The sequence below is a fragment of the Cnephaeus nilssonii genome (genome assembly GCF_951640355.1).
Source record: "Cnephaeus nilssonii genome assembly, chromosome: 1".
NCBI classification, from domain to species: Eukaryota; Metazoa; Chordata; class Mammalia; order Chiroptera; family Vespertilionidae; genus Cnephaeus; species Cnephaeus nilssonii.
The window spans coordinates 72575547-72647635 of record NC_137072.1 but is presented as its reverse complement, the minus strand read 5'-3'; the positions used below and the strand labels follow the sequence as shown (position 1 = coordinate 72647635).

General features: G+C 41.7%; 2 protein-coding genes across 2 annotated transcripts; one reads left to right on the top strand and one right to left on the bottom strand.

Moving 5' to 3' along the window:
- Positions 1–18526: 18526 nt before the first annotated feature.
- Positions 18527–19024, bottom strand: LOC307097798 (chromobox protein homolog 1-like; the record flags this gene model as incomplete). Its single annotated transcript, XM_079767970.1, has 1 exon — positions 18527–19024. The coding sequence occupies one exon, from the start codon at positions 19022–19024 to the stop codon at positions 18533–18535; it is 492 nt and encodes a 163-aa protein (XP_079624096.1). The 3' UTR covers positions 18527–18532.
- Positions 19025–27916: 8892 nt separating this feature from the next.
- On the top strand, positions 27917–55613 carry LOC307093268 (albumin-like; the record flags this gene model as incomplete). Its single annotated transcript, XM_079761240.1, has 15 exons — positions 27917–28020; positions 29815–29837; positions 30545–30602; positions 31817–31949; positions 34013–34212; positions 36039–36171; positions 38654–38751; positions 40242–40371; positions 48120–48346; positions 49798–49930; positions 51014–51111; positions 52486–52624; positions 53250–53473; positions 55200–55332; positions 55572–55613. Exons 1-15 carry the CDS (start codon positions 28016–28018, stop codon positions 55611–55613), a joined length of 1776 nt encoding a protein of 591 aa, XP_079617366.1. The 5' UTR covers positions 27917–28015.
- Between the last annotated feature and the right edge of the window lie 16476 nt (positions 55614–72089).

Genomic DNA, 72089 nt, shown 5'->3' with positions numbered 1-72089 from the left:
TAGCTTTTTCTTATCTGTGAAGCTCTTTATCTGACCTTCAATGACAGTTATACTTTTCCCTTTCCAATTTATATGTCTTTTATTTCTTCTTATTTGATTGCTATGGCTAGGATTTCCAGTACTTTGTTGAATAAGAGTGGTGAAAATGAACACCCCTGTCTTGCTCCCAATCTTAAGGGAAATGCTTGCAGTTTCTGCCCATTGAGTATGATGTTAGGTGTGAGTTTTTCATGTTTAGCCTTTAATTATGTTGTGGTATGTTCCCTCTATTCCTACTCTCTGAGAGTTTATATCATAAACTAGAGGCCCAGTGCATGAAAATTCATGCACTGGAGTGGGGGTCCCACAGCCCAGCCTGCCCCCTCTCACAGTCCGGGAGCCCTCAGGGGTGGGAGGCGACCCGGCAATCAGGGGAAGACAATGCCCCATCACACCTCTGCTGCTGCCACTGCTGGCAGTGCAACCTTGACTGACCCTGGTTACCTGAGCCTCAGGCTGCCCTGGGCGGCTGGGCAGCTGCCATCCGAGGCTTGCCTGCACCTTGGGCCAGCCTTGGGCAGCTGGGCAGCTGATATCCGAGGCTTGCCTCTGCCTTGAACCGGTTCTGGGTGGCTGGGCAGCCACCATCCAAGGCTTGTCTACACCTCAAGCTGGCCCTGGGCGGCTGGGCAGTCGCCATTAGAGGCTTGCCTGTGCCTCAGGCCAGCTCTGGGTGGCTTGGGGCTGAGGGAACTGGAGGACTCCAGAGGCAGGTGTGCGGAACGGCCAGGCCCACATGGGGGCTGGCCTGGCCTTCCCATGTGCCTGCTGCCCCGGCGGGGCTGAGGGGACTGGGCACCACCATCTTGTGGCTGTGGGCGCCACCATCTTTGAGGGCAGGTCAGTCAATTAGCATATTCCCTCCTTATTGGCTGTGGGTGCTGCCATCTTTGCAATGTTGTGAGGGTTAATTAGCATATTCCCTCTTTATTAGATAGGATAGGTGCTGGTTTTCATCAAATGCTTTTTCTTCATTTATTGATATGATCATGTGGTTTTATCCTTCATTTTGTTTATGTGGTGTATCACATTTATTGTTTTGTGGATATTTTACCAACCTTGCATCCCTGGAATAAATCCCACTTAATCATGGTGTATGATCTTTTTAATATGTTGCTGGATCTGGTTTGATAATATTTTGTTGAGGATTTTAGCATCTATGTTCATCAAGAATATCCTATCTAATAAAAGAGTAATATGCAAATTGACCATCATGCCAACACACAAGATGGCCTCCCCATGTGGTCAAAGATGGCTGCCCCCATGTGGACACAAGATGGCCATCACAAGATGGACAGCAGGGGAGGGCAGTTGGGAGGGACCAGGCCTGCAGGGGAGGGCAGTTAGGCATTGATCAGGCTGGCAGGGGAGGGCAGTAAGGGCAATCGGGCTGGCAGGGGAGCAGTTAGGCGTTGATCAGGCTGGCAGAGGAGTGGTTAGGGGGTGATCAGGCAGTCAGGCAGGCAGGCAGGCAAGCAGTTGGGAGCTAGCAGTCCTGGATTGTGAGAGGGCAGTCAGACATCTCTCAAGGGGTCCCAGATTGGAGAGGGTGCGGGCTGGGCTGAGGGACACACCCCCTCCCCTGCACGAATTTCATGCACCGGGCCTCTAGTTGGCCTATAATTTTCTTTCTTTGTCATATATTTACCTGGTTTTGTAATTAGAATAATGCTGGCCTTGTAAAATGAACTTGGGAATATTCCCTCCTCTTGAATTTTTAGAATAGTTTGAAAAGGATAGGTGTTAGTTCTTTGAAAGTTTGGTAAAATTTTCCTGTGAAGCCATCCAGTCTAGAACTTTGTTGGGAATTTATTGATTACTGCTTCAATTTCACTAGTTGTAATTTGTCTATTCATATTCTCTGATTCTGTTTTGGAAGAGTGCATGTTTCCAGGAATTTGTCCATTTCACCTAAGAAAATAACAACAGACTTTCAGGTACTAGAAGCTCATTATTCAACAAATCTGAGAAAAAAAAGAAGCCAGAGTTGGAGAAAAGTAAAGCAAACTGCCTGTGAAAAAGTGTGGGGAGGAGGAGGCAGAAAGAATTCATGCATGGTCCTTCTCCAGGAATTTAAGGAAATTTCTTTCTTCAATAATTCTTCAAAAATAGTTTAAATAGTTGGTCTGTCTGCAAAGGCTTACAGCCTCCTTTGCAGACATCAAGGAATGCACTTTCAAACAACCTCTTGGAATCCCTTCTCAGAATTTATTATTGAGACAGGCCTCTATGGGAGACCGCAGGGTAGGTTTCTGCTTACCCTATTTCAGTCCTACCTCATAATTTCAGTTGTATTTTTAAACTTAAGTTTTAAAACCTCATAAATCTGTTAAATACAATAAATTAGAGTTCAGAGGACATAGATTAAGCATTTTCTAGCATGTAGCCATCAGTCTACTAAGCTCAGTCAGTAGCACTGCTATTATGTTTAAAAATGGCCTGGGATCCCTTTCTGTTGTATTTGGCAACATGTTTGTTAACAAGTTTCTTTTCCAAGTTACTCCTTCAGGGAAAATTTGGTGGCCTCATCCACAAGTAGCTCAAGTGAAAAAAAAAAAAAAAAGCACTTGGTGATTGTGAACAGTCAGCGACACAACACAAGGTGGCACTCTTGTCCCAGTGAGTGATAGAGCAATTCATTAGTCAAAGGATGCACCACTTCAAGAGATGTGGTTGGTCTGAACACTGGGAGTCTGCCTGACAGTCGGAACAGTAACTGGGCACAGATGTGGCCATATGTGGGCTTCAGAAAGTGGACTGGTACAATAGGGCGTGGCGGGGGGGGGGGGCGGAGGGGGGCAAAACATCATAGAGCAACAACCTAAGAAAAATAAGAACTAGTGTCTTAAAGTACTTAATAGTACACTCATTAGTTACCTTCATTATTTATTTTAATCTTTATAACAATCATCTTTTCACTGGTGCTCCCTACACATGCCCAAGACAATTATTAGATAATGACATTTCTAGGTAGAAATAGTGGCTCCCCATGATCTTCAGGATAAAATCCAGTTCCATCTACTACCAATCCTTCCTCTTTCTTCATTACTAAGGTGTCTGAATTTCCTGAAATGCATCCTGCTCTTCTTCATCTGCTTTATTGTGTATGACAGCATTCTACTTAGGACTTCTTTGTCCTTTCATCTTTGTGGATGATTCCTACTCCTCCATTCTGTGTCAACACAGACATCACTTCCTCTTATAAGCCTTCTTTGACCACCTCCACTGGGCAAGAGTGTGAGGATTGAAGTACATGTAAAGTGCCTGACTGCGTGGTAGCAAATGCAATCTGTTTCTGTTACACCAGTCCAATTATTTCAGTCTATTTATATACCAATAATTTTCATTTATTTATGCATGAGTATTTACTATTTCTTGAACCATCTTCAGGTCTGTTATGTTTTTATTGTTAGGTAGTGAACAGAATGCTAGTTAATAGTCCTCTTTATGCAAGTGCAAGTTGACATTTTCTTTTGTGTGTGTGTGTGTGTGTGTGTGTGTGTGTGTGTGTGTGTGTGTGATCTTCCTGATTACTTCATTCAGTAAGCACTTTCTTAGTACTCACTGGGAGGATAGAGTATAGAAATGGATAGCATAATGAAGAAACTTATTGTATAGTGATTCATAATATTTTATTATTCTTTAAAATGTCAAGGATAAATTTCATCATTGCTATGGGGAAATTTGGTAATAATAGTGTTTTTTCTCTCTAGGTTATAACTTATAGATGGTTTTCTGCTATTTTCTAACTATAGTTTATATTAGTAATTTCCAAATGCATTGACTCTTGCCCACAATAAATATTTTAGCCCTCTTCTGCTAGTTAACACTACCTCAGAAGATCCTATTGATATTTATTATTTAATATTTAGATTAAAAAAGAAACAAAACAAAATAGAGGCAAAGACATAGAAGCATCAAACAGACTGTCAAACTTCAGAGGGAAGGCAGGGGAGGATGGGGATGGGGAGTAAGAGATCAACCTAAGGACTTGTATGCATGCATGTAAGCATAACCAATGGACACAGACACTAGGGGGGTGAGGACATGTGCTGGGGGGGGGGTTGGGGGTGGCCAGGGAGAGGTCAATGGGAAAAAAAGTAGACATGTGTAATATTATATGTAAGACTTTAAACAATAAAGAATTTTAAAATAACCACAAACAAGAAACCCCCAAAACAAAACAAAACAAAAAACAACAAAAACCATTAGAGGATCCTATTGCTAAACATAAAATTAGTATACTTTCAAGTTCTTATCCGTAATTGTGAAGTAAGGCCTTTGAATAGTCATACCAAGATATATCATATGCATTCCACAGAGTTGGGTCATTTCTAACTAAACCTCCTGTCTATTTTATAAAGTCCTGTGTTAAATGACGTGCCACAGGTATTATGAGGAGGCTTATCTAAACCAGGTGGATCTAATCAACATGAGTTACCCTCCTAGGGTGCATACTGGGCAGATCAGGTGACTAGTGCCGCTTAGACTCAGGTGGACACCACCTGAATGGGTTACTGTTGTTGGTTTTGCCACTCCAAATGGCAGTTAACACAGCATTTGAAGTACATTTTCATGTATAAACATTCCTACTGATACACATCTATACTAGGACGTGATGAGTAGTCATAGTAATATCATCAAAGATGTCCATCTTGTACGTATGACTTGAATTCTCACTAAGGTGGAGGTTCTCAACCATGGTCTAAGATTAGTTTGGCAAGCATTTAAAAGAAACAGATGCCTAGGCCCCAACCCAGACCAACTGAAAGAAAATTCCTAAGCGTGGGGCCCAGGCATTGGCATTTTAAAAATTTTCTAGATGATTCTAATGTGCGACCAAGGTTAAAAACCACTGTTTTAGCACAACTTTTGGAGGAACTAGCTGACCTGCCACATACTCTGTTGTTATCAAACCTCACTCTCTTAAACATGCAGAAAACTTAGGGGAACTGAGATTGTGATTTAGGTCATGCTACCTAACTTAGTATTCAACTAACTTCTACCTAACTTCTATTTGGCCTTTCTCTGTTTTGTTAATCTTACAAATCCAGGCAGAGATGTATCAGAGAGAAGTATGTATAATTTTTAAGAGGGCCACATCAGTGCCCAGAGGGATTCAGATGATACATTTCACAAAGGTTAGCCTCCTATCCTATCTAATAAAAGAGTAATATGCAAATTAAACATACCCCCGCCACACCCATAAGACACACCCACTGGCCAATCAGGAGTGAGTACGCAAATTAACCCAACCAAGATGGCTGTGGCCACGGAGTGAGCAGGAGGCTTGGGTTTCCCCGGCAATGGAGGAAGCCAAGCTCCCGCAGCCTTGGCCTCTGCTCAAGACTACAAAGTTTCAATTATAGAAGATAAATAAATCCCAACAAAAATGGCAGTAGCCATGGAGCTTGAGAGAGCAGGAGGCTTGAGTTGCCCTGGTGATGGAGGAAGCCAAGTTCCCACAGCCCTGGCCTCTGCTCAAGGCTACAAAGTTTCAATTATAGAAGACTAGAGGACCGGTTCACAAAATTCGTGCCTGGGGGGGTGTCCGTCAGCCAAACCTGCACCCTCTCCAATCTGGGACGCCTGAAGGGATGTCCGACTGCCTGTTTAGACCTGATTCCGGTGGGATAGGGCCTAAACGGGCAGTTGGACATCCCTCTCACAATCTAGGACTTCTGGCTCCCAACTGCTTGCCTGCCTGCCTTCCTGATTGCCCCTAACTGCTTCTGCCTGCCAGCCTGATCACCCCCTAACCACTCCCCTGCCAGCCTGATTGATATCTAACTGCTCCCCTGCCAGCCTGTTTGCCCGCAACTTGCCTCCTCTGCCCACCTGGTCACCCCTAACCGCCCTCCCTGCAGGTCTGGTCCCTCCCAACTGCCCTCCCCTGCTGGCCTGATTGCCCACAACTGCCCTCCCTTGCAGGCCTGGTCCCTCCCAACTGCCCTCCCCTGCTGGCCATCTTGTGGTGGTCATCTTGTGTCCACATGGGTGCAGGATCTTTGACCACATGGGGGCAGCCATCTTGTGTGTTGGAGTGACAGTCAATTTGCATATTACTCTTTTATTAGATAGGTTAGAGGCCTCGTGTGTGGGTGGGGCCAGCTGGTTTGCCCTGAAAGGTGTCCCGGATCAGGGTGGGGGTTCCCTTGGGGCGTGGGGCAGCCTGGGCGAGGGGCCTGTGGTGGTTTGCAGGCCGGCCATGCCCCCAGAAACCCAAGTGGAGGCCCTGGTATCTGCGATTTATTTATCTTCTACAATTGAAACTTTGTAGCCTGGAGCGGAGCCAAGCCTTCTGCTTGCTCTGTGGCAACCATTTCTGTTGGGATTTATTTATCTTCTATAATTGAAACTTTGTAGCCTTAAGTGGAGGCCAAAGCAGGCCAGGGCTGCAGAAGCTTGGCTTCCTCCATCGCCGGGGGCAACCCTAGCCTCCTGTTTTCTCCAGCTCCCTGGCTGCTGCCATTTTTGTTGGGATATATTTATCTTCTATAATTGAAACTTTGTAGCCTTAAGTGGAGGCCTGAGCTGGCCATGGTGAGTGGAAAGCTTGGCTTTCTCCATCACCAGGGAAACCCAAACCTCCTTCCTGCTCTCTCCGTGGCCACAGCCATCTTGGTTGGTATAATTTGCATACTTGCTCTTGATTGGCTGGTGGGCGTTGCAGAGTGATGGTTAATTTGCATATTACTCTTTTATTAGACAGGATAAATAAATCCCAGATACCAGGGTTTCTGCTTGGGTCGCCAGGGGGCATGGTCGGCCTTCAAACCACCACGGGCCCCTTGCACAGGCCACCCCATGCCCCAAGGGAACCTCACCCTGATCTGGGACACCCTTCAGGGCAAACCAGCTGGCCCCCACCCATGCATCAGGCCTCTATCCTATCTAATAAAAGAATAATATGCAAATTGACTGTCAGTTCAACACACAAGATGGCTGCCCCTATGTGGTCAAAGCTGGCTGCCCCCATGTGGACACAAGATGGCCGCCACAAGATGGCCATCAGGGGAGGGCATTTGGGAGGGACCAGGCCTGCAAGGAAGGATAGTTGGGGGCGATCAAGCCTGCAGGGTAGGACAGTTAGGGGTTGCCAGGCCAGCAGAGGAGGGAAGTTAGGGGCAAACAGGCTGGCATGGGAACAGTAAGGCATCAATCAGGCTGGCAGGGGAGTGGTTAGGGGGTGATCAGGTTGGCAGGCAGAGCGGTTAGGGGCAATTAGGAAGGAAGGCAGGCGAGCAGTTGGGAGCCAGCAGTCTTGGATTGTGAGAGAGATGTCTGACTGCCCGTTTAGGCCTGATCCGCAAGGGGTCCCAGATTGGAGAGGGTGCAGGCTGGGCTGAGGGACACCCCCCCACCCCCATGCACAAATTTCGTGCACTGGGCCTCTACTCTATAATAATAAACGTGTAATATGCTAATTAGACTAGACATCTGGATGTCCTTCCAGATGACCTTCAGGACAAAGCCGGGGCTGTGAGAGAAGCCCAGTCCCAGGTGCCAGAAGGAAGCCAGTGCCAGTAGCCAGGGGAAGGAAGGACTACTCTTGCATGAATTTCATGCATTGGGCCTCTAGTGTCATAGATAAGAGTTGAGAATGGCATGTAACATGGATCTGGAAAAGTGTGAGAAACTCAGCACAGGCCTTTTCTTCTCCATAACCAGGGAAACATAGTGATTCTTTTTGTTTATTAAAAGAAAAGTACATTTATTCCTGTACTGTCTTGTCCACAAGTCATTCCCTTTTCATGAAAGACTATCCTCTCTGTCTGCTTTTTCTATTCCAAATTCATTCAATCAATATTCACTAAATCCTTCCTTAAGCAGGTTCTGGGGGTACAGAAATAAAGACACAACATTTACTCTCAAGGATCACACCATGGGAGAGGGATAAGAGAAATAAATTAGCCATCACTTTATACAGCGCTGTAAGGACTGAATTACAGAAAGGGAGAGGGATAATAGTAGCTCACAGGCAGGATGGCTACCCCAGATTACAGGTTGTCTGAAAGGCTTCCGAGGAGAGGTGATTTGGGTAGACTCCTTGGTCAAGTGTAATCATTTGTATCTCCTTTCTTCATGTTTTTTTTTTTTTTTTAACTCTATTGAACCCTTCAAAGATTTATAATTAATGATGTGTCTATGAGTTTTCTTTTCCATATTTCTCTTCTAATTTCACATTCTTAACTCTTTTTAAAATTTAGTAGATATCTATTTACTCTTTTTTTACTAGTAAGTTGTATATTTTAGAACTTTAGAAAGATATCATTGACATACATTATATTAGTTTTGGGTATGAGACATGATAATCTGATATTTGTTTTGTTGTTATTTTTTAATCCTCAACTGAGGATACTTTTTCCATTGATTTTTGAAGGGAGTGGAAGGGAGGGAAGGGCAGAGCCAGGAAGGGAGAGATAAAAAGAGAGGGGGAAAGAGAAAGAAAAAGAGAGAGGAGAAAACAGATATACATCAATGTGAGAGAGAGACACATCGATTGGTTGCCTCCCACATGTGCCCTGGCCAGGGCTGGGGATCGAACCTGCAACCCAGGTACATGCCCTTGACCAGGAATCTAAGACATGACCCTTCGGTGTGTGGGACAATGTTCTAACCACAGGGAAACACCAGCCAGGACAGTAATATGATATTTGTATATATTGAAAATAATCACTACATTAAGTCCACTTAACATCCATCATTGTATACATAGTTCCAATTTTTTTTTTTTGGTGATGAGAACTTTAAGCTCTACTCTTTCAACAACTTTAAAATATAAATATAGTTTTACTACTATAATTATTATGCTGTACTTTATATTCTTATGACTTATTTATTTTATATATGGAAGTTTGTAATTTTTAACTTTCTTCACTCATTTTGCACACCTCTTTTAACCCCTCTGGCAACATATAATAGGTTCCTTCTTTGGAACCAATCTGAACTTTGAATCCATGAGCTTGTTTTTTTTTTTTTTACTTTTAGTTTCCACATATAAGTGAGATAATAGGTATTGCTCTTTCTCTGTTATCTTATTTCACTTAGCATAATGCTCTCAAAGTCCATTCATGTTGTCTTAAAAGATGAGACTGCCTTATTTTTTATGGCTGAATAATAGTCCATGGTATAATATATACCATATTCTTTATCCATTCATCCATTGATGGATACTTAGGTTGTTTCCATCTCTTGGTCATCTTACCTAATAATAGACAAACATGTAAATTGACCTTACCTCCGCTATACCCACCAGCCAATCAGGAGGGAATATGCAAATTAGAAGGATTAAGATGGCGGCGCCCAGCTATTCCAGGCCCAGAGTGGCTGGGTGGGGCAGGACGCCTGCTATTAGAGGGAGGGCAGGGGCAAAGGGATCTACAGGAGTGGCACTCTGGCCACAGCGAAGATGAAGACTGCCGACTCTGGAGTCTGCAGCAAAGACGAAGATGGCAGACTCTGGAGTCTGCTGTGAAGACGGCAGACTCTGGCTGGAGTCTGCAGCAAAGGCGGCAGACTCTGGCCTGAGCGAAGGCCTGGGTTCCGGGTGCGGGAGGAAAACCGGTGCTGGAAGCCAAGGGAAGAAAGGCCTATTGCACGAATCTCTTCATGCAATGGGCCTCTAGTTTTAAATAATACTACAATGAATATGGGCATGCAGATGTCTTTTTGAGTTGGTGTTTTCATTTTCATCACATAAATACAGAGGTGGAATTGCTAGATCATACTGTAGCTCTATTTTTAATTTCTCAAGGGATCTCCATACTGGTTTTCCATTGTGGCTACACCAATTTACATTTCTACCAACAGTGCACAGAGTTGCTTATTCTCACATCCTTGCCAGGACTTGTTCTTTCTTTTTTCCTCCTTCCTTTCCTCCCTCCCTCCCTTTTTGCCTCTCTCCCTCCATCCCTTCCTTCCTTTTTGTTAATCCTCACCTGAGGATATTTTTCCATTGATTTTTAGAGATAGTAGAAGGGAGGGGGAGAGACAGAGAGGAAAACATTGATGTGAGAGAGACAAATGGATTGGTTGCCTCCCATATGAGCCCTGACCAGGGACATAGATTGAACCTGCAACCGAGGTATGTGCCCTCTATATGAATTGAACCTAGGACCATTCAGTCTGCAGGCTGATGCTGTATCCACTGAGCCAAACCAGCTAGGGCTGTTTTTTCATTTTCTTTAAAATTCATATTTATTATTGAAAGTATTACAGATGTCCCCCCTTTTTCCCCATTGACTTATTTCTTATCTTTTTTTGACATTTTATATTTATTTATTTTTACTCTTTATTGATTAAAGTATTACATGTGTCTCCTTTTCCCCCCATTGACTTCTCACCAGCCACCTGCATCCCCCAGCACATGCCCTCACTCCTCTAGTGTCTGTGTCCATTGGCTATGCTTGTATGCATGCATATAAGTCCTTTGGTTGATCTGTTACCCTCCCCGCGCACCCCCCGCAGCCACCCAGTCCCACCCTGCCTTCTTTCTGAGGTATGAAGATCTGTTGGAAGTTTCTCTGTCTCTGGATCTATTTTTGTTCATCAGTATATGTTGTTCACTATATTCCACAAATGAATGAAATCATGTGATAGTTATCTTTTTCCGACTGGCTTATTTCGCTTGGCATAATGCTCTCCAGGTCCATCCATGCTGTTGCAAATGGTAAGAATTCCTTCTTTTTTACAGCAGCATAGTATTCCAATGTGTATATGTACCACTGTTTTCTAATCCACTCATCTGATGATGAGCACTCAGGCTGTTTCCAAATCTTAGCTATTGTAAATTGTGCTGCTATGAACATAGGGGTGCACTATCCTTTCTGATTGTTGTTTCTCAGTTATTGGGATGCTTATCTCTTTGATCATAGGCATTCTAACAAGTGTGAAATGATACTTGATTGTGGTTTTGGTTTGCATTTCCCATATCATTAGTGATGTTGATCATCTTTTCATGTACCTGTTGGTAATTACTATGTCTTCTTTAGAAAAATATCTATTCAGATCCTCTGCCCATTTTTAAATTGGATTGTGTGGTTTGTTTTTAAAATTTTCTATTTTTTACTATTAAGTTATATGAATTGTTTATATAATTTGGATATTAACTCCTTCTCAGGTATATGATTTATAAATATTTTCTAACATTTGTTAGATTGCCCTTTTATTTTTTCCTCTGCTTTGTAGAAGCTTTTTAGTTTGATGTACTCTCACTTGTTTATTTTTGCTTTTGTTACCTTTGATTTTGGTGTAGAATTCAAAAAATCTTGACATGCCAAGACCCATGTCAAGGAGCTTACCTCTTCTGTTTTTATCTGGTAGTACTATGGTTTCAGGTCTGACATTCAACTCTTTGACCCATTTTGACTTAATTTTTGTATGTGTTATATCAGGCGTCCTCAAACTATGGCCCGTGGGCCACATGTGGGTGTTTTTGCCATTTTGTTTTTTTACTTCAAAATAAGATATGTGCAGTGTGCATAGGAATTTGTTCATAGTTTTTTTTAAACTATAGTCTGGCCCTCCAACGGTCTGAGGGACAGTGAACTGGCCCCATGTTTAAGAAGTTTGAGGACCCCTGTGTTATATGATAGTGGTCTGATTTCAGTTTTTAATCTATTTTTCTATCTTTCCTCTCCTCCTGCTTTTCTTTTGTATGTCTCTAGGCACAGATAATATAATGGTTACATATAGAATAATTGTTGTGCTATCCAAGTCTTTCTCAATATATATTGCATTATTTTTTTAAAAAAATATTTTTAATGATTTCAGAAAGGAAGAGAGAAGGAGAGAGAGATAGAAACATCAATGACTAGAGAGAATCATCGATTGGCTGCCTCCTACACACCCCCTATTAGGAATCGAGTTCACAACACTGGCATGTTCCCTTGATTGGAATCAAACCCAGGTCCCTTCAGTCAGCAGGCTGAAGCTCTATCCACTGAGACAAACCAGCTAGGGCTACATTGCATTCTTGAAACATTGCATTTGCTGCAAGATGTAATGAACTGCTCTTTCACTACAGCATGGTGAAGGCTAAGAGACAGGCGCTCACATCATTTGTGGGTTTCTATCTTGGCTTACTTTACAAATAAGTCATGGCCTTGGTAAGTTATCTAACTTCTCCAAGCCTCAATTTCCTTACTTGCTGTGAGGGCTAAAACAAAATAATTTTGTAAAAGTCAGTCTGGGCACATGATAAGTGCTCAAGAAATCCTAGGTTTTTTATTCTAATCACACAAATCCCACCTCTATAGAAGATATTTTTTCTCTCATACAAAACATTGTAGAAATGCCTATCATCTATTAATGCCCTGAAATGCAAAGGTAGAATAACTTAATGTTCAAAAGCTTTGGCCCTGAAGTGACATTATATGAAAAAACAAATGTTTGAATAAATACCAAGAAAGCCAGAGGTGTTTGCAATATTGGCTGGCTGACAAAGTAATTCAAGCTGTTTAGTGGTACACAGGGCAATGCAAAACAGTGTGTCTAGATATGTAATATCTTTGCTTTTAAGTTCTTTCTTAGATACCTAGGAATTGGGGAAATAAGATTTTTATATCATAAGTGTATAGATTATACTTGCTGTGAGGGATTTTTGATTCCTAAAAGAAATAATGTTTACAGTATTTTCCTTTTCATTAATGTTAATTTCATTGTTGTATATTTCTTGCCTTATAAGTTATGTACCACTTGAAATGTTTTAGACATTTAAATAATTGTCCTCAAGAAGGCACAGCAATTCTTCTGGAGTCTTGGCCTCTATCAAAACTGGGTAGTTTTCTTTGCACAAAGGTATATTCTAAGTGGCAATCAAAGACCAGTATAATTAGTTCAATCCATTCCAGAAATATGATCTGAGTACCTAAAATAGGTCAAAGAGCTAGCAAACAGGACTGGCGTCCATGAACCAAAGGCTGTCTGCACATGTATTGCTGGAAAAAGATAGGGCACACCAATTTAAACCTCCATTAAGGGTATTACTTCAGCAAAAGTATGAAAGAGTGTATTAGATGTGTGCCTAATTTCCAAAACAAATTTGGTTCTTAATCTGGTCACAGTGGCAACAACATTTAATTATTTATTACTAGAGGCCCAGTGCATGAATTCTTGCATGGGTGGGGTCCTGCCAGTCCGGCCCCAATCACAGCGGGAGGAGATGACGGGAGGTTGGCTGGCTGGCCCGCCATGATCGGGGCCTGATCAGGGTCAGGCTGGCTGGGGGGAGGGGCTGTGGGTGATTGGCCAGTGGGCCCCACCCACAATTGGGGAGGGGCTGTGGGCGGTGGGCCGGCCAGCCCTGCCCCTGAATAGGGTGGGGGGATCTGACTGGAAGTCAGCAGCTAGGGGAGGGGCCATGGGAGGTTGGCCGGCCAGCTCCACCCTCGCGATTGGTGTGGGGGGGACAATTGGGGACAGAGCTGGCTGGGGGGAGGGGCCACAGGCCTATCAGGGGTGGAGCTGGCTGGAGAAAAGGGCCCCAGGCAGTTGGCTGGCTGGCCCTGCCCCCTATTAGGGTGGGGGGGGGATGATAAGTGGAGGGGCCAGCCAGGGAAAGGGTTTTCAGGCTGATCAGGGGTGGGCCAGCCTGGGAGAAAGGCCATGGGAGAGGGTTGGCCAGCTGGCCCCATTCCCTGATTGGGCTGGTTTGTTGACTGCAGTGGGCTTCATAGTGACCGATTGTTCTGGTAGTTATGGCATTCTGGTCGCTGGCATATATATATATATACATCCTATCTAATAAAAGAGTAATATGAAAATTAACCATCACTCGGCTACACCCACAAGCCATGCCCAGCAGCCAATCAGAGTGAGTATGCAAATTAACCCCAACCAAGATGGCTGCAGCCACAGAGAGTAGGAGGGAGGCTTGGGTTTCCCTGGCAATGGAGGAAGCCAAACTTTCCACACAACCTGGCAGGTCCAGGCCTCCACTCAAGGGTACAAAGTTTCAATTATAGAAGGTAAATAAATTCCAACAGAAATGGAGGCAGCCACGGAGCTGGAAGAGACGGAGGCTAGGGTTGCCCCGGGCGATGGAGGAAGCCAAGCTTCTGCAGCCCTGGCCGGCTCAGGCCTTCATTCCAGGCTACAAAGTTTCAATTATAGAAGATACATAAATTCCAACAGAAATGGCTGCCACCACGGAGCGAGCAGGAGGCTTGGCTCCGCTGGAGGCTACAAAATTTCAATTGTAGAAGATAAATAAATTCCAGATACCAGGGCCTCCCCTTAGGTCGCCGGGGGGTGTGGCTGGCCTGCAAACCACCACAGGCCCCTCGCCCAGGCCACCCTACACTCCAAGGGAACCCCCACCCTGATCCGGGACACACTTCAGGGCAAACCAGCTGGCCCCCACCTATGCACCAGGCCTCTGTCCTAGCTAATAAAAGAGTAATATGCAGATTGACCATCACTCCAACACACAAGATGGCTGCTCCCATGTGGTCAAAGATCCTGCACCCATGTGGACACAAGATGGCCACCACAAGATGGCCAGCAGGGGAGGGCAGTTGGGAGGAACCAGGCCTGCAAGGGAGGGCAGTTGGCGATCAACCCTGCAGGGGAGGGCAGTTAGGGGTTACCAGGCCAGCAGAAGAGGGAAGTTGGAGGCAAACAGGCTGGCAGGGGAGCAGTTAGACATCAATCAGACTGGCAGGGGAGTGGTTAGGGGGTGATCAGGCTGGCAGGCAGAAGCGGTTAGGGGCAATCAGGAAGGCAGGCAGTCAAGCAGTTGGGAGCCAGCAGTCCTGGACTGTGAGAGGGATGTCCAACTGCCTGTTTAGGCCCAATCCCATTGGTCACAATCCAGGACTGCTGGCTCCAACCGCTTGCCTACCTGCCTTCCTGATTGTCCCTAACCGCTTCTGCCTGCCAGCCTGATCACCCCCTAACTACTCCCCTGCCAGCCTGATCGACACCTAACTTCTCCCCTGCTGGCCCAATTGCCCCTAACTGCCCTCCCCTGCTGCCCTGGTCACCCCTAACTTCTCTCTCTTGCCAGCCTGGTCTCCCATAACTAATCTCCCCTGCCAGCCTAGACCCCCCCCCAACTGCCCTCCCCTGAAGGCCTGGTCCCCCCCAACTGCCCTCCCCTGTAGACCTGGTCCCCCCCCAAATGCCCTCCCCTATAGGCCTGGTTTCCTCTAACTGCTCTCCCCTGCTGGTCTTGTCACCCTCAACTGCCCTACCCTCCTGGCCCGGTCACCCCTAACTGTCCTCCCTTGCCAGCCTGGTCGCCCCTAACTGCTCTCCTCTGCTGGCCTGGTCGCCCCCAAATGCCCTCCCCTGCAGGCCTGCTCCCCCCAAAATGCCCTCCCTTGCTGGACTGGTCACCCCCAACACCCTCCCCTGCAGGCCTGGTTGCCTCTAACTGCCCTCCCTTGCTGGCCTGGTCACCCCCAACTGCCCTCCCCTGCTGGCCCGGTCACCCCTAACTGCCCTCCCTTGCCAGCCTGGTTGCCCCCAACTGCCCTCCCATGCTAGCCTGATCGTCCACAACTGCCCTCCCCTGACGGCCATCTTGTGGTGGCCATCTTGTGTGTTGGAGTGATGGTCAATTTGCATATTACATCTTTATTATATAGGATTATTATATAGGACTAGAGGCCTGGTGCATGAAATTTGTGCACTGGGGATGTGTGTGGGGAGTCCCTCAGCCCAGCATATGTCTTCTCACAGTCCCAGAGCTCTCGGGGAATGTCCAACTGATGGCAGTTGGACATCCTTAAGCACTGCCATGGAGGCGAGAGAGGCTGCTGCCACGGCTGCTGTGTTCACCAGCCTTGAGCCCAGCTTCTGGCTGAGTGGTGCGCCCCCTGTGGGAGTGCACTAATTACCAGGGGGAAGCGTCCACGTTGAGAATCTGTCCCCTTGTGGTCATTGTGTGTCATAGTGACTGGTCACTCTGCCGTTGGGCTGAATCCAGCTCTCCAACATCCCCCAAGGGGTCATGGATTGTAAGAGGGCACAGGCCAGGCCAAGGGACCTCACTGGTGCATGATCAGGGTCGGGGAGAGACACGGGATGTTGGCCAGCTGAAGAGAGACTGTGGGAAGGCTTCAGGGCATGTCCGGCCTGTCTTGCTCGGTTCCTATAAGCCAGACCCCAGCAGCAAGCTAACCTACTGGTCGGAGCATCTGCCCCCTGGTGGTCAGTGCATGATATAGTGACTGGTCAACCATCTACTGTCTGCCCGCTGGTGGTCAGTGCACATCATAGTGAGCGGTTGAGTGGCCTTAGCATATCATTAGCAAACTACGCTTTGATTAGTTGAACGGCCGACTAAACGACCGAACACTTAGCATATTAGGCTTTTATTATATAGGATACTCTAAGTCAGTGGCCGGCAAACTCATTAGTCAACAGAGCCAAATATCAACAGTACAACGATTGAAATTTCTTTTGAGAGCCAAATTTTTTAAACTTAAACTATATAAGTAGGTACATTGTTATTAATTTAATTAGGGTACTCCTAAACTGGCATTTGCTAAAAACTCAAGGGGCCAAAGAGCTGCATGTGGCTCTGGAGATGCAGTTTGCTGACCACTGCTCTAAGTGATTCAAAAAAACTTCAAGGCATTATTTTTTTTTTAAAGAAAATAGATGATATTTTAATTCAGTAATCAAATTCAAGGCTAATTCCTGAAAATTCTGGGAAGTTGAATTTAGCTAAGGTCACACAAATTTATGAAATACATGAACCAGGAGCCAAATCTGAGTAGTTTTGGCTCAAAACTCGTGTTTCCAAACATATCATAGTTTGGAAGTGTTATCAGGTCACAGAGTGCTAAACAAACAAACAACCTTTGAGCAATAAGAAAGACAGAATGATGTGACAACATTTACAGTCTCTTCAGCAATTATAAATGCTCAATAAATATTTACTCAATTAACATAGGTAGAACACTCAAAGATTCAGGCCAGGCGCCAGATTCTCAAGCCTACAGTGTTCAAGAAATAAAACCATCCAGGTGTGGAAGTTGTTTCCAACAGGCTAAACCTACAAGGTAATAAAAGGCAAGGAGGGTTTCTGGCAAGACTTAAGACAAATCAAAGATTATAAATCTATAGTTTTATTAATTAAAACAAAAACTGACAGTGTTGTATGAAGTTTACATTTAAACAACGTTTTCACAGAAATCTAACACATGCCTAAAAGAATTTTACAATGAAGTTCAAGATGTAGGTCTGGATGATGTCAATAACTGATGGATTTTATGACTCAGGACAGCATTTTGGGTATTAGTTAATTCTTGGGATAAAAAGAAGAATTTTTGTTTTGTGTCTTAAAGTGAACCACTGCCCCAGTATGAAAGTGAAAGTTTAATCTTCTCCTGAGACCAGGGCTTTGAAATAATCCAACTCTTGAAGTGATTCAATGAACTTGTGCTGTCAGTGACTGAACCCTGCCACCAATGGTTTCAGAGTTCAAAGTTCAAAAACAGAGAGGCTCCAAGAGTTTTTCCATCCTAAAAACATGGGCCCCTCTCTTTACTCTCACACCTCCTATACCATCTTCTTCACTTCCCCCCAAATACCTCAGCCAGGAACTTGGATGGACAAGCTAATATCTATAGCTTCATAATTAGAAAAGAAAGGGTCTTATCAATTTCAAGAATTAGCACCTCTAAGACAGAATGATCTGCCTATATATATGCTCCAATAAAAGACTTTCCCTTCTCAACTAATTTCCATCCCCCCCCCCCCCCGCCCCTAATGGCAGCTTTGGCAACTTATCAACTGGCTTAGTCCTTTGTTGGGAACAGAATTCATCTCAGGCAGGGAACACCTTGGCCTGTAAGTTTCAGGCATTCACAGCTTTTAAACAGTCTCTCAGAATCCTCAATTAGATTGCCAATTACATTTTTTAAAAAGAAAATATTGTGAACACCAAAACCAAATCATTAGCAGTTTCTTCTTTTCATTGTTTCACCATTTCCGCAACCAGGTCCCAAATTTTAATAAAAACAATCCTACTCATCTCCCTTCCTACCCCATTCCTCCCACCCACAAATAATACAGCAGTAATAGCCAAAAACTACACACATGCTACACTGTAAAAATGGAGTTAACACTATTGGGAAGAAGGCTGTGGGTTGTGGAGATGCTCTTTGAAGATCTACAGTATCTTTTTGCTCTCACACATACCCATTCTGCAAGTTTTGTCCTTCATAGAAGGCCCTTCCCTTTTCTCAGCAAAGTGCAGAATGAATTGCCTTGAAACACATGGATGGGTGTGCAAACTATACAGCATGGAACGGCTTTAAAGCACTTGGGATGCTGTAGGGCACAGAAACTATCCTGGCTCTTCAAAGGACATCTTCTCAAGCCACTTCTATGCATTAAGACAAGTAGAACTCCTTCTCCTCCCCACTTGAAACCCACAGTCAGATGTGACAGGGACTGGTACTCAAGAGAGTTAATTCTTGTTATCTTTTCTGTCATCATCCTCTGAGGGATAGGAATGCCATGCCAGCCTTTCCTCCTAGAAGGATATGACAACCTGGGGGCACTTGACATTGGCTTCCTTGGCTGGGACCAGGTCAGCCTCATCAGAGTTTTTCCATTTCATCAGGAACATGAGCTCTCCACTGGAGTCTGTAGCTCCAATAATCCGTTCTGGCTCCAAACCCTGGGCAAAGCCTCGAGGCTTTTCTGGGTCTTCTTTCTTCTTCTCTGGTTTGCTCTCCTCTCCCTTATCTTCAGAATCAGAGTCAGCTTTACGCTTGCCTCCTTCTGATTTATCTGTCTCATGTGCTATTTTCTGTGACTGTAAAAACTCAGCAATGAGGTCAGGGCAATCCAAGTTCTCTTCTGGCTCCCACGTGTTGTCCTCATCTGAGAACCCCTTCCACTTGAGGAGGTACTCCACTTTGTCATTTACCACTCGACGGTCGAGAACTTTTTCCACCATATATTCCTCTTCCTCCTCTTCTAGCACCTCCTCCACTTTCTTCTTGTTTTGTTTTTTCCCCATAGTGCTGGCCAGTTTTCTGGTATAAAGGGTGACACTGCTCAGAGAAGCGCCCAAAATCACGAGAGGAATCGGTGCTGTGCTACTGGTGCATCATGTCGGGGGGCCGGAGGAGTGGTGCCCAGAAGAGCAACAGGCCAGGTGGCCGAAGTCGAGACCCTCACTGAAGCGGCATACCACAGGCCCAAGTCAACGGCCCTCTCCTTAGCTGAACAAAAGAGCCTCTCACTCTGCCAACAATAAAAGAGAATTATGCAAATTGACCACACCTCTGCGACACCCAGCAGCCAATCAGGAATGAGTATGCAAATTAACCCAACAAAGATTGCAGGTTAATTTGCATAAGCAGGTGCCGAGTGGCTAGGGTGGGGCTGGAACATCCGCCGTATCACCACACTTGCATGCATGCTGGCCACCAAGCAGCCAGGGGTGGGGCAGGATGCCTGGCTTTGTCGCCAAGCACCCCGGTTGCTCTGGCCCAGTGGGCTGGGCTGGGGGCATGCCCTGAGCCACGTGGCGGCCACCTGGAGCACGCCCCAAGCCTGGTGGACACACACACACACCTGCAGCCTCAGGGTCTCAGCCTTGGAAGTGCTGCACCCCCACGGAGTGATTCCCCTCCCCCCCCACACACACATCTGCAGCCTCAGGGTCTCAGCCTCGGAAGCATCCGCACCCCAGAGACTGATCCGCCCCACCGGCAGCCTCAGGGAGTCAGCCTCAGAACTTCCCTTGCCCCCAGCCAAATGATTGTGCGGGGGCGGGGGGGAGGGAAGGGGCAGGGAGAGTGAAGGGGTGAAAGGGAAGGGAGGGGCAGGCGGGGGTATCTGGGCAATGCTGCCCAGCAAATCTCTCCCATTGGGCAGGGAGGTAAATGGGTTTTTTAAAAAGTCTTTACAAACCGCAAAGGAAATGTCTGAGGTAGGTTTCACATCAGAAGTAACTTACAACTAATTTCTGAAGGAAAACTGTTACATTGCAGTTATATTACTAGGGAGGTACCAGCAGCGGTGGCGGGTGCTCCCTGCCCTGGTTCCTCAGCACCTCTGGCCGGGCTTGAGCCCACCCAGGAAGACCTTTTCCCCTACAGTTTTCACCAAGGCAGGGAGGTTTTGTAGACATGAATAAGAAGTGCCCACACACAAGTCCTGAAGATGCTGGGGCGGCAGAAATGACAAGCAAACTGGGAAAAGAGCAAAACCAGAAACACCACTGATCCCAACATAGATCATCTTTTTCTTCAGATGAAGGTGTGTTTCCCTCTTCTTCGTCTTCTGGAAGTGAGACAGATTCAAGTACTGATGATTCTACCAATGGAAAAGTTAAGAGAAAGAGAGGACAGAAAAGGAATAAAAGAAGAAAAGAAAGGACAAAAGATGAAACATCAAGAAAAAAAAAGAGAAGGAAAAAAGGAGGAAACAACTATATGATATCACCTTTCCAAGGTCTCATGAAATTTCTGTTTAAGGAGTTTATTTTATGACACTTTTAGTTTGGGTTTACATTTTTACTGGTTTGTCAAGACCACAGCAGGTATAGTGTCCAATATATTAAAGAAAAAACCCTATCTAATAAAAGAGGGACTATGCAGGGAAGGGCAGTTGGGGGCAACCAGGCCGGCAGGGGAGGGCAGTTGGGGGCGATCGGGCCAGCAGGGGAAGGCAGTTAGGGGCAAGCAGGCTGGCAAGGGAGGGCAGTTAGGGGTGACCGGGCCATCAGGGGAGGGCAGTTGGGGGTGACCAGGCCTGCTGGGGAGGATAGTTAGGGGCAACCAGGCTGGCAGGGGAGGGCAGTTGGGGGCAATTGGGCCAGCAGGGGAGCAGTTAGGCATTAATCAGGCTTGCAGGGGAGTGGTTAGGGGGTGATCAGGCTGGCAGGCAGAAGCAGTTAGGGGCAATCAGGCAGGCAGGCAGGCAGGTGAGCGGTTGGGAGCCAGCAGTCCTGGATTGGGAGAGGGATGTCTGACTGCCACAGGGATTGGGCCTAAACTGGCAGTCAGACATCCTCCAACGGGTCCCAGATTGGAGAGGGTGCAGGTTGGGCTCTGGGACATACACCCCCCCGCAATGGACAAATTTTGTGCACCGGGCCCCTAGTCATTTTAATAAAAGATTAGTTATTTGAATCCAGGGATTTTATCAAAGTAATTTGCAAGTCCTTAGAGAAGGATTATCTGGGCCAACATAATTTAATAATGGGTCCTTAATATACACCTTTTTGGTTCATTAAAGTCCATGTTTCTGAAGAATTTCATGCCTTTCATTTGAGTACTTGGCACTATTTTATTTCTTCATATCATTTCATTGATAAACTTACAATTTTTTTTTCTCTAACTTTTATTTCCATTAAGCTTGTGGAATTGCTGCCAGTCAGAAATTTTTCAGAATTGTCATTTCAGTTGCCTTGGAATTTTGATTCACAAACAATAGTGCTATAATGCCCGTAATGCCAGTAATGCACTCTAACTATGTGAGCCTAAGCACCGCAGTATGAGAGTCCAATGATAATCAAGTTTTACAGCTGCTGACCGAGCCTCAGATAGGTTAGAAAATACCTCAAATTGCATAGCAATTTATAGCAGAACAGAGATTAAAACTCATGTTCCCTAACTCCCTGTTTAGTCTCTTTTGTATACTCAATAGATTTTTTTTCACCATTTGAAGATTGTTATACTAGTAGAACCTCCACATACCCCAGAGAGCAAATAAGAGATTTACGTATTCTAATGTGTTTGTCCTGTTAAAATATGTTTACATCATCTATATTTTGAAATATTTCATGGAGTGTGTTTGATAGAAGCAAGATTCCTTTAACTTTGTTGTAAGAAGCCATCTGGAGCTCTTAGTATACATTGTGTAAAATCATTTGGAAATCATTGGTAATTTGGCAAGACACACGATGAAATGAAAAACAAAGAAATTAAGAAATTACATTACGAAAGTCCTTAGAATATGTATTTTTCTATGTATATTTTATTTATTTATTTTTTAAAATGTGTTTTTATTGACTTCAGAGAGAAGGGAGAGGGAGGAAGAAAGAGAAACATCTCACATGGGTCGGCTGCCTCTCACATGGATTGGCTGCCTCCTGCACACCTCCTACTGGGGATCGAGACCACACACCGAAACGTAAGCATGTGCCCTGACCAGGAATTGAATCTGCATCCTTTCCGTGGCCAGGAGGACAAACAACCAACTGAGCCACACTAGAGGAATGGTTGCCTGTTCCAGGTTTTTGTTTTGTGTTGTTTCTTCCTGTTGGGGGCATGAACTCTTACTTGGTAATATGTGACTACCCTTCCCATGGTTAGTATTTCATGGCCTGAGTCAATAGGTTCTTAGTAGGGGTGGTAAAATTCTGTGGTAGGGACACATAGTAGACAAACATGGGTGGGTGAGTTCTTTGGAATAAAACACACTGTAAACATTATGGATTACTTTTTCATGTGACATTGAACTTACTGATTAAACTATTGCCAAAGGAACTGTTTTTCACTGATGGGTTGAGCTACTCTGAGACCTTTTCACAAGGCCATCTAAGGACAGTAAGAGGATCAAAATGATGGTCACTGTCCCAGACTACTTCCTTTCTGATTTGGAGGTAATGTAAGTGAAAGAGTAGGAGTTAGCTTTCCAAATCTGCCAAGTATGTGAGTGTTCAAATTGTACTGTGTAAGTACTCTTTAGTGTTTTATCCAATATTCCTACATTTAATTCTCTATTCCACAAGCTTCATGTGCTATCCACCCAGGGGATAAAATGCTACATTCTACCTAAAATAAAGCTCTGTGAAGCTCATATTTGGCTACACTCAGATATAATAGTAGATGAATTCACCAAATAAGGTTGTCCTACACCCAACTTCAAATGCATGAGCTGGGCGTATGAGCTTATTGTATAGATACTCCTCATTCATTTATGTAAAATGAGATTAAAAACGAGCCAGACACAGTGTTGTAGATCATATCAAAATTCTCTGTCATTATGCAGGTGTGTTTATTTCTTCTATGCGAGGGCCTCCTCATATTGCCTCAAATGGATACTGTGTGAGGATGGCCTTGTGAAAAGGTCTCAGAGTAGCTCAACCCATCAGTGAAAAACAGTTCCTTTGGCAATAGTTTAATCAGTAAGTTCAATGTCACATGAAAAAGTAATCCATAATGTTTACAGTGTGTTTTATTCCAAAGAACTCACCCACCCATGTTTGTCCAGCAGTGGACCTTCATTTTTTTTCTCCAGAAGTGTGGTGGAAAAACCCTAGATCACCTTTTTGGATTCTTATTACCCAAGTTACTAAGAATATTACCAGTGGCATACAGGAAGCTTAGCCAATGTGCAGTCAGAAAAGGTGTTTCCTCTATAGTTCACACACAATGGAGGGCTGGGCCCTGCCCAGGCCTAAAACCTCTGGCTGAAGCTTTAGGCCTGGGCAGGCCCCTCCAGCTCCCTCTGATCACCGGCTCAGCCCCTGCCCAGGCCTGCCCAGACCGAAAGTCTCTTGGGCAGGATCAGACCCCCAGCTCCCTACAATCAGTCGCAGGGGGTCCGCTCCTGCCCAGGCCGAAAGCAGACCCCCAGCTCCCTGCCCAGGTGATCAATCGCAGGGGGTCTGCTGGTGTACCGGGCCGAAGAAACACCCAGCTTCCTGGGATTGATTGCAGGGGGTCCGCTTTGGCCTGGAGCTGGAGCAGACACCCAGCTCCCCGCCTCTGATGGCAGGGCGTCCACTTGTGCACCAGTCCAAAAGCCGCCGCCAACGGCTTTTGGCCTGTTGCCGGAGTGGACACCCAGCTCCCCGCCTGGAGCCTGAGCAGACACCCAGCTCCCCGCCTCCGATGGCAGGGGTCAGTTCTGTGTGCCTGTGTATGCAAATTACCCGCCATCTTGGTGTTTTGTTTTTTTTTGCATACTCGCTCTGATTGGATGGTGGGCATGGCTGGGCTGGTGGGCGGGGCTTGGGCGTAGCAAAGGTGCGGTCAATTTGCATATTACTGCTTTATTAGGTAGGCTATCATAGTAAGATATCTTAAGATTAATTTCAAATAGGTGTAATTTCAGATCTTATAGAATCACATAGCCTTGAAGAATTAAACAGAAAGGCATTGACATATTTTCAAATACAGTGTGGGTGAAAGAAAATATGGGAAATGCAAGTGTTTTTTTCAGTCCAGGGACTATTAGATTTAGTTTGTACTATTCCTTACCCATGAAAACTTCCATTTGTAGGGGACAATACTCATTAAAAACATTTGTGTACATCCAAGGGTTTGTTTTTTTTTACCTTAAAGAGATATATCCCAATTTTCCAAAGAAAAGTGGCCAGTTCAAAGTTCTATGACCAGTGTCAAACAAACTAAAGCAATCAGTGCAAGCCAGGTGATGCCGTTAGAATTTCAAAGGTTACCGTGTGTGGGCTTTAGTATTTGTTTAGAGAAGCATGATAACCTTGACTCTTAGTGAAATACAAATTTATCACTCTGAGCCTCATTGTCCACATTTAAATCACTATTTTTTTCCCCTGAAGGTTCAGGTAGTTATATTTCACTATAGATTACTTGTTCCTCATAGCTGAGTGATTATATTTTAAGTTTGCTTTTCCCTGTGCCTTTCCATTTTAAATTATCATATTTAGAGTTTAATTTTAATTCATTTTACTCAACTCAATGGCAGGTGGCCTAACACAGCTATTAGGCATCTACAATGGTCTTTGTGCCTATAACAGGATTAGGCTTGTGACTTGATTGCCAAACTCAAGTTCAGGCTCTTGTGTGTTCAGTTTTTAAGTGCTAAAACAGAAATAGACCTCGATTTTATCCTATAAACCAGCTCTCTCTCTTTTAACAAAAATCTCACTGGTTAACAAAGAAGAACCTTTAATTAAGAAATATTAACACTAATTGGTTGAGGTTAAACCTTCTCAAAACTCATTTAATAAATGCTCAGTATGCAAGCATTTACTAAGTGAGCACCTCTTAAAGCTCACTTGGATTTACCTTTCCCAGTTTTAATGTGATAGTTTGTCAGTTTTATTTTAAAGTTTCAAAAACCACCCAAACAGACCTTTCCAGTTTTAATGTGATAGTTTGTCAGTTTTATTTTAAAGTTTCAAAAAAACCCCAAACATACCTTTCTACTTTACAAGTCATAACCAAACCAGAATTGTTATTGTTATTTCCTGATTTTATTCTTTCATTTGCCACTAAAATGCTATGTTTTTTTCTTGGATATTTGTGTTAGTAGTAGGTAAATCTTCCTCTTTTTTCATATATTATCTATTTTAGGCATTTTAAATGAAGTCTAGGATAATAGAAAGCTACTAGAGCCCAACTAAGAACCAGGGATTTTGTCTTGGCTCTGCCACTCATTTGCATTTTAACCTTAGTCAAGTTTGTTCTTTTCTCTGGACTATTCTCATTGTCTTCCAGTGCTGTTGAAATAATTATATTTAACATTTTACAAGATATTATGCTGCATTTTTATATATCATTATTGTAATCATTATTAGGTATTAGAATAAAAGACTAGTGCCGATTCAATTAAATTACGTGGACTATATTTTGAACTAAAAATACATACTCATGGTTTAACAAATAATTTCTTTTTAATTTGTGAGTTTGAATAGCAAGCATTAATAAATGCTCAATACCCTTAAATATATAAAATTAAACCATATTCCATTCAGAATGAAGTTAAATAAAAATCAATTTGGAACATAATAGAGAAACCAGAAATAAATCCTCACTTATTTGGTTAATTAATCTAAGACAAAGTAGGCAAGAATATCCAATGGAGAAATGAAGAATTGGCAGTCCCTTCACCAAGTGGTGCTGGGAAAACTGGAATGATACATGTAAAAACTGAAACTGGGATCACTCTTTCACACCATCCTATCTAATAAAAGAGAAACATGCAAATTGACCGCACCTCCGCTATGCCTACCAGCCACGCCCACCAGCCAATCAGGAGCAAGTATGCAAATTATCCTAACCAAGATGGTGGTTAATTTGCATATCCAGGCGCAGAGCGAAGACTGAAGACAGTGTAGAAGGAAGCCAAGCGCTGCAGAAGGGAGCAAAGCTGTGGAGAAGCAAGCAAAAGGGCAGGGAGGAGAAGGGAGGGAAGCAGGCAGGGCGGCGGAGACCGCCTCAGGAAGCCCTATTCTTGCAGAAATCTTCCTGCAATGGGCCTCTCGTCTATAAAATAAACTCAAAATGGGTTATGGACTTAAATGTCAAACTCAACTATAAAACTCTTAGAAGATTCAGATAGTTAACTATTTGACATCAGTCATAAGTGATTTTTATTTTTGATATATAGTTGTCTAATCACTATGCTATCCATATGAAATTAATACAAAATAGTATTTAATGCAAACTGTAATTGAAAAAATTAAAAAAATAAACCCTTAGGAAAATTGATTAATGTAAAAAAAGTAGAGTAATCTTTAAACGTATTTTACAGTATCATGAATTAAAATAAATTGGATTTACTTTCACATTAGGTTTTTGCATATATATTATTTATTTTATTTTACTTTTTAAATAAAAAGATATTTTAATTAATTAATTAATTAATTTTAATTTTTATTGTTGAAAGTATTGCCTATGTCCTCTTTTTTTTTTCCCCATTGACTCCCTCCAGCCAGCTCTCACTCCCAGCCCCAGGCCTTCACCACCCTAATGTCTGTGTCCAGAGGTTATGTATATATGCATATTAGAGGCCCGATGCATGAAATTGTGCACTCAGGGGGGTCCCTCAGCCTGGCCTGCACCCTCTCACAGTCTGGGAGCCCTCAGGGATGTCTGACTGATGGCTGAGGCCCACTTTTAGGCCATCAGTCGGGCATCCTTAGCACTGCTGTGGAGGCAGGAGAGGCTCCTGCCACCACCACTGAGCTTGCCAGCCATGAGTCCAGCTTCTGGCTGAGCAGTGTTCCCCCTGTGGGAGCATACTCACCACCAGGGTGCAGCTCCTGCATTGAGCGTCTGCCCCCCTGGTGGTCAGTGCGTGTCATAGCGACTGGTCATTGCACCTTCAGGCCAAAACCGGCTCTCCAAATATCCCCCGAGGGGTCCCAGATTGTGAGAGGACACAGGCCAGGGTGAGTTACCCCATAAGTGCACAATCGAGGCCAGGGAGGAATGTGGGAGGTTGGCTACCCAAGGAGGGACCACAGGAGGGCTCCAGGGCGTGTCCAGCATGTCTCGTTCAGTCCTGATCAGCTGGACCCCCGCAGCAAGCTAACCTACCGGTCAGAGCTTCTCCCCCTTGGTGGTCAGTGTATGTCATAGTGATTGGTTGACTGGTCGACTGTCTGCCCCGTGGTGGTCAGTGCACATCATAGTGAACGGTTGAGCAGCCTTAGCATATCATTAGCAAATTACACTTTGGTTGAACAAATGACCAGACAACCAGACACTTAGCATATTAAGCTTTTATTATATAGGACAAGGTCTTTGGTTGATTACCTTCCACCCACCCACCCTCCCCACTGCCTTCCCTCCAAGATTCTGAGATTCCACACTGTGTTCCATGCTTCCATGTCTCTGGTTCCACTCCATTCATCAGTTTATTTTGTTAATTAGATTCCACATATGAATGAGATCATGTGATACTTGTCTTTTTCTGACTGACTTATTTCACTTAGCATGATGTGGAGAAAAGGGCACGCTCATGCACTGTTAGAAGGACTGCAAATTGGTTTAGTCACTATGAAAAACACTATGGAGATTCCTCAAAAAACTAAAAATAGAACTACCCATAGGGTCCAGCATTTCCACTTCTGGGTATTTATCTGTAGAAAAGAAAAACACCAATTTGAAAAGATTTACAATATGTACCTCTATGTTTATTGCAGCATTATTTCCAATAGCCAGGATATGGAAGCGTCCTGCATGTGACCTGACTGGGCCTGGAAATTGAACCTGCAACAGAAGTACATGAATCATGGTACATCCCACAACAGAAAATCACACAGCAGTGAAAAATAAAAGGAATGAGGTAGATCTTATCCTATATAATAAAACCCTAATATGCAAATTGAAAGAATGGCAGAACATCTGGTTGCTATGACATGAGCTGCCCCCTGGTGGTCAGTGTGCTCCTACAGTGGGAGGGACGCTCAGCCAGAAGTTGGGCCCACAGCTGGCTAGTGGGCCTAAGACGGGAGGCGGACATCCCCTGAGGGGTCCCGGATTGCAAGAGGGCGAAGGCAGGGCTGAGGGACCCCTCTAGTAGGCTAATATAGGGCCATCTTCAAGACAAGTGAAAAAGCAAGGTGTAGACTGTGTGTATCCTAAGCTCCTGTGTGTGGGGGGGAAGGGAGTGGGTATATGGAAGATTGTAAATGCGTGGATTGTCTCTGACGAATCGTCAAGAATTTTATTTTTTAACCATAATTTTCTCTGGGGTACTCTGGGAGGAGATTTACTCTTCATTGTTTGCTTTTATCATTTTTATTTTCAATTAATGTTGACATATATTATTATATTAGTTCCAGGTATACTCCCTAATGATTAGACATTACATAACTTAATAAGTTAGCATCCTGATAAATCTCACACCCATGTGACACCATGAGTAGCTATTAGATTATTATTATATTTTTGTATTTTAGAGTTATGAGATCTTCATGAAATATAGGAAAATCAATTCTCAGTTTCAAAAGTGATGAATTTGATTTTTTTTGTTTTCTATATTAACTATTGTATCAGAATATGATATTGCAGTGTAAAGGAGATTGAGAAACAAACACTATTATTTTCATTTATTAAATGAAAAATAGGCACAAAGTAGATGTGTGCCTGACAGAGGCCTAGTTTTGTAAATTAGAAAACACTATTTCCAGTTATAACAACTGCATGTTTGATGAAATCTTCCCTGGAAACTCATATTGAAAAAAGGCTAAGGTTAGAAATTGACTTAAAAAAGAAGTGCTTATTCTTCTTTCTCAGGAGGTAAAGAGAAGCCAATATAATTTATACAAAAGGAAATTACTTTCTCTAATTAAGGAAGTTAGAATAGCTTCCTTTTTTCTTTTCTAATTTAAGTTTTGGGGCTTTAAAAATAGTTTTTTCCAATGGAAATAATTCCATAGGCAGACATTCTTTTATTTCTATTCCTTAGTGGCCTGAAAGACAAGTCTGGCTCCATTATTCATGTTAAAAGCATATTTGGAATTAGTAATCTATATAGTTCAGGGTTTAGCTCTTTTAGTATGTCTTGTTTCCATGCTAAGAAATTGATTTGGCTAAATTTTTACAAATATTAAAAACAAAATGTTCAAATGGTAAATCACTCACAAATAACATGGAAATGAATAATGCACATAGGGACAAAAGTAGGTTTGCAGGTGCTTGTATGGAAAATAATGCAATCATTAGTAAGTAATTATACAACAGTAAACGCCTATTCACAACTGTAAACCTACTTTTGCCCTATCTGGCAGGTAAAGATCATTTTAATGCTTAGGTAAAATTTGATAAGATGCTTCATATAACTTTAATGAACTGACAAAGTCTCATGGAGAAAACAGTTCCAGATGGCAAACATACACAAGGGATTTAGTCAAACAAATATTTGGCAAGAATGCTATGAATTCTATAATCAGTTGAGATCAACTAAAATACAAAGATAAGTCTAGTTAATAATCTACAATGGTTAAAGAGTATATTAGTGCTAAAGTCTTTCCATTCATCCCACCTTTTCTCTTTTTTCAATCCCACAAGCCTTTGGCATGATGAAGTGGGTAACTTTTATTTGTGTTCTCTTTCTTCTTGACTCTGCTTACTCCAGGGGTGTGTTTCGTCGAGATGCACGTAAGAATTCTATGATTTTATTGTTCAAATTTATTTCATTTTTTTAGTAAAAGGAAGTTTCAGTAAACCTGCATCTTTAAAGAAAAAAGTTTTCCTTTAGCATTAATTTCTGGACTTCGATATTTTGCATTTGTGAACCCTTAGAAAGTTATCTTAATATAATTCTAACATTCTAAGTTTAAAAAAAAGGTGATCATTTTTTAGTAACTGTAATTTCCTTTTGCACATGAAGGAAGATAGAGAGGCTTAAACTTCACAGAATATAGTGGAAGATAGAATTCACAACTCGAAATTGCCAAAACCCTATATACTGGACCTTGATGCATTAAAACAATACAACCTGTATTAGTTAGTCTTATAAATATAATTTGCATTTATATATATATTTTTCATGCTGTCCTCTCAGTAGCTGTTAATAGATATTAAGAGCTGTTAATAGATACTTTTTAGGTCTTATCCAAGTTTGAATATAAAACTAAAGACATTTAGTAATTTTAATGATTTTTTTTCAAATAGTATCATTGGTGATAGAATATCACTTTTGTTTAAAAGCAGAAGAAATAGTTCACCATCATCCTAAAATATTTTGAAGGGATCAGAGCCCAATATTTGGAGCAAGTGAATACCTAGTAAAATGGAGAGAAACAAAAAATAATATTATAACCAGTTGTTTTCTTCAGAATTTAAACAAATCTTTTCCCCTCCAGCTAAAAGTGAGCTTGCTCATCGGTATACGGATTTGGGAAAAGAACTTTTCAAAGGCCTGTAAGTTTTGAAGAGTCAAATTTGATGTTTCTAACAGCATGCTATTATTCTGAAGTTCTTATATTCCCCTGTCATCAGAGTCCCAACCCCAAAACAGTATTGTCCAATAGAATTTTCTACATTCATGAAACCATTCCATATCAATGCTGGCCAATATAGTGGCCATTGGTCACATAGTTGTTGAGTACTTTTCAAAACTATATATTTTTACTGATTTCTGAGAGGAAGGCAGAGAGAGAGAGAGAGAGAGAGAGAGAGAGAGAGAGAGAGAGAGAGAGAGAGAGAGAGAGAGAGAGAGAACATCAATGATGAGAGAGAATCATTGATCAGTTGCATCCTGGGCACTGAGCCTGCAATCAGGGCATGTGCCCTGACCTGAAATCAAACTGTGACCTCCCAGTTCATAGTTCTGACCTGAAATCAAACTGTGACCTCCCAGTTCATAGTTCTGACCTGAAATCAAACTGTGACCTCCCAGTTCATAGTTCTGACCTGAAATCAAACTGTGACCTCCCAGTTCATAGTTCAATGCTCAACCACTGAGCAACACCAGCCAGGCTGAGTACTTTAAACACTGCAAGCGCAACTGAGGATCAAAAGTTTAAATTGTATATTGTATATAATTTTAATTAATTTAACTATATAGTCACATGTGGCTTATGGCTACTGTATGGGGAAGTGTAGTAGCTGTGGAACTCTTACATAAGCTTGATTGAAGGAAAATGGTTCCTTTCCCAGCACACACTCAGATTCCTTTACCTAACAAATAGATCTCTGGTTTCTGGAGAGCATTTTAATATTTTTTAATCCAGTAAAGAATGAAAAAAATAGTTTATTTTTTAAAGATCATTTTTATTCTATATCCTGATCAAAGGAGATGTGTGTGTTTTGTTTAAAATAGTTCAAGGGTCTATGTAAAGCTCCTCATCTTAACAGTTAGATCTATTTAGAATGCGTATTGCTTTCTTACTCTGTATGTGTTCATCTACTCACAAATATATGTAAACATGGTGGAAATGCATATCCTTTGTTTGGAAAACCACATATGCCTGGTTAGGCCTGAGATAATTGCTGATGTGAATAGTTTTTCAGGATAATAATGAGATGCATAAAATACTATGGGATATATACTAATAACAATTTGTTCTCTAGCGTAGCAACTGACTTTATATTAAAGTTTATTATATTATGTTTTCCTATGTCCCATGTTTCAGGGTGATGGTTGACTTTTCTCAGTTTCTCCGGAAGTCCCCATTAGATGAGATTGTAAAATTAGCAAATGAACTAACAGACCTGGCAAGCACATGTGCTCTTAATGAGTTAGCTGAAAATTGTGGCAAGTCACTTGTAAGTACATTGTGATTTTGAATATTATTTCTTTTTATTTTAAGTAATCCTGAGCATTTCAAAGGGAAAACATCCTATTTTGGCTTTCTCAGTTATTACGTAAATGACCATATTGGTAAGCGACACTCACAAATGGGTAGAGCCATTGTATCTTCCATGAGAGAGACATTTTAGCTATGCCCACAGTTTTAAAACATTTCTTTATTGAGACCACACACAATGAATTTGTCATTTGTAAAAGTCTCTTTGTTTTAAATCTGAAGTTTGAATTGTTTTCATAGAGGCTAATAGTAATAGCATGATTTTCAATCTTCAGAAAGCACTTGGGTGATTTTTAAGCTAATTTTGTTAGCTGAGTAAAATAATAGTACAGTGATATGTTCCCCCTTTTAGGAATATTCATACTTTTACACAAAATAAAATATCAGGGTATTAATATGTTTAAAAGGATTTTGAGCTTTTGGTATTTCCAGATAGGGTTTTTGTTGTTGTTGCTAATCCTCTCCTGAGGATGGGAAGACAGGAGAGAGAGAGAGAGAGAGAGAGAGAGAGAGAGAGAGCGAGAGAGAGAGAGAGAGAGAGAGAGAGAGAGAGAGAGAGGGGAGAGATATGAGAGAGAGACACATAGATTGGTTGTCTCCAGCATAGCCCTCCTGGGCCAGGGATCAAACCTGCAACCCAGGTGTGCACCCTGGACTGGGAATCTAACCCACAACCCTTGGGTGCATAGTCTGATGCTCTGACCACCGACCCATACCAGCCAGAGTGGCAAGTCCATTTTTTATTTATCACTGAAGCTATTCCTCCTCTTATTTCTCTGTGTAAGTGTCTCCCCCTGAAGTCAGAATCAGTACTTTAAATTCATACAATATTATGACTCTAAATGTGAATAAAAAATGCATATTTTTGAAAATCAATAAATTCTGTCTTAAGCAGTATATTTTCCCTGGTATTACAAGTATTTTCCTAATAAAAGTGAATGAGGATGGAAATAATTCATTTAATGCAATGGGTTTTGAGACAAAAGTTTCTAAAATAAATAAAAAAAGATCTGTATTTTAATGCAATAAAAATGAATATATATAGTGAATTGTAGTATTTCTCAGTTTTAAAACAGTATCTCCTGAAAGTTGGACCTATCACAAAGGAGTAGATCAAATAAGAAACTATTCTAATACTTTCCTCTCTAATATGAATTCACCTGCTTCTTAGAGGAGTATTTTCCCTTGATTTTTATTATGATTGCTTCTAGTCTTTAGCCTCAGGTGAAAATTGGAGTAACACTCATTCTTTAAAGCCATTGGCTGGCATGTTGCCCTATTGTTTTATCAGTGTAACAGTTACTTCTTAAGAAATTACAGATAGCCCTAGCTGGTGTTGTTTAGTGTTTAGAGCGTTGGACTGTGCACCGAAGGGTCTCAGGTTTGATTCCTGGTCAAGAGCCCATATATGGGCCCTAGCCAGTTTGGCTCAGTGGATAGAGTGTTGGCCTGAGGACCCAAGGGTCTCAGGTTCAATTCTGGTCAAGGGCACGTACCTTGGTTGTGGCGCCTCCCCGGCCTTGTGCCCCAGTGTTTCTGTCACATTGGTATTTCTCTCAGTCTTTCCCTCTCTCTTCCATTATCTCTAAAAATCAATGGAAAAATATCCTTGGATGAGGATTAAAAAACAAACAAACACACAAAAAAGAGCACACATCTGGGTTGCAGGTTCAATCCCTGGCCCCACCTGGGGCTTGTATGGGAGGCAACCAATTGCTGTATCTCTCTCACATGGAGTTTTCTCTCTTTCTCTTGCCCTTCCCCTCCCACCCCTCCACTCTCTCTGAAAAGCAGTGGGAAAAATATCCTCAAGTGAGGATTAACAACAAACAAACACAAACAAACAAACAAAAAAACACATAGATGATCAAATTAAGGGAAACTAAACCTGAGAAAAAGTGGATTTCTATATGATTTCCTCAGCAAGGTTTACTTTCACATTACATTTTTAATATTGTTCTTTGGGTTATACAAAAAATAAAACACCACCCACCAATAGGAAACCTTCTGTCTGCCATTTAGCGCACCCTTGTTGGAGAGAAATTCTGTTCAGTTGGATCTCTTGGCGACCTGGCTGAGTGCTGTGTAAAACAAGAACCTGAGAGATATCAATGCTTCCTGAAACACAAAGATGAGGATCTGTACATCCCTCCACTGGGGCCAATAGACCCCAGTGCAACATGCACTGCCTTTCAACAATTTGAACAGAAGTTATTGGGAACGTAAGTAATCAGATTTTTATGCTTCAAAATTAAAAATTATGAAATAGGTTAGACTCAATTATAACAATTACTACCACAAAATATTTCCAATATTAAGATTTAGAAGCTTTTGTTCTAATGACAAATAGAAATAATATTTGATGATATAAAATGTCACACAATAAAAAAATTAATCAATGATCCGTTGGAATTCATGAAAACAGATATGATCTGCATGACAAACATTCACACATATTAAAATATTATGAAGATACTAGAGGCCTGGTGCACGAAATTCATGCACAGGGGTGTGTGTCCCTCAGCCCAGTCTGCACCCTCTTCAATCAGGGACCTCTCGAGGGATGTCCGACTGCCCATTTAGGCCCGATCCCAGTAGGATGGGGCCTAAATGAGCAGTCGGATATCCCTCTCACAATCCAGGACTGCTGGCTCCCAACTGCTCACCTGCCTGCCTTCCTGATTGCCCTTAACTGCTTCTGTCTGCCAGCCTGATCATCCCCTAACCACTCCCCTGCCAGCCTGATTGATGCCTAACTGCTCCCCTGCCAGCGTGTTTGCCCCTAACTGCCCTCCCCTTCAGGCCTGGTCCCCCCCAACTGCTCTTCCCTGCAGGCCCATTTGCCCCCAACTTCCCTCCTCTGCCAGCCTGGTCATCCCTAACTGCCCTCCCCTGCAGGCTTGATTGCCCCCAACTGCCCTCCCTTGCAGGCCTGGTCCCTCTCAACTGCCCTCTCCTGCTGGCCATCTTGCGGCAGCCCTCTTGTGTCCACCTGGGGGCAGCCATCTTTGACCACATGGAGGCAGCCATCTTGTGTGTTAGAGTGATGGTAAATTTGCATATTACTCTTTTATTAGATAGGATAGAGGCCTGGTGTATAGGTGGAGGCCAGCTGGTTTGCCCTAAAGTGTGTCCCGGATCAGGGTGGGGTTCCCTTGGGGCATGGGGTGGCCTGGGCGAGGGGACTGTGGTGGTTTGCAGGCCAGCCACACCCCCGGCGACCCAAGCAGAGGCCCTGGTATCTAGGATTTATTTATCTTCTAAAATTGAAACTTTGTAGCCTTGAGCAGAGATCAAGGCAGACCGGGCCTTCAGAAGCTTGGCTTCCTCCATCACCGGGGGCAATTCTAGCCTCCTGCTCTCTCCAGCTCTGTGGCTGCTGCCATTTTTGTTGGGATTTATTTATCTTCTATAATTAAAACTTTGTAGCCTTAAGCGGAGGCCAAGGCAGGCCAGGGCAGAAGGGAAGCTTGGCTTTCTCCTTCATCGGGGGCAATTCAAGCCTCCTGCTCTCTCCAGCTTCATGGCCAGAGCCATTTTTGTTGGGATTTATTTATCTTCTATAATTGAAATTTTGTAGCCTTGAGTGGAGGCCTGGGCCGGCCAGGGTGTGAAGAAAGTTTGGATTCCTCCATTGCTGGGAAAACCCAAGCCTCCTGCTCACTCAGTGGGCACAGCCATCTTGGTTGGGTTAATTTGCATACTTGCTCCTGATTGGCTGGTGGGCATGGCTTGTGGGTGTAGAGAAGTGATAGTTAATTTGCATATTACTCTTTTATTAGATAAGATATATTTTGCTATTGCCAGAATTAACTTTATTTTAGTTAATAACTTTATATCATTAATATTTAACTATTTTATGTGTGTGTATATACTTTATATAGGTATATACATAAAAAATGACAATGGCAAGGTCAAATTGAGTTTAATTAGCAAGTCAGATGTCTTTGGGTTTTAGAGTTCCTAGAGAAAATGTTGATAATAATTGTTCCTGTAATACTGTCTGCTACAGAAAAATGACTACCTGTTCTTCTTTTTAAAAATTTAGGTACTTATATGAAGTTGCCAGAAGACATCCTTTCTTTTATGGCCCAGAGCTCCTTTATTATACTCAAGAATATAAAGGAGTTTTAACAGAATGCTGCCAAGGTGCTAGTGCAGATGCCAGTCTGGTACCAAAGGTATGCCCAGCAGAAGAACAGAAAAGCCAGTTCAGACTCAAACATCAGATTTGGGATATCTTATATAGGGCACCTAAGTCTCTGATATAAACTCTTTTACCTTCAAAAAAGCCTCCTGTACTCTTACTCGCCCCAAACATTTTTACCCTGTTTGAAGGCCTCTGACATTCTTATTCCTCCTTGGATCTGATAGAAGGAACCACTGTGTATGTGTCTAAATACCCCTCTTATATTATAGTGAAATACAGAAACTCATTTGTAAAATTGCACAGCAAAGAGCCACAGTTTTTGTTTATCTTTTTATGAACCTTTCATATTGGGGATGAAATTCAAAGTGGAGAATTTCACTGCTTCTAGAAGCCTGGGTTTAGTCATTCATTTTATAAATATTTACTAGAGGCCCGGTGCACGAAATTCGTGCATGGAGGGGTGTTGTCCCTCAGCCCAGCCTGTACCCTATCCAATCTGGGACCCCTGGAGGGATGTCCGACTGCCCGTTTAGGCCGAACCAGGATCGGACCTAAACAGGAAGTCGGACATCCCTCTCACAATCCAGGACTGCTGGCTCCCAACTGTTTGCCTGCCTGCCTTCCTGATTGCCCCTAACCGCTTCTGCCTGCCAGCCTGATCACCCCCTAACCACTCTGCTGCCAGCTTGTTTGCCCCCAACTTCCCTCCTCTGCCGGCCTGGTCACTCCTAACTGCCCTCTCCTGCAGGGTTGATCACCTCCAACTGCCCTCCCTTGCAGGCCTGGTCCTTCTCAACTGCCCTCCCTTGCAGGCAGGGTGCCTCCCAACTGCCCTCTCCTGCTGGCCATCTTGTGGTGGCCATCTTGTGTCCACCTGGGGGCAGGATCTTTGACCACATGGGGGCAGCTATATTGTGTGTTGCAGTGATGATCAATCTGCATATTACTCTTTTATTAGATAGGATAGAGGCCTGGTACAGGGGTGGGGGCCAGCTGGTTTGCCCTGAAGGGTGTCCCTGATCAGGGTGGGGTTCCCTTGGGGTGTGGGGCGGCCTGAGCGAGGGGCCTGTGGTGGTTTGCAGCCCGGCCACGCCCCCTGGCAACGCAAGCAGAGGCCCTGGTGTCTGGAATTTATTTTCCTTCTACAATTGAAACTTTGTAGCCTGGAGCAGAGCCAAGCCTGGGGCTTCCGGCAGCCATTTCTGTTGGGGTTATAATTGAAACTTTGTAGCCTTAAGCGGAGGCCTGGGCCCGGACAGGGTGTGCGGGAAGCTTTGCTTCCCCTGTTGCCGGCGGCAACCCTGGCCTGCTCTCTTAAGCTCCATTCTGCCGCCATTTCTGTTTGAATTTGTTTACCTTCTATAATTGAAACTTTGTAGCTTGAGTGGAGGCTTAGGCCTGGCAAGGGAAGGCGGAAAGCTTGGCTTCCTCTGTTACCTAGGAAACCTTGCTCTCTGTGGCTGTAGCCATCTTGGTTTGGGTTAATTTGCATACTCGTTCTGATTGGATGGTGGGCGTGGCTTGTGGGGTGTCGGAGGTATGGTCAATTTGCATATTTGTCTATTATTAGGTAGGATTATGTACTCATCATCTTTTATAAGGAGTTTATTTTTAAATATATTTTTATTGATTTCAGAGTGGAAGGGAGATGGAGAGATGAGTGAGGATTATTGATCTCCATGAAGGGGCCTTCTACATGCCCCTTCCTGGGGATCAATCTCAAAACCTGAGCACGTGCCCTGCCCAGGAATTGAACCATGATGTCTTAGTTCATAGGTGGATGAACCACTAAGCAGCACCAGCCAGGCTAATAGGGAATTTATTGATATAAGTGTTGGTGAAGGAGGGATTTAAGTGAATTTATGCAAATTTAAAAAATCAGTAAAATTTTTATTCCCTAGTGTATTTTCCCTTCTGTTCTCTTTTCCCTGGCAATGCTCCCATGCTGGTTATTTATTATCTAGGGCAGTGGTTCCTAATGCCGCGACCCTTTAATACAGTTCCTCATGTTGTGGTGACCCCCAACCATAAAATTATTTTCGTTGCTACTTCATAACTACAATTTTGCTACTGTTATGAATCATAATGTAAATATCTGTGTTTTCCGATGGTCTTAGGCGACCTCTGTGAAAGGGTCGTTCGACCCCCAAAGTGGTCTCAACCCACAGGTTGAGAACTGCTGATCTAGGGGCTTCCACTATGACCAAACTGATTTTTCCTCTAACTACATAGCAAAATAATTATTTCCCAACAGTGAGTACTTGGGACTTTAGATGTACAGTATGTCTTTAAAATTTAATTTTTCATAGTCTCATCTGAACTTATGAAGGGGTGTTTCATGTAGAATTTTTTTTCTATTTTATTTTCCCCATCACCATTTATCCTCCCCATACCTTCCTCCCCCTCTCCCACCTTCTTACTCCCCTTAATTTCCAAGTCCGTGAGTTTCTCTCACTATTTTTTTTCTCATGTAAAATTTTAAAGAAATATTTTCAAAATTATGTCTTTTTCAGATGGATGCCTTGCAGACAAAAGTACTGCGTTCAGCTTACAGAGAGGAATTCAAGTGCTCCACGCTCCAAAAGAGCGGAGAAAAGGCTTTGCGAGACTGGTATTTTGAAATTAGATTTGTACTTTATAATGATGTAAAGGATGATGGTTCAGTTGACAAAATTGTACATTTTTAAGAGTTTTTACACAGTGCTTTTACATACATTTTTGTGGTTGTCTAAAATGTAGAAATTTAACACAAGTGAATATCAGAGCATAAATGACAATTTGTAATTATTTTTAATCATATTTTTTCAAGGTACTCAAAAATTTAGAGGATATCTTTTTTTGTCATTCTAGACCAGGTATTTTAACTCCCATTTGTTTATAAAGTCTAGGGATCTTATTCTATTGGTCCATGATTTTTATACAGTTGTAGTCAAGGTCTTTTATTTTATTTTATTTCCCCCTTGCAATTATCTGAAACTGCTTATTTTTTTGTTCTGATAATTAAATTCAGCCATCAAAGTCACTTCTCATTTTCTCATAGCTCTAGCTCTGTTCTTAATTTCTTGTTTTTGCCTGGGCCTCTATTTTTATATAACTTAGCTGGTTCTAGGAGTATCCTTCAGCATCTGAGCCAATAAATCTCACCCTTGTTCCCAATCCCTTACTTGTTAGTCAACAATCAATAGACAAATTAATTGTATTTAATCATCACAAACAGAGGATAAAATGAAAAGAAATAGACATTTTGCAAGGTCTCCAGAAACCATCATTTGAACTATCTTTACCTGTCATCTCTACTTCTACACAACAAAATCAAACAAATAGTTAAACAAAACCACCCCAATGGGAAACAATGCACATTTGAACAGGCTGTGACTGGTTTGGGGGAAGAAGTATCATTTATCAGATTTAGGCAAGTCTGAAATGATTTGTGAAAGCTTCTGCATATTAGCCTTTCATATCTGTGATCAGGCTTGAGACTGTGCTGGATCAATTTCTTGGTAACAATATGTTAAGCTCCTTAGTTTTGAAAAGTTATGAAATTCATTTTCTCAGTGTCCTTTGGAACTCAGGAAGAAGGCTTTTAATTAGATATAAAAAATAACGAGTTTGTGTGGCCCTTTCCTGTTTATAAAATGCTTTCCTATGCATCATCTAATTTAATTCTCACCACAATCCTTTGATGCAGCATGCTGTGTGTCTCTCCAGGGCTAAAGCTCAGAGAATCTAAGTAACCATCCAAGGATCACACTGCTAATGAGCAATAAAGTCAGATCTGGAAGTCAGATATGGGCTCCAAACCTGATGCTTCTCAGATGTCACCTCTTTCAAAATCCCTCTTTGATTTCTGATTTTATGAATCACTGACTTCTTTCTATCCACCACACACTCTTACAATGGATAATTCTGCCCTAAGCAAACATTTTGCCCTAAGATAATTTGGTTCAGAACTAGCATTAAAAAACTGAACTAAAGAATTTTACAAATTATTTCCATATTTTATTTTGTCTTGAATTTTCTTGTTATAAGTAGTATTTTCCTAGTGCTTTCACATAAAATATTGCATGTTAATAAATTGTGATGGGGAAATTTTCCTTTTAGGTTCCTATCTGAAATGAGCAAGAAGTTTCCCAATGCTGACTTTATGATGATTTCCAAATTGGCAACAGATTTTACCAAAGTCCATAAGGAATGCTGCGCAGGTGACATGCTTCAATGTGCAGACGACAGGGTAAGGAATGCTCAGTATTCTCTTTGGTGACTTTGCTTTGGTAACATGCGCAGTGGGTACAGTGAATTTATGTAGTATAATTGGTGAAAGCTGACAGTGAATTGAAATTGTCTTCTATGTCTAATATGCTTAATTCTTTCCCTACCTTGTGGCATGTTATTTATTTATTTATTTTTGTGAACTTGGCTATCCCACTCACAAAAATGATCTGATACATTCACCAATTTGTAATCCCTTTCAGTCATATTTTACCTGAGAACAAAGGTTGAAACTGAAGTAGGACAGCTGCAAAGGTAGACTTCTAAGAAGATTTCTTTGGGACGTGGGTAGAGTTGGAGAAGACATTTTTGGAAATTATGTAATTTTTCTCTATATAACCTCCCTTAATACACAAATATTTAGCATAATATATCTCCCCCCCCAATGTAAATATATAACTAATTACCAGAATACTAATCTCTCAGAACACTTTCTGGAAAATTTAAGGCAGATATTTTACATGTGTATGTAGGGCCTGTGACTATGCTCTTGACTAATTTTTCAAAAATCCCTCACACTTTATTTAGTTATTTGGTTACAAAATGCCTGCACTTAATGTTGGGGTATATTTGGAAAAACAATGCTAGGTTTTATATATATGTGCTTTATTTTTCAATTACTGTTTACATTTAGTATTATTCTGTATTAGTTTCAGATGTATAGCATAGGTAATTAGTATATCATGTGCTTTATAGTACAGAGTTGACCCCTGATGTTTCCCACACACAGTCATTAGGATACTATTGACTATATTCCCTGTGCTGTAATTTACATCTCTGTGATTATTCTGTAACTACAAATTTGTACTTATTTTTAAAATTTTTATTGATTAAGGTATTACAAATGTGTCTTTATACCCCCTTTGTCCCCTCATCCCTTCAGTCCTGCCCTCAAACTAACCCTCACCCCCTGTTGTCTGTGTCCATCGCTTATGCTTATATGCATGAATACAAGTCCTTTGGTTGATCTCGTTCCCTTACCCCCATCCTCCCCTACCTTCCCTCTGAGGTTTGAGCATCTGGTCAATGCTTCTCTGTCTCTAGATCTGTTTTTGTTCATCAGTTTATGTGTTCATTATAATCCACAAATGAGTGAGATCATGTGATATTTATCTTCCTGTGATTGACTTATTTCACTTAGCATAATGCTCTCCAGATCCATCCATGCTGTTGCAAATGGTAGGAGTTCCTTCTTTTTTACTGCAGTATAGTATTCCATTGTGTAGACGTGCCAAAGTTTTTTATTTTTATTTTTTTAAATTTCTTTATTGATTAAGGTATCACATATTTGTCCTCATCCCCCCATTCCCATCCCACACCCCTCCCCACACATGCCCCCACCCCCACTGTTGTCCTTAACCGCTGGTTAGGCTCATATGCTTGCACACAAGTCCTTTGGTTGATCTCTCCCCTTTACCCTCACCCTCCCCTACCCTCCCTCTGAGGCCCGACAGTCTGATCCATGCCTCCTTGTTTCTGGGTCTGCTCTTGTTCATCCGTCTATGTTGTTCATTATTTTCCCTAGATGAGTGAGATCATGTGCTATTAGAAATACACTTATAAGAACCGAAAATGAGACAAGCAATAATGGTTATACTGACAGGCAAATGAATCAGTCTGTAGTGAGTTTCTTTCTGGGCCAACAGTTCTTTTGAGACCCAATTTCAATGTCCAACAGTTCCTTATGTGTACATGTCAGCACTGACATTACAGTTCTGGATGGTGGGCAAATGGTGGTAATGCAGGTCCGACTCTCTCTGGTTTGGTCCTGGGCAATCTGCAGTGATGCACAGCTGCTAACTGCTAGTATGGGAAGACCACATCAGTGTCTTCCATCTCTGGACTGCTTCTCTTCTGTCTTCATGGCTGGAGTAGTCCTGTCGATTCCTCTCTGTTGCTGGAATCCAGAATTTAGGCTGATTCCAAATCTTAGCTATTGTAAATTGTGCTGCTATGAACATAGGGGTGCACATATCCTTTCTGATTGGTATTTCTAGTTTCTTGGGATATATTCCTAGAAGTAGGATCACTGGGTCAAATGGGAGTTCCATTTTTAGTTTTTTGAGGAAACTCCATACTGTTCTCCACAGTGGCTGCACCAGTCTGCATTCCCACCAGCAGTGCACGAGGGTTCCTTTTTCTCCGCATCCTCGCCAGCACTTGTCATTTGTTGATTTGTTGATGATGGCCATTCTGACAGGTGTGAGATGATAACTCATTGTTGTTTTGATTTGCATCTCTCGGATGACTTTGAGCATGTTTTCATATGTCTCTTGGCCTTCCTTCTGTCTTCTTTGAAAAAGTATCTATTTAGGTCCTTTGCCCATTTTTTGATTGGGTTTTTTTATCTTCCTTTTGTTAAGTTGTGTGAGTTCCTTGTAAATGTTGGCGATTAAACCCTTATCAGAGATATCGTTGGCAAATATGTTCTCCCATGCAGTGGGCTTTCTTGTTGTTTTGTTGATGGTGTCCTTTGCTGTGCAGAAGCTTTTGTTTTGATGTAGTCCCATTTGTTTATTTTCTCTTTAGTTTCCATTGCCCTAGGAGCAGTATCAGTGAAGATATTGCTTTGGCATAAATCTGGGATTTTGCTGCCTGTGGGTTCCTCTAATATTTTTATGGTTCTCCATCTTAAGTTTAAGTCCTTCATTCATTTTGAGTTTATTTTTGTGTATGGTGTAAGTTGGTGGTCTAGTTTCATTTATTTGAATGTGTCTGACCAAATTTCCCAGCTGCATTTATTGAAGAGACTGTCTTGATTCCATTGTATGTTCTTGCCTCCTTTGTCAAATATTAATTGAGCATAGTGGTTTGGGTCGATGTCTGGGTTCTCTATTCTATTCCATTGGTCTATATGTCTGTTATTGTATCAGTACCAGGCTGTTTTGAGAACAGTGATTTTGTAATACATCTTTATATTTGGTATTGAGATCCCTACTACTTTTTTCTTTCTCAGGATCGCTGCAGCTATTTAATTTTTTTTTTTTTAAATTCCAGATGAATTTTTGGAGAGTTCTTTCTAGGTCTGTGAAATATGCTGTTGGTATTTTAATGGGGAGTGCATTGAATCTATAGATTGCTTTGGGTAGTATGGACATTTTAATGATGTTGATTCTAACCAATCCATGAACATGGTATGTTCTTCCATCTGTTTATGTCTTCCTCTATCTCTTTTTTTTTTTTTGTCCTATAGTTTTCTGAGTAGAGATCTTTTACCTTTTTAGTTAAGTTTATTCCTAGGTATCTTAATTTTTTTGTGTGCAATGGTAAATGGGATTGTTTTTTTAATTTTTCTTTCTGTAAGTTCACTATCCTATCTAATAAAGAGGGAATATGCTAATTGACCCTCACATGTTACAAAGATGGCAGCACCCACAGCCAATAAGGAGGGAATATGCTAATTAACTTCCCCACCCTCAAAGATGGCGGTGTCCACAGCCATAAGATGGTGGCCCAGTCTCCTCAGCCACGCTGGGGGGGGGGGGGGTGGGGCTCAGGCGGGCCCAGCTGCTCCATCTGCCTCCCTCCAGAGTCCCCAAGTTCCCTTGGCTCCCCAGCAGCCCTGGACTGGCCTGAGATGCAGGCAAGCCTTGGATGTCACTGCCCAGCCGCCCAGGGCCGCCTGAGGCTCAGGTAACCAGGGCTGGCCGAGGCTTGCACTTCCGGCAGTGGCAGCAGCAGAGGTGTGATGGGGCATTGCCTTCCCCTGATCGCTGGGTTGCCTCCAGCCCCTGAGGGCTCCCAGACTGTGAGAGGGGGCAGACCCGGCTGAGGGACCGCCCCCTCTCCAGTGCATGAATTTTTATGCACCGGGCCTCGAGTTGGTGTATAAAAATGCCATAGATTTCTTGGTGTTAATTTTCTATCTTTCTACATTGCCAAATTCATTTATTAAGTCTAATAATTTTTGATGGAGTCTTTAGGGTTTTCTATGTACAGTATCATGTCATTTGCAAATAATGACAATTTTACTTCTTATTTTCCAATTTGGATGCCTTTTATTTTTTCTTCTTGTCTGATCGCTATGGCTAGTACTTCTAGTACTATATTGAACATGAGTGGTAAAAGTGGGCATCCCTGTCTTCTTCCTGTTCTTAAGGGAAATGGTTTTAGTTTTTGCCCATTGAGTATGATGTTGTCTGTGGGTTTGTCATATAAGGCTTTTATTATGTTGAGGTATGATCCTTCTATTCCCACTTTGCTGAGTGTTTTTATCAGAAAAGGGTGTTGAATTTTGTCAAATGCCTTTTCTGCATCAATTGATATGATTATGTGATTTTTGTCTCTCAATTTGTTTATGTGATATATCACATTTATTGATTTGCAGATATTGTACCTGCCTTGCATCCCTGGAATAAATCCCACTTGGTCATGGTGTATGATTTTTCTAATGTAATGCTGGATCCGGTTTGCTAGAATTTTGTTGAGGATTTTCAGCATCTATGTTCATCAGGGATATTGGCCTGTAATTATCTTTCTTTGTGGTGTCTTTATCTGGTTTTGGGATTAGGGTAATGTTGGTTTCATAGGAAGAGCTTGGAAGTGTGCCTACCTCTTGAATTTTTTGGAATAATCTGAGAAGGATTGGTTTTAGTTCTTCTTTGAATGTTTGGTAAAACTCTCCTGTGAAGCCATCTGGTCCAGGGCTTTTGTTTGTTGGAAGCTTTTTGATTACTGTTTCAATTTAATTAGTAGTTATTGTCCTATTAAGGTTTTTTGATTCTTCCTGATTGAGTTTTGGAAGCTTGTATTTTTCTAGGAATGTGTCCATTTCGTTGAGGTTGTCCAGTTTGTTGGAGTAGAGTTGTTCATAGTATTTATTATTATTTTTTTTTACAATCCTTTGTATATCAATAGGGTAAGTTGTTACTTAACCTCTTTAATTTCTAATTTTGTTTATTTGGGTTCTCTTCTCTTTGTTTTTTGGTGAGCCTGGCGAGAGGTTCATCAATCTTGCTTATTCTTTCAAAGAACCAGCTCTTGGTTTCATTGATCTTTTGAATTTTTTTTTTTGGCCTGTATGTCTTTTATTTCTGCTGATCTTTATTATTTCTGTCCTTCTGAATTCTGAGTGCTTTTCTTGTTTCTCTCTTTCTAATTCTTTAAGTTGCAAGGTTAGATAATTTATTACCAGTTTTTCTTGTTTTTTGAGGTAGGCCTGTAGAGCTATGAACTTCCTTCTCAGGACTGCTTTCATTGTGTCCCATAGATTTTGGATTGTTGTGTTTTTGTTGTCATTTGTTTCCAGGATGCTTTTTATTTATTCTTTGATCTCTTTGGTAACCCAATCATAGTTTAATAGTATGCTATTTAGCCTCCAAGTGTTTGATTTTTTTCATTGTTTATATTGAAGTTGATTTCTAGTTTTATGCCATTGTGATCTGAGAAGATGCTTGTTATGATTTATATCCTCTTGAATTTGAAGAGACTTTGCCTGTGTCCTAATATGTGGTCTATCTTTGAAAATGTTCCATGTGCACTGGAGAAGAATGTATATTCTGTAGCTTTGAGGTGAAATATTCTGAAAATGTCAATTAAGTTCATCTGATCTAGTGAGTCATTTACGATTGCTGTTTCTTTGCTGATCTTTTTGTTTAGAGGATTTATCCAGTGGTGTCAGTGACACACTACCCAAGTTATGCTCAGTTTTTTGGCGAAGTTTGACACACCGAGCTCAAAAGGTTGTCCATCACTGCTGTAATGTTTTAATTGTAGATCCGATTGCATTGCTACCCAGGTTCTTTTGGGAATGGTGCTACTAGTGTGATCTTTCAGGTCTCCTGGGCTTGGTAATTTAGTGTAGCTCCTTACTTGAGCTATTTGGGTTCTCTTGATGTAGGCCTGAGATCAGGAAAGGTGCAACTGTGGTGTCTAGAAATCAGCAGCCATGGAGGGGGGAGTCCCAATTTTTGCTGTCTTGTGCCCTTGGTTGAAATGCCCAGTGGGGACTCACAGTGGCACCCAGGAACCATCTGTTGGGGTGATGGGGCTCAGGAGGTCTGCACTCTGGAAAGGCTTGATTGTGGTGTCCAGAGTTCTGTAGTTGTGGGGTGGGCAGATTAGCGTTTGCTGCCGCTTTCATGGTTGGATACATGCGCCCCCAGTTATGGCTCACAGGGGCACCCACGGTGTGTTTGCCAGGAGCGTGTACTGACATACTCTGAAGGGCCCTGGCGCTGAAGCCATGGGATTGAGATGTCTGTGGGCAGGTACCCCAGAAGAGGGAATTCAACATTTCTACAGCCCAGCAGTGCATCCCTGTTTGTATAGGTGCACATCCAGCGGGGGCTCACAGAGGCACCCAAGGGCTGACTATGGATTGGTGGGCTTGGGAGGCCTGTGTGCAGGAAAAGCGTGCAACTGTAGTATTCAGAGTTCTACAACTGTGGGGTGGGAAGACACAGTTTTTGCTGCTGCACCTGTGGTGGATAGGTTCGGGCTCCTAGTGGTGGCTCACAGGGGCACCTGAGGTATGTTTGCCAGCGTGGCACATTGAAGCACTCTGAAGGGCCCTGGCACTGAAGCTGCATAATTGAGGCATCTGTGGGCAAGTATCCAGGATGAGTCAATTCAGAATTTCTACTGCCGGGAGGAGTGCTTCCCTGTTTGTCCAAGATCGCACCCAGTGGCGACTCACAGTGGCTCCCCAGAGCGCCCTGTGGCTAGATGGGCTCAGGGTGCCTGCACATTTTAAATGCATGACTGTGGCGGTGCGTTTGCCGGCACAGAGTTCTGATGCACTCTGAGGGGCCCTGGTGCTGAAGTTGCACAGCTGGGTTGTCTGTGGGCAGTTATTCAGGAAGGGAGAATTTCTACTGCTGGGCAGCGTGTCCTTGTCTGTACAAAATCACACCCAGCAGGGGCTCATAGTGACTCCCAGGTGCTTCCTATGGACTGGTGTGCCCTGGATGTCTGCATGCTGGGAACGCATGATTGTGGTGTCCAAGGTCTGTTGCTAGGGAAGGGGGATGTTGCACTTACTGCTGCGGGAGTGGTGCACCTTTCGAGGTGGAGGTTCCAGGGTCCGCGAGGCTGCGGGTGGGGCAGCAGGATTTTGGTTGGAGTGGCTGCTGGGTCGCGGGCAGTGTTCAAGGCCTGTCTGGGTGGTGGTGCTGATGAGTTCCTAGAAGAGGCCGCTCTTCTCTTCAAGATGGCATGGGTTCCGTGCCCGAGTCCCACAGTCCAGGGAGTGCCCACAGCGGTGGTAGTCTCTCCTTGTCCAAGAGAGCCTGTCTGCCAGGCCCTGCTGCTCCTGCGAGATTTAACTGTCCCTCACTCACTCACACACACACCACACACATCCACACACACTCCTTTCATACCTTCACTCACTCACTTTCTCTCCCTCACCTCTGTCCTGCCAGCCGCCATCTTTTTCTCTCCCCAAATTTGTACTTATTAATCTCTTCATCTTTTTCACCTAGCCCCCTAATACTGGGCTTCAATTTCAAAACCTAAGTGCCTTGATAGTAGAAATATAAAATTAATAAGTAACTGTTACTGACTCATTTTTAATCAAATGGAAATATTTTAGTAGTGCTATCTGAGTCTACAGATTTAGGAGCATTGATTGAAAATGTTCTTAGAAAGCAGGTTGGTATACATATGGTCTTAGAATACAGTGGACATGTTCTGCCAACATAATAAAAGTTTGGAGAAAAACTATAGCGATGTCAACATGTTGAATAAGTTTCATCAATTAATTTACAGGAAGATCTTACAAAGTACATGTGTGAAAATCAAGCATCAATCTCTACTAAATTGAAGGAATGCTGTAATAAGCCTGTGTTGGAAAAATCTCACTGTGTTGCTGAGAAGGCAGGTGATGATTCGGCGGCTAGCCTTTATGGTAACCTGAATATAGTGACTGCTGGTTTTGTTGAAAATAAGGATGTTTGCAAAAACTATATGGAGGCAAAAGATGACTTCCTGGACAAGTAAGTGTCTGAAGAATGATCCTTTCATCGCTTTTATGTAGTCTGAGGATTTAGAAAACACTTCTAGCCTTTCCTTTGGAGGTGTTATAGTTGTTGCCTGCAATGTTTATTCATCCTTCCCTTTCTGAGCCTTTAAACATTTTTGGAAAAGTTAATAGTTTTAAAAATAGTCATAAAATAATACTGCTCATGGCAAAAGCTCAATCGATAGAGAAGAGAATAGAAAGATTTAAGTAGACTTTTCTATCATACTCCCTCCTCATTCCTTGCTCCCTAAGAATATTTCTGGGAATATCTTTAGAAACATTATGTATATACATAAATTATATACATATTATTCAAGTATTGATTCAAATAGTATTTATTGAATGTACCATGACATACATGGGTGAATATAAGTCATACATCTTTATATCTCTGTATCTATTTCTGTATCTGTCTGACACCAGCATAGAAGTATAAGAGAAGTATGGAGTCTGCTACCAGGTGCCCTATATTTCTTTGTAAAGATCAGAAGTTCCATAGCACGACAAGGCATCATTCAGTTAAAAGATAAAACAAATAGCCTTGGCCTACATGCGTGCCTCAGACCTGGTTAAAGCATCTGCCGGAGAACCAAAGTGTCTTGGATATCAATTCTGGTCAAGGGCATGTAGCTGGGTTACAGGTTCCACGCCCTGCTTGGGGTGTGTGTGGGAGGCTACCAATTGATGTGGCTCTCTCACATTGATGTTTCTTTCTTTCTAAAATCAATTGAAAAAATGATCTCCAGTGAGGATTAAAAAAAGATAAAATAATTATATATAGTTAGTAAGTGGTGATAAACTTTGAATTTCAATTTTTGGATATAATGCTGTGCACTAAATAATATTTCATAAAATTATGCACCCTTTAAGATTTCACTCATACAGAGAGGAAAATAAAAATTTAAGAATATCTATTTATCTATCTATCTATCTATCTAATCATCTTTCTATCATCTATCTATCTATCTATCTATCTATCTATCTATCTATCATTTATCAATCATCTATATCTATGAGAACCTTTTTGAGATATAGTTCAAATCAAACAAAATATACATAATAACAGGTGTTATTTATCAAGCATTTCATATATGCCAGTGTGTGTTATACATAAATTATGGCATGTGTTTCTCACAATCCACCTTATAAGATAGATACTATTATTAAATCCATTCTAAAGAGGAGGAAACTAAAGCTCTGATAGTTTTAATCAGTTGCCTAAGGTGATATAGTAAAATAAGTGTTAGAGCAAGGATTTGAATGAAGGAAGCTTTACCCTGAACCCCTAACCCTTAGTCACCAAGCTTTATTGCATGGGTTTAGTCAAATTGAGACCTTTGGGGTATGAGTCATGCTTGAGGTTAGTTAGGTGATTTTTCTTGTTTCTTTGTTTAACTAAGCCTATTTTATTTTCATCTTAATTAGGTTTTTGTATGAGTACTCAAGAAGGCATCCTGACTACACTGTCTCATTGCTAGTGAGACTTGCCAAGAAGTATGAAGCTACACTGGAGAAGTGCTGTGCCACTGATGATGCTCATGCATGCTATTCCAAAGTGGTAGGTTTCTCAAAGGAAGAATGAAATGCAGCTCTTTGGTGATTTCAATAAAAAGAGAGAAAAATAATGCCAGAATGCAAAATGTTATATAATGCAATTGAGACATTCTTTTAAGATAATTTCAATTTTGTGCTCTTAAACATTTTAGGAAGAATGGTTAAAGAATGGTTAATAAAACCTAGAAAAGTCAAGAGAAAATGATTCAAATGCAGCAAGCTCTAATTTCAAAAATCTTGACCATATCTTTCTACTTTTTCAAGGTCCTGAGAACAAAATAAGATAAAGTGAATGTAAATGTTAATGAAAAGTGATGTAATTTAAATATGAAGAGAGTTAACTTGGTTTCAAGGTTTATCAAGTATCAAGAGTTAAGATCTTAAGAAAGGTTGTGAAATCCATTTATTTAAAATATTTTAATATCTTTTTGAGAAGGTTTAGGAATGGATATACAATAAATTAATTAAGGAGAGGAAATCTGTTCTGGAGGATTGTTAGCATATTTTGCTCTGCTAAGATGGGATTTTAGCAGGCTTAGGATATTTAGCACTTTTAACCAATGTAGTTGTTTCCAAAGTTTAGATTCAGAGGGAAGTCATTTTTTCCTCTACCAAGAGTCTGCTATATGCTAGGAACCATGCTGAATCCATGACCAACGTGAAATCTCTTATTTCAGAGAACTCAGAATCCAACTGGAGAGATGGCTTTATAATAAAAATAAATCATAGCTATACTTCCTTGAGCTTTGACTGTGCTCCAAGCACTGTTGTAAGCTTATCATTTCATTAGCTCAGGTGGTTTTTATGGAGCAATTCTTTGAGTTGCGTACCATCTTCATCCCTATCTTAGAGGTGAGGTTTCTAAAACATGGTGGTCAAGAAGTGAAGTTCTACAAATAGAAAATGAGCAAATACCAGCAGTCAACCTCCAGAGCCTGAATATTTTTACTCACTATGCTATGCAGTTTGGATGTACCTGAGCAGATTTTTCATCAAAGATTTATTTATATGACTTTGGGCAGAAAGGAAGAAGCCTGCCTCTGGTCCTCTGGTGGAATCCTGTAAACACAATTCTTTTATCTTTTAGTTTGATGAATTTCAGCCTCTTGTGAATGACCGAGATGAATTAGTACAAAAAACTTGTGAAGTTTTAGGAAACCTTGGAGAATATGGCTTCCAAAATGCGTATGTTTTTTTTTTTTACTATTTTTTTTCCTGATCAATTTGTAATTTTTTAAGACTTTATGTATATACTAGAGGCCCGATCCATGAAATTCATGCTAAAGTAGGACTTCTTTCCCCTGGCTGTTGGCACTGGCTTCCCTCTGGCACCCTAGATCCAGGCTTCCCTCTGGCCACCAGCAGGCACCTGGGACCTGTGTTTCCTCGCAGCCCCAGCTTCATCCGGAAGGACATCCGGTCTAATTAGTATATTCTGCTTTTATTATTATAGATACTCTCTGTCATACAACTTTCAGTCATGAAAATACAGTATATATTTCTAATCCTTCTTTGTCAAGAAAGACTGGATAATGGGAGATGAAATAGTTGATGGGTTGAAGAGACCTATATTTGAATGAAGTTTTAAAAATTAGCCTCTTGAGACTGGAAAGGAAAATACAAAATCTTTTTCTTGGGATATAGGAACTGCGGATGCCCTGTGAGCGTTAAGGAATAGTTTATGAACAAACAAAAGACAACAATGCTTTCCAGAGTAAGAAATTGTTTGTCTTGTGTAGCAGTGGCTCAGAAAGTACTGTAATATATGAGTTGATAGACTCATGTCCTGATCTAAAAGAGCCTTACCTGTGGAGGTAAAGACAAAGGAGGGACACATCATTAGGTAGATATTTACTGTTAAACTTAGTCATGTCAGCCATCTTCTAACTGTGGGTGCTAGGGATAGCAATAATTAACAAGTCTCTTCCCTTGAGTAGATTACAGTCATACATTGCCTTTCAATGGTGGTTGGAATTCCTAATAAAGGATTGCTACTTTGTGCCAGGTTGACGGCATACTTTGTGTCTTTTAATTTAAGCCCTGCACCATTCCAGTCGAGTCAGATACAGATCCTCCCATTGTATAGACCAGAAAACTCATCCATATCTTTCTAATTTAGCACAATGCTTCTATAGAGGGGTGGGAAAGAGTAGGATTACAGTTCTGAGTCAACTAAGCATAGTTAATAAATCTGTGGTAATAATCCTAACCTGCATGTCTTTTTCCATGTGACTAACTCTAAATCTACTTCAACCCATCCCTGCATATTAAGCTCTAAGTAGGTTTTATTGAAAGAAAGAAGCAATTAATAAATACATTAATATTACTGAATTATAGTAAGCTAAATCACTTTCCTAAGAAAAGCACATGTGGAATTCAAAATTAGGCTTACCTAGTTGCTTAAGACAAGGTCTCCCCAACTCTACCCCATGGTGGAGATAACTTTATGAATGGAAAATTATTGTAATTGATTTTGTCTAAGTATTCTCTGCTTCACCTATTAGGCTAGAAAAAGTAGTTTCTTGCCTGGCTGAGAATTCATGGACTCTTTTGTTACAGGGTCGTAGTTCATTACACCAAGAAATTACCCCAAGTGTCAACTCCAACTCTTGTGGATTTCTCAAGAAATATTGGAAGAGTGGGCAGAGACTGTTGTAAACTTCCTGAATCACAAAAAACAGCTTGTTATGAAGAATATGTGAGTCCTTTAAAATATAATAAGTCAATAATGATGAATTTTGGCCTTGAGATATTTACAAAATTAACTTTCAGAAGCAAGAGTGAACTAATTGTGTGTGTGTGTGTGTGTGTGTGTGTGCGTGTGTGTGTGTGTGTGTATGTGTATGTATATGTGTATGTGTTAGGGTCAGCCAGGACTTGATTGCCTACATTATCCTGACCATCAGAATCAGGATTTAGATAAGATTCTAAAGATGATAAATTATTCTGAAAAAATTTCATGAATTTTTAATGTTTCATCCTGGCATGAAAAAATATTTACTTTTTGGGGGACTTTCCCTGAATGTATCAGTATATGACTGCTTTCTCCCCAATCCAACACATACCTAGAAGTCACCTCAAATTGTTTTAATAAATTATTTTCTCAAATAGATTGTTCTGCAAATGTAGACATATCTAAAAGAGAAAAGACTTCTAAACGTCCCTTATTACTTGAAGTAAGCAAATCACTCCCTCAAATCAACCTTGCATTCAGCGTTGCTAGTTAAAACACAACACTTTTTTTGGTCCATCAGAAAGTAGGAGTTCAAGAAAACTTTTCATTATGCTTCTTTTGAATTTCTGCTCTACTCCCTGTTCTTCAGGTGTTCAAGGTCCTGAACAGGTTGTGCATGGGACATGAGAAGTCACCAGTGAGCGACAGAGTTACCAACTGTTGTGCAGAGTCATTGGTGAACAGACCGCTATGCTTTTATGCTCTGGATGTTGATGAAACCTATACTCCCAAAGAATTTAATGCTGAGACATTCACCTTCCATGCAGATGTATGCACACTTCCCGAGCCTGAGCAACAAGTCAAGAAACAAACGTGAGGAACATTTCATTCCTGCATATGTTTGTAATCTTGACAGTGAGAACTGTCCTTTGAATAGGTGACTTCATCTGAAGTAGTGATAAAATTCCTTAGAAAAGTGATTAAATTCCTTAATATGTAAGTATTGGCCTTGTTAAAGTGATAAAAGTGTCAAAATTAAAATGGATAGATTTTTATTTTCTTAGCAAAAATGAAAAGTACAACAAAACTATATTATAATTTTGCCTAGAAATCAGAATAATATTTTTTCTTAAATTTATTTCAGAGAGAGGAAGGGAGAGTGAGAGTGAGATAAAGCATGAATGATAAAAGGGAATCACTGAATGGCTGCCTCCTGCATGCCCCCTACTGGGGATTGAGCCCACAACCCAGGCATGTGCCCTGACCAGGAATTCTAATAGTGAGCTCCTGGTTTATGGGTTGCCACTCAACCACCGCACTATACTGGCCAGGCAAGAATAATCATGTAAATAAAGATGGCAGGAGAATAATATCTTAGGCCAGCTCCAATTGAAAAAAACTGAACAATGAACTGATTTATTTGTGCAGATAGTAAATAAGTTAGTAGAAGTCTTAGAAGAATTTATGTCTAGGCATAAATGATTTTAAGTATTTTTTTTTTCTCTGTGCTATGGCAACCCACAGGCAAGACAAACCTCTGAGATGTAACTTTTGAGAAAGGAATTTGGATGAAAAACATCTGGAAATGAGAGTTCTGAGATTAGACTCTCTGAGGCTGTCACGAGCGGTTAGATATGCAATATAAAGTTGCTGTCCGGTCTAGTGGGTTCTGATCATGGCCATAGACTTAATTGGAATAGTGCAAAACTTATTGAGCTCACACAACTCTCTAGCACTTTTATCGGTGCAGACATCAACGAAGAAGAACGACTAGTTCCCTTGAGTTTGGATAGTCTTATTTTCCATGGCCCCACATATTCATTTTGAATGGGCCAATTTCAAAGACCAAAAATATGGGTTCTTGAATTAGAACTTTAAAATGGAGTCCAAGGTAATTAAGCTGTCAATGATCATTTTTAGCTCTTACATTGCTATAAACTGAATACTTTTTAAATGTAATGACATATCATTTCCAGAGATTTATCTGGGAAGAGTTTATTGATTTATTGACACTATAGGTATTGGGAAATTTGCACTGATGATTTTATTTGAACCTTCCACCACCCCTATGAAGGTAGATTTTATTCTCCTCCTTATGGAAATGAGAATATTGGATTTTATAGTGGTAAGCCTGGGCCTCAGGTTCAGAGACTTGCCTGGCTCCAAGACTTATGATCTCAAACAACACAACAAAGCCAGCCCAGCTGGTCAGGTGCTGTTCACTGGAGCAGGTGCTGTTGAACAGAATGGAAATGCTGTGACTAACTTAGGTAATGACTTTCCTTCTTCCAATTCCCATTGAACTCCCACCAATTACAGTAAATATTTAGAGTTTTCAGATTGCAGTGAATACACTGTATGAGAAAATATTAATACAAATTGAAAGCATTTCTTACATCTTTAAAGCTTTTTAATGTTTTAGAAATTCATTGGGAATTTTTTTTTTTATATGGAACCCTTTTGACTTTCCAGTCGTGTGGCTTTTTACTGTTAGTAGAAAGTCAGAGACTCCAGACTGGAGAATTATGCAGAAGCATCTCCATTTTTCTTTATGTGAGTAACCTCTTCCCTGTTTTGTTTTGGTTTCACTTAAATGCAGTGCCCTTTCAGAGCTGTTGAAACACAAGCCCAAGGCAACTGACGAACAACTGAAAACTGTTATGGGGAACTTCTCAGCTTTTGTACAGAAGTGCTGCGCAGCTGATGACAAAGAAGCCTGCTTTGCAGAGGAGGTGCTGTAGTTGTCTTCATTTTAATATACAGAGTGTATATGACTTGACAGTAATGTTTCTATGTCTTTGGGCGCAACGGGTGTCAGTAAGTTTCCTTCTAGAGATTCTAGTAGTAAGCTGGTATTAAAGGATGTGAAGCAGGAAAATTAGTTTGTAATCATCAATGTCTGTATAAATGTTCATTTATCTTAATAATGATGCTAATACTTCTCCCAATTCTCTCATTTCTTTGTATTCAGGGTCCAAAACTTGTTGCTTCAAGTCAAGCTGCCTTAGCCTAAAATCAGCATAATTACAAGCATTTCAGGTAACTATCCTTGGATTTTCTTTAAAAAAATTAATGATAATATTTAATATATAAATAGCTAAGAGCCATATGGACTAGTGCCAATCACTATTTTCAGTCCTTGTATATATGAATTTATTTAATTCTCACAATAGTTTTCTGAATTGAATGCCATTATAATTCCCATATTTTAGATGGGATAATGAAAGCACAGATCAATCATAGACTAAGTAGTTTACCCAAAGATCACCGGGCTCTGAGAGGTGGAGCCACAATTCAAAATTGAAACCAGATGTTGACAGTTAATCATGTCCTGTTCTGACCTAGTGTGATACAGTAGACAGAGCCATTGAACTAAGCAATGATTCAGAGTGGATTATTTCAGGAATTAGGCTGGACAATATGCATTCTTGTAGGGTAAAAATGTTGAATGACAATGATTTCACAAGGTTCAACTTAATAGCTCAATACCAAATTCATGTCATTGGAGAATATGAGAAATCTGCTATGTGAACTCCTACTTAATAGTAAATAATTAGCTACTAAGTTTCTAGTGTATCAACATTCTGAGTTTTAATAGACTTTATCTTCTTAGATTAAAAGGTCCAATTTAAAATGTAGATGTTTGATGATAAACATGTTTTATCCATTTTGGTTGTAATATTTTAGGGAAAATTAAAAAATAGAATAAACTTCCTTTCTTAAAACAAGTTGTCTAATAATTTTTAGTGTAGATTTCTTTAATATTTTTCAAATGGACCATGATGTTTATTCCACTAACTGCATTTTAACTTACTATATAATAAAAACCTAATATGCTAAATGTCTGACTGTTTGACCATTTGACCAGTTGCTATGATGTGCACTGACCACCAGGGGGAAGACACTCCGACCAGTAGGCTAGCTTGCAGCCGGGGTCTGACTAGTCAGGACTGGGCCAGACGGGCCAGACACACCCTGGAGCTACTGCAGTCCTTCTCTAGCCCCAATCGTGCACAGTGAAGTCCCTTGGCTGGTCTATGCCCTCTTGCAATCTGGGACTCCTTTGGGGATGTCAGAGAGCCAGTCTTGGCCGATTCCCGCAGGCCAGGCTGAGGGACCCCAGCGGTACACAAATACCTGCACTGGGCCTCTAGTATCTACATATTGTGCATTCAGGCAAGGAAGAATTTCCTGTCTCTGCAAATTTGGTTGGAGTGACCTCTCCCCTAGCTCAGCAGAATTCAGCTGCCATGGGTCTAGGACAAGCTTGAATTATTTTCATTGGGGAAAATGGAAATTGCAGAAAGACAGTCTAAACTATTTGACATTCATTTAAATAGATTTGAATGAGGGAAGGTGTGGGGGGTGAGGGGTTAAGAGATCAACCAAAGGACTTGAATGCATGCATATGAACATAACCAATGGACACAGATGGGGGTGGCAGAGGGGGTTGGGGGCAGTCAGGGAGAGGTCAATGGGGGAAAAAGGAGACTTATGTAATACAATAAAAAACTTAAATTAAAAAAATAAAATAAATAGATTTGAAAATGCATGATATTTCACAAACAATACTTATATTTGTCCTTTTATTTTTCAGCTTTCCCTGAGAGAAAGAGAAATGAAGATCCAAAGCTTATTCATCTGTTTTTCTTTTCATGGTCTATCTAAAGAACATAAAAATTTAAAAAATAATTTGCCTCAGGTTTTTGTGATTAAATTAATAAAAAAATTTAAAAATCCTATCTAATAATAGACAAATATGCAAATTGACCATACCTCCGACACACCCACAAGCCATGCCCACAAGCCACGCCCACCATCCAATCAGAGCGAGTATGCAAATTAACCCAAACCAAGATGGCTACAGCCACAGAGAGCAAGGTTTCCTAGGTAACAGAGGAAGCCAAGCTTTCTGCCAGCCATTGCAGGCCTAAGCCTCCACTCAAGCTACAAAGTTTCAATTATAGAAGGTAAACAAATTCAAACAAATGGCGGCAGAATGGAGCTTGAGAGAGCAGGCCAGGGTTGCTGCTGGCTACAGGGGAAGCAAAGCTTTCCACACACCCTGGCCGGGCCCACCCGCTTAAGGCAACAAAGTTTCAATTATAACCCCAACACAAATGGCTGCGGGCCTCGGAGGGAGCCCCAGGCTTGGCTCCGCTCCAGGCTACAAAGTTTCAATTGTAGAAGGAAAATAAATTCCAGATACCAGGACCTCCACTCGAGTTGCCAGGGGGCGTGGCCCGCCTGCAAACCACCACAGGCCCCTCGCTCAGGCTGCCCCACGCCCCAAGGGAACCCCACCCTGATCAGGGACACCCTTCAGGGCAAACCAGCTGGCCCCCACCCCTGTACCAGGCCTCCATCCTATCTAATAAAAGAGTACTACGCAGATTGATCATCACTCAACACACAATATAGCTGCCCCCATGTGGTCAAAGATCCTGCCCCCATGTGGACACAAGATGGCCACCACAAGATGGCCAGCAGGAGAGGGAAGTTGGGAGGCACCCAGCCTGCAAGGGAGGGCAGTTGGAGGTGATCAACCCTGCAGGAGGGGGAAGTTAGGGGTAACCAGGCCGGCAGAGGAGGGAAGTTGGGGGCAAACAGGCTGGCAGCAGAGTGGTTAGGGGGTGATCAGGCTGGCAGGCAGAAGCGGTTAGGGGCAATCAGGAAGGCAGGCAGGCAAGCAGTTGGCAGCCAGCAGTCCTGGATTGTGAGAGGGATGTCCGACTGTCCTTGGGATCGGGCCTAAACGGGCAGTCGGACATCCCTTGAGGGGTCCCAGATTGGAGAGGGTACAGGCTGGGCTGAGGGACAACCCCCCTCCATGAACGAATTTCATGCACCGGGCCTCTAGTCTAATATAATGGTTCAGGACTGTTACTTTTCAGAGTCATTGCCATTTTGAAAATTTGCTGTCTCGCTGCTCTTTTCTCCCAACCCCCACTTCTTTGGACAACGTCTCATTCCTAATGAGATAATTAATAAAAGGAACATTAATACTCTTCTGAGTTGTGGATTATAAAAATTGAATGTAACATTTTAGCATTATTATAATTCTGAAAAATAGAGTAAAGATTGTGGTTCAGGTAGGGCATATGAAATATGGCATATCCTTACTACTAGAACGTTCTAAGCAATGTGAAGTACAAAGAAGATAGAGATGATTGTAAGGATAGTTATTTGTAGTGGGAAGAAAACACTGATCCTGGAAGAAATTTAACAGTCTAGGATGACAATATGCGAAGAGTATAATAAAATTTAACAAGTTTGTAAGAAGCACTAGCGGAAGAAGGATCTCTAGACCATCTGGATAAAAGCACAGTAAAGTGTGATTAAGGTATACGGAATGGAGGAAGTATAAGAGTTGGAGAATAACATTTTCTTATAAAAATTAGATGTTATACTCAATATTGGTCCTCTTTTCACTGGTTCTAGAGGTAGTCACTGATGTCAGATCATTGCCTATGAATTCACATACTTAAAAGTAATTTATAGCCTTGTTACTTTTTTATTTTTATAGTATTGGTTTTATATTGTACACTAGTGGCCCAGTGCATGAAATTCGTGCACGGGGGGGGGGGGGTGTCTCTTATCCTGGCCTGCATCCTCTCCAATCTGAGACACCTGTGGGATTGGGCCTAAACTGACAGTTGGACATCCCCCTCGCAATCCGGGACTGCTGGCTCCTAATCACTCACCTGCCTGCCTGCTTGATCACCTCTAATCACTATGCCTGCTGGCCTGATTGCCCTCAACTGCTCCCCCCTGCCGGCCTGCTCACCCCCAACTGCCCTCACCTCCTGGCCTGATCATCCCCAACTACCTTCCCCTCCTGGCCTGATAACCCCTAACCGCCTCTGCCTCAGCCCCACCACCATGGCTTTGTCCGGAAGGACTGCTGGAAGGTCTCATTAGCATATTACCCTTTTATAATATAGATAGGATATGACATACTGCCATAGCTATAACATATGTACCAGTATTACTCTATGAGAATACATACTTCATGGGATAGGAAGGCATCTAATACATTGTATATGTTGTAAGTAGTAGAAAATACTGTATTCATAGCAATAATATACACCCTGTGACTTCCCTTCCTGATTTGGGAATGGTTCCCCAGTTCTTTGAACGTTTCCTGGCCCCTAATGTATTTTTTTTTTGTCATTCAGTGTAACTTTATTTACTGTTTATTGCATATGATTTTAGGTCTTTAATTTCTAACCACCAAAGATTCAAAAGACTATTTTTTCCATGAAGTTTAACATTAACATCAGTGAATTCATGTATTCATGTGTTTTTATTGTAAACATCTGAATTATTCACATTGTCATAGATCCTGAACTCATAAGCATGTACCATGCACAGGCTGGCAGCAAGCCAGGAAGCCACTCTGCAAGCAAACAGATACTCTTCATAAGGAGAAAAAGTCATAGCACAACATTTAATGTCCAACCTGAGTCACCTCAGAATGTTATATATATTGACTTCCTAATTCATATAGTATCAGGAACTCAACCACTTGGTTGGTGACAGGGTTGACCTGGTTTCAGGAGGATTATTCCTGAAATAATTAAGGAAAGGAGGGCTCAATCTTTTCTTGGTTGCTTGCTCTTGCTCCTCCCCAGTACCTTCATCTTTCTTCTCATCCTCAGCTTCTGGGGAATCTTCTCTTTCACCTTCACCTCCTTCTTCTTTCTCCTTTGCATCCTCAAATTCTTCCTTGGCACCTTCTTCCTCTTCCTCTCCTTCCTCTTCGTCAGCCACTTTCTTCTCCTTATCCTCCTCTTCAGCTTCTCCTTTAGAGGGAGGTTCATCCTTAGCTTCCTAATGGTCTCCTCCACCTCAATCTGCTCCTCCTGAACGTTGCTTGTGTATTAAGAAGGGAAGGAGCGAGTGGACATCAAGTAGGAGCTAGTCTGTAAACCACCTTAGGCAGATCGACCAAAGATCTGGGAACTCTGGGTGTAGCCGCTGGCTATGCTTCCCATGCCAGTGAAACTGAGCTGGGTCTCCTCACCTTCCAAGAGTTTCCTGTAAGCTGCAATGTCAATGTCCAAAGCCACATTGAGGAAGTCCTGGTATTCTTTTAAATATCATGCCATTTCACTCTCTGTAATTCTCAACTCATTTTCTAATTTGTTGATTGTGTCCTGCACAGCACTAACATCAGAGTTCTGCTTATCCTCCAGCTCTTGCAGCTGCTTTCCCAGCGCTTCGTTTATGGCCTGGCATGCTTTGATCTCCAGGGTCTTGGCCTTGAGCAGGCAGCTCACACCACATAGGTGTTCTTGGCAGTGCTCTTGGTCAGCATGGTGAGCAGCTCTTGTACCATTCTTCTGCATTCTGCATGTCCTTGGCAACCAGCTTCTCCTACTGGGCACCGATGTCCTTGAGCGCTGCAGAGAGGTCAGACTTGGAGAACATGTCCATCTCCACGGAGATCTGAGCGTACTGGATCTGCACCTGCAGCTCAGTGATCTCCTCTTCATGCACCTTCTTCAGAAAGGCGATTTAGTCCATCAGGCTGTTGATGCACTTTTCAAGCTCAGCGCCAGCAAGAGCCGCCTCGTTTGCACCTTTTCCCGCCTCTATCAGCCAGCCCTCTGCGTCATCATGGTTCAGCACCTCTTCCTGGTAGCATGCCTGCAGGTTGCTCCCAGTCCATTCCAAGCCCTGGTGCCTGCTAACTGCCCACTGCCCTCTCCTCGCCAGGGACTGGGCGCAGTGGGCTGGTGCACAGGCATCCCATTTTCATTAAAATGTTCAACCTGAGCCTGCTCCAACTGTGTCCACAGGAGGCCCGGGGCAGACAAAGATCCCAGAGACCCTGGCCACCCCCGCCTACCTGGGTCCCCGATGGCGGGCTCGACCCAGCGGGAAGCGTCAGGCTCAGTACACCTGGCCTGCCCAGACCCAGATGGCTGCCTGGACCCCGTGGGAGGCGTAAGGTGCAGCCTGCATGGCCTGCCTGCACCCCGATGGTGACCTGGACCCCATGGATAGCATCAGGCACTGTCTGCCATGCCTGTCCTGTCTCCGATGGCAACCTGGACCCCGCAGGTGGCGACAGGCACTGCCCGCCATGCCTGTCCAGTCCCTGATGGCTGCCTGGACCTCGCAGGCTGTGTCAGGTGCTGTCCACCAGGCCTATGCATATGCAAATTAACCACCATCTTTGGTGGCTTAATTTGCATATCACTCCTGATTGATTGTGGCCGTAGTGAAGGTACGGTCAATTAGCATTTTTCTCTTTTATTAGTGTAGATGGTACTCCACAACTTGTTTATTTTGTCCTTAATAATTATGCTTCATTGTTGTGTTTTAAGTATGGTGCTTGCAAAAGATTTTAGTACCAACTTAAGACAAAAAGGCTCCTTTTGCATCTGGGATGTTACATTCTACACTATCCCCTATCCACACCCAACCCCACTTTGGCCTCATGCTGATTGTGTCAAATACTTTCCCCATTTGTTGCCATCATCACAAAGGGGGAAGAGAGCCTGGGAAGGGGGAAATGGAGATGGACTGGTTTTTTCAGGGTGTCTAGGAGATTTTGAGTAAGGTGTTTCCACATAACTGGACCCACACGGGACTTGGTCTGAGTACACTTGCCTGGAATGTCTTGCTGTTCAGGCACCAAATGGGGACTTAAACTTTTTGGAAAAACATTTTACAATGTGGGACCCTGGAGCCTAGCTTCCTCCAATTTCTGCAGGGTCAAGCAGATTCCCTAAGTTTCCTGAATACTTGAGCCTAAGAGTGGTCCAGGAGCCCAGTGCCCTGCCTGGATCTGAGACAGTGGCCTGAAAGTGCATCATTCTGTCTGGCTCTCACTGTATGTCTTTTGCTACACAGATGGGCAACAAGAAATCTGCAGGCACCCAGATGTGAGTGTGTGTGTGAGTGTGTGTGTGAGTGTGTGAACTGTTCTTCTCATTTCTCATCAGGAGGTACACAATATCCACATGATTTATCTCCAGGGATTTTAAGACGGAGCACTTGGCTAAGTGTACTGATGTCTCTGCCTCTGCTCCAGAACTGCAATGTATTCTGCATTAACATTTTCTTAAATCCATCATGAAAACAACAAATCAAGATTTGATTGTTAATGTTTCCCAAAATAAATATTAACACTTTTGCTTATTTTTAATTATCCTGTGAATGTAAATGATATTCATTATTAATAACATACATCTGAATTTGCTGGTTGAAAGAGTTACTTTTGGCATCTATTATTCTTTTGTGCAGATTCATAGTTAATTTACTCTATTGCTTTTTCACTGATAGATTTTTCATGTATAAAAGGTAAATTCTATTATGATGAGAGGGCACTCTTTATTAGAGCTTTGGTTCTAATTAGTTACATAACTCCCAGCAAATTATCTTCCCTTTCTAGGCCTCTGACTTCTCCCCCACAGGTGGGCTTGAATGAGATGAATGAGATGATCTCTAAGGTCTCCCTCAGATTCTGTTATTTGCCATGATGGCAGACTATTATTCTTACATATTTGCTGTTTCCTCCTGTGAAAGCTTGATGATTCCCCATCCTGTGATGTCAGGCTTAGCCATGTGACTCGCAGTGTCCTTCCTGTGGGAAGGTTATACTTCCCAGCTCAGTGATGTCAGGTGTTGCCAGATTACACACATTGGCCACGGGAGTGTAAGCGGAAGTTATGTGCCATTTCTGGCCAGAAGCTCTAAGAAGAGGCATCCTATGTCCTGCTCTCTCTCTTTTCCCTCTGACACAACAGTGACAAAGTTCCACATAGAGGCTACTTTGTACCCAGATCATGAAGGGAAGAGAATGTGGAGCACACACTAATCATTAGTTGACAAAGTAAAAACATTTTTTGTTGTAAATGCTGTAAATCCCTGAGAGATTGGGATTTTTATTATTGTAGTATAAGTTAGTAAAAGAAGATTGGTATATAAACTCATCAATAATTGCATATCAGTTCCTAAGTAAAATGTAAAATAATTAAAATTTAATATAAAATTCATAAAGGCAATGTATATACATATGTATATGTGTCTATGCTTATATTCATTAAGGAAATGAATTATAAAATTAAAAATACAACAAAAGTATAACATTTACATTAAGGAAATTGACCTATATATCCACTCAGAATATTCCTTGCAGTTTCTACCTTGAATCCTTGAATGGCCCTTCCTAGTAAAAATGAATATTTTTCAAAAGCAATTCTTCATTACTAAGATATTACATGTATACTCTGTATGGTAATATCTCTTAGCGATTCAATATTTTCAAAGATGAACTGAAGAGTCAGTCTTCTCCTAAAGTAATATGGGTTCCTGATTCTCTGTTATTGTCATTTTAAGTCTGGTGAAAGTAACTGAAAAATATTAAAGCTTGCCAACACTTCATTTTTGACACAAGTATGTTGACTCATTTTTCTCCTTGCTTCCGACAGCAAAGGGGACCTGAAAGTCCATTGTCTGTGGCAGTGACTTGCCTTCATGACTGGTATCTTCAGTATCAAGGTTACCTTTGCAGCAGTTTCACTACTTTATGTACTTCATTTGCTCACTAGCTTTTTAATTTTTGAAACCAATATGTCTTTAATACTTTCTGAAGGGCAGCTACACCAGCTTTAGAGATTTGCAGTGTTTTACATTCACATCTGACTTATCACATTCTTTCAAAATCAGCATGTGGGGAGGGCTCTCTCTGGAGCAGGCCCACACCTTTCTTTCTTCTCAGGTGTATATCTTTATTTTTCTCTCCTGAATTATAAGTGTCCCTACAAGACTTGTATCTAAGGGATGAACCTGCAACTAGGAGACTAACAGGCAGTGAGTGGCAGCTTGTCCAGGGCTCACCCCCTCAGCCTTTCTCCCTTTTTCTCTGACTTTTCAGTGAGCTAACAGTAGCCCCAGCATGTCTCATTTCTTTCCTATGATGTTTCTAGAGAGTCAAAGCAGTGTACTTCCTAGTCTCTTTCCTATTGCTTCTTCTATCTTAGACTTTTCAGGGAGCTAAAAACAGCCCCACCTTGGCTCACTTCTTTCACTGCGACTTTTACTTCTGAGTGAGTCCATGAATCCCAGTATGGCTCACTTCTTTTCTATCAAGTTTCTAGACAGCCAGAGCAGAGCACTGCCTTGGCTCTTTCCTGTTGCTTTTTCTATCCTAAGCCCTTCCTTTGTTTCACTGTCTCCAGCATTAATAAATCTACTCTCAAAATCACCTGAAATCTTTTCTGCACAAAGTCAGAACCCACACAGTACAGGACATCCTGAGGCAGACCTGCTCTGGGCCTGGGCCCGGTCACTTTCCGGTGACACTCTTTTCCAGCTGTATGTGTATGCCATCCTCTATTTACCCATTTATCAGTTGATGGACCTTTCGGGTGTTTTCATTTTTATCTATTATGAATAATTGTGCTAAGAACTTTGTCGTTGTCACTCTTCAAATGTAGGATGGGCAACCAACCGAAATTTAGGTTGGCTGTTGCCACATATGCACAATAAAGGTATAAAGTTAATTTAAATATGAAGGTTTATTACTGGACTCTCAATCAATTTTTATTGATTTCAGAGAGGAAGGGAGAGAAAGAGAGATATAGAAACATCAATGATTGATCGGCTGTCTCCTGCACACATCCTGCTGGGGACTGAGCTCACAACCCAGGCATGTGCCTTTGACCAGAATCAATCCTGGGACCCTTCAGTCCACAGGCCAAAACTCTATCCACTCAGCCAAACCAGCTAGGACTTGTTCCATTGATTTATATGGTTATTCTATGTCAGTACCATACCATCTTGATTACTGTACTTTTGTAGTCATTTTTGAGATCAGAAAGTGTGAATCTTCCAAATTGATTTTTCTTATTTATTTGTTTTTTTGTTAATCCTCACCTGAGGATATATTTTTGCATTGATTTTTAGAGAGAGTGGAAGGGAATCAGGGAGGGGAAGAGAGTGGGAAAAACATTGATGTGAAAGAGACATATCGATTTGTTGCTTCCTGCATGCTCACTGACTGAGCCAGGGATCAAGCCTGCAAACCAGCTAATTGCCCTTGACAAAGAATTGATCCCATGACCATTCTATGTGTGAGCCTATACTCTAATCATTGAGAATACCAGCTAGGGCTGATTCTTATTTTTCAAGATTATTTTAGCTATTGTTGGTTTTCTAAGTTTACATATAAATTTAGAATTAGATTGTACATTTCTGCAAAACTAATAGCTAGGATTTTGCTAGGGATTGTGTTGAATCTATAGATGAATTTTGGGGAGTGTTGCCATTTTAACAATGAAATCTTCCAAGCCATGAAGCTAGGGTGTTCTTCCCACATATTTAGGTCTTTAATTTCTATCAGTACAGTCACCTGGTTTTGGCAGAGCTCTCTTGACAGACTCTTTCCTTGCTCTCTCAGTTGAACGTCTGCCCCTTTTGGTGGCATATTCAACTGTTAAGCTCTACAAATTGCCTGCTGTTGCTGTATTGTTTTAGACAATGCTTAGGGACATAAATAGCTCCATTGAGAAATAGAAAAAATGGCATGAGTTTCTCTGCTTCTGTGTTCAAGGCTAAGTATTCCTGAATGACCATCACATAAAACTTTTTTTGTTTGTTTGTTTATTGACATCATTCATCAGAGATACAATTCACCTATTTAAAGTGTACAATTCAAAGGCTTTTAGTATATGCATAGAGTTATTCATCCATCACCAAAATCAATTTTAGAAGATTTCATTACTCTGAAAAAGACCCCTGTGTCCTCTAGCCATCACCCCTCAATCTCCTCTTTATCTTCAGCCCTAGGCAGTTGTAAATCTACTTTCTGTCTCTATCTATTTGCCCATTTATGTCAATTCATATAAATGGAATCATAAAATGTGTGGTCTTTCAAAACTATATTTCACATTTAGCATAATGTTTTCAAGATTCCCCCATGTTGTGGCATGTATCATTACTTCATTTCTTTTTATTACTGAGTAATATTTCACTGTATGAATATACCACATTTAGTTTATCTCTTTATCAGTTGCTAAGTTTTGAGTTAGTTCCACATTTTGGCCATCATAAATAATGTTGCTGTGAACATCTGTGTACATGTTTTTGTGTGACTATGTTTTCATTTCCCTTGGGTATATACCTAGGAATGGAACTGCTGAATCATGTGGTAACTCTATGTTTAACCATTTATGAACTGCCAGACTGTTTTCTAAAGTGACTCCTCCATTTTACTGTCCTATGAACAATGTATGATGGTTCTATTTTCTTCACATTCTCACTAACACTTGTTATTGTCTGTCTTTTTTATTATAGTCATCTTAGTGGTTATGTAATGATATCTCGTAGTGGTTTTGACTTACATTTCTGATGGCTAATAATGTTGAGCAGCTTTTAATGTGCTTATTGACTGTTTTGATATCTTTTTGGAGAACTATCTATTCAGATCCTTTGCTCATTTTTATTTATTTATTTATTTATTTATTTATTTATTTATAATATACTTTTATTGATTTTTTACAGAGAGGAAAAAAGAGAAATAGAGAGTTAGAAATATTGATGAGAAAGGAACATCGATCACCTGCCTCCTGTACATCCCCTACTGGAGATGTGTCCACAACCAAGGTACATGCCCTTGATGGGAATTGAACCTGGGACCCTTCAGTCGGCAGGCCGACACTCTATCCACTGAGCCAAACCGGTTAAGGCTCATCTTTTATTTATTTTTTAAATTTAACTTTATTGTTGAAAGTATTACAAATGTCCCCCTTTTTCCTACCCATTGAACCTCTCCAGTCCTCTCCCGCCTCCCCTCCCCTTCCCCCAGGCTTTCACCACACTATTGTCTGTGTCCATGGGTTATGCATATCCTATATAATAAAAGCCTAGGTGGCGTTATGCCCTCACATGACGCCCTCCCGGGACGTCATCACAAAATGACTGCCACAAGATGGCCGGCACAGGATGGCCACCACAAGATGGCCATGTGCACAGTGGAGGCAGGGCCCAGCGGCTGCTCCGTGTTGTAAGGCCTGTGGGTCCCACGGCTCTGCGAGGCACAGAGGATTCCGGTCCCAGCATCTCTGCCACATCACGCTGAAGAGGCGGGTCTTGGAGGAGGAGGCAGGTCATAGCAGAGGAGGGCAGTTGTGGGTGATCAGGCCAGCAGGGGAGGGCAGTTGTGGGTGATCAGGCCAGCAGGGGAACAGTTAGGCGTCAATCAGGCCGGCAGGGGAATGATTAGGGGGCAATTAGGCTGGCAGGCAGAAGTGGTTAGGGGTAATCAGGCAGGCAGGCAAACAAGTGGTTAGGAGCCAGTGGTCCCAGATTGTGAGAGGGATGTCCGACTAAACCGGCAGTCGGACATCTCCCTAGAGGTCCCAGATTAGAGAGGGTGCAGGCCGGATTAAGGGACACCCCTCCCATGCACGGATTTTGTGCACTGGGCCTCTAGTATGCATATAAGTTCTTTGGTTTATCTTTTCCCATGCCTCCCCCTGTTTCCTGCTGAGACTCTGAGATTTGTCAATCTGTTCCAAGCTTCCATGTCTCTGGATCTCTTTTGTTTATTATTTTGTTAATTAGATTCCACATATAAGTGAGATCATTTGATACTTGTCTTTCTCTGACTGGCTCATTTTCCTTAGCATAATACTCTCCAGGTATTTCCATGTCCTTTGCTCATTTTAAAGTTGGGTTGTCTTTTTATTATTGAGTTGTAAAGAGTGTTTTATATGCATATTCCAGGTACAAGTCCCTTATCAGATATAAGATTTGCAAAACTTTTGTTCTATCCTTTGGAATGACTTTTCATTTTTTTGATGGCATTCATTGGAGTGCAAAAGTTCAAAATTTGATGAAATACAATTTTTTTTTCTTTTGATGCTTGTACTTTTGGTATCATATCTAAGAAACCATTTCCTAATGTGAGGTCAGAAAGATTTATGCCTATATTTTTTTGTAAGAGTTTAATAGTTTTTGCTCTTACATTTAGTTCTTTAATCCATTTGAGTTTATTTTTGTATAAGGGTCCAAATCTCATTAATTTTCATGTGGCTATTTACTTGTCCCAGTACCATTTGTTGATAAGACTATTCATTCTCCATTGAACAGTTTTTGCATTCTTGCCTAAAATCAGTTTACCATAGATATATTGGTTTATTTATGGACTCATAAATTTATTACATTAATTTATGTGTCTATTCTTACATTATTATCCATTATCTTGATTACTGTAGCTTTGTAGTAAGTTTTGAATGTACACCTTAATTTCAAATTTATATCAGTTTTGACATTTACATATATTTATATTTGGTTGTACTTAAGAGGTAGTTGGTACTAGTATATTGTTATGAATTAGAGATTTATGGTTAAAGGCAATGAAGCATAATGGTTGAGGAACAGGTGTTTAGAGTCAGAGAGATTTGGATTTGGAAGATTCTACCACTTCATAGATGTGAGAACTTGTGTAATCTTTTCTGAGCTTCAGTTTCCCATATTAAAATAACAATGAGAGGAGAATCAAGATGGCCGTGTGAGTACACTGGAACTCACTGCCTCCACAATCACATCAAAATTACAACTAAAATATGAACAACCAGCATTAAGAACTACCTGAAATCTAGCTGAATGGAAATCCTACAACTAGAGAAGCAAAGAAGAAAGTACATTGAGACAGGTAGGAGAGTTGGAGGTGCTGAATGGGCTGGTCCGACATTAATTGATAGGAATATTCTGGCTGTGGATGCCTCCTGTAAGGAGCAAGGGGTCCCAGCCCCACACCAGATCCCTCATCCCAGGTTCCAATGCCGGGAACAGATGTCCCCATAACTTTGGGCTGTAAAAACCAGTGGGGAACATGGCTGAGTGACATGGAGGCTGCTGGAGACCCAGACAGTTCCTCTTAAAGAATAGGTGCACGACTTACACAGCCCCACTCCCTCTGAGCTCCAGCACTGGGGGAGTAGCTTGCGGGGATCCAGGGACATACTGGAAGGAACCGGATTGGCTGGCATCAGAGCAAGAACTCTTGGTGGCTTTCTCCCAGACAGAGGCACTTGCAGAGGTCATTGTTCCTATGCTGAGATCTCTTCTGTTATAGAGATGGCAGCCATATCTGAGTTTCCATCAGCCTGCCTCACACTGTTTGCTCCACTCCGGTGATTCTCTGAGACTCCACCCCATCCAATTTGTAGCCCAATCCAAGGTCTTTGCAGTGGCTTTTCCATATGAATGGCCTATCCTGACTCAAGCTTCAGACTTTCATAAAATCTCTCAAACAAGCAGCAGTTGGCATCAGCAAGACCTGGCACTTGCAGTAGCCTGCTTTGCTTCATAGCTTGGCTTTGCCTGGATGCTTCCAAGTCCAACACAAGTATCAACGATCTGTGGATTGCTCTGTAGCTCCTGCTGAGTGGCCCCAGGTAGCGGCTGACCTTGTACCTCCCAGGAGGCCCCAGAGACAGTGTACCCAGGGGACAGCTTCAGACCATACCAGATTACAACCCTACATGTCCACAAATGACACACTGATGGGTCAGACTCAGTGAACACAAAGCCCGATTGAAGCAAATCCTGCTCCATAAGGGTGTCTCCTGTATAGCAGCTCTTCCACTGTAGTCTCAATTGCTCCTCAAAGTCAACTGGCCTGGAGGCTCACTCCTCCTAGTGATACCAGCAGCAATGAAGTCTCAACTACAAGACTCTACACAGCCCACACAGGAGTGCATCTATAGTGCCCAGTTCAGGTGACTGGGGAGGATGAGCCACTGGGCCCTATAGGACACCTACTACACAAGGCCGTTCTATAAATTGTAGGAGACAAAGCAGACCTACCTAAAACATAGAAACAGACCCAGGGGAGTACCCGAAATGCTGAGACAAAGAAACATGTCAGAAATGAAAGAACAAAAGAAATCTCCAGAAAAAGAAGTAAATAGAAATGGAAGTCAATTATTGGATACAGAATTCAAAACCTTGGTTATAAGGTTGCTCATGGATCTCAATGAGAGCTTCCAGGGACTCAATGAGAACCTCATGGGACTTAGTGAGACTTTCAAGCATCTTAGTGAGAATTTCAAAGACATAAAAAAGGACCAGTCGCAAATTAAGCATACCTTAACTGAAATAAAGAATAATGTACAGGGATTCAACAGGAGAGTAGAGAATTCTGAGAATCAAATAAATTTGGAAGATGAGGAAGCAAAAAAACACCCAATCAGAAGAGATCAAAAAGGAAAAAAGAATCCAAAAATATCAAGATAGTGAAAGGAGTCTCTGGGACAACTTCAGGTGTATCAGCATTTACAATATGGGTGTTACAGAAAGAGAAGAGAGATAATAAGATGTTGAAAACCTATTTGAAGGAATAATGACAGAAAATTTCCCCTACCTGGTGAAAGAAATATACTTACAAATCCAGAAAGTGCAGAGTCCCAAACAAGAGGAACCCAAAGAGACCCACACCAAGATACATCATAATTAATATGACAAAGGGTAAAGACAAAGAGAGAATTTTAAAAACAGCAAGAGAAAAGCAGTTAGTTATCTACAAGGGAATGCCCATATGATTGTCAGCTGATTTCTCAACAGAAACTTTGTAGGCAAGAAATATTCAAAGTGATGAATAGCAAGGATCTATAACCAATATGACTCTACCCAGCAAAGCTATAATTTAGAATTGAAGGTCAAATAAAGAGCTTCCCAGAGTAAAAAAGCCAAAGGAGTTCATCACCACCAAACCAGTATTACATCAAATATTAAAGGTTATTCTTCAAGAAGAGGAAGCAGAAGCAGAAAAAAAAGAAGGTAAAAACTATGAACAATAAAATGGTAGTGACTACATATCTATTGACAATTGTATCTAAAAATAAAAATAAACAAACAAGGACTCTAATGAACAATATAAACTGATGAATAAAATAGAATCAGAGGCATGGAATCATGGAACAGTATGATGAATCTCAGAGGGAAGGGGAGAGGGAGGAGTGGGAAGAAATTAACAAAAGCACTTATATGCATATATGCATTATCTATGGACACTGACAATAAGGTGGTGAAGGTCTAGGGCGGGGTGGAAACCTCGTGGATGGGGGCATTGGGGAAAAATTTCCATATATAATTGTTTTTTAATCATGGATATATGATGTCACATAATGACTATAGTAATAAGATTGTATTGTATACTTGCAAGTTGCTCAAGGATGAAGATTTTAAAAACCCCTAAAATTAAAGTAAATATATAAAAATTAAAAATAAATGGTCTGTCTCCAAAGACTTATAGCCTCCTATACAGACATTAAGAAATATACTTTCAAACAACATCTTGGAATCCCTTGTCAGAACTTATTAGTAAGATGGGCTTCTATGAGAGACAGTAGGGTAGGTTTTTGCTTAACCTATTTCAGTCCTAGATCATAAGTTCATTGTATTTTTAAACTTAACTTAAAAATCCCCATATATGTTATATACGATAATAGCAAGAGTTCAGAGAATG